Raw genomic sequence first — 72,089 nt, forward strand, 5'->3', positions numbered from 1 at the left:
CTTGGACTACTTTTCCTCCTTTTCGCCTTTTTAGAACTCTGAGTGTCCAGATGATCTAATCTGTTTCACTAATAATGCTACAAAATCACAGTAGCATTAAAGTATTAATTTTACTATACACAAAGCTAGACAAACTCTTTTCCCTCACAGCACCGCTGGGATACAACTTACCTTCTGTCTTTTTCAAAGGATCAGGAGCTGTGAGATGGGATGCTTTTGAAAAAAAACCCAACTGAAGTGCATGATTTTGAGAATTAATTGATTTATGCCTCGTCTCATTTCATTTAGTGGAAATTCTCTGGTAGAAGAAGAGTAACTCAGAATACCTCAGAGAAAAAGCCAAGCATGTATTATGTAGCAGGAGCCTTGATTGTGCCACAATTAGAAGACAATCTGAAGAAAATATAAACTTCTAATACTGTGGCCAGGCTGCAGCCGGAATGCATTGAACTATTACACTTCACCAGTGATAGACACAGTGGAAAACTCTAAAAGAGATTTCAAATTACTTTTCTGATTTAGGAAGCCATCAACTCGAATTTTTAGAAGTGTGCAAGCCATTACTGAATGATTCATTAAAGTACAAGGGATAGAAAGTAGCAGAGTCTTAGCTGTTCCCTAGCAATGACTATCAGAAAGAAATAACTGTTTTGTTCCTCCCCAATTCCTGGCAAAGCTTTCACTGGACTAGTCAGAAATAGAGGACGTCTAGGACCGGCCCTCAGCTCCCTGCTGTATTTGCTGGATTCCTTGCTTATCCATGGCTAAATTATAGGTCTGGACTTGTATCTATGAGCTGCAACATATAAACTCATCGATATTAGAGGAAAGAGCTAACAAAGGAGAAAGCAGGTCTGCCTCTGACAGTGCTGAACTGCTGAGACTATTGAAATTGCCACCCTGCACACGCATGCCCCAAGGAAAACATTGCATCTCAGCACAAGCATCTTGGAAGGACAATTACCTTTACCCTGAGGAGTCTTGAGAGCAATAGAACCTCATAATCATAGTGTTGGCTTCTCAGAAATGTGTCTGACTCCTGCCTGCACCATTTCCATCACATCAAGCCATTCTGCAAGGAGCAAATGCTGTGCCAAGTCCCATTCAGTTGCAGCAGTGACATCCCAAAGAATCTTCAGGTTCAACCTGGCTGCTACAAGAACTTCAGAGCTCTTCCGTCTGCAGCACCGTAAGGCTGGATAATGTGCTGGCACATATTATCTTGCAAGCTTGTACTTACATAGTATAACAGAGTATCTTTAGGGCTGAATTCTGTATTTAGAGATTATTTTTTCTGCTTTCACTTGATAGAACTTTATTTCAAGTTTGGCTTTACTGAAATCCAAACAGCTGTTTACACTAGAAAGTCTCAGACCTGCCAAAACACCAGTATGTACTCAGCTCTGTACTCTGTGGGTAGTCCTATTCAGTCCAGAGAAACTACTCACATTAAGTGCTTTTTAGGTATGGATGTTTATATCATCATAGAATCAAAAACCGACCTACTCAGGGTATGTAACAGTAGCAGAGTCTGGCCAGAATAAGCACTGTTTCAAGCCTGTTCTTCTAAACAGACTGATGTCTTTATTTCTTTTCATGAATCTGTGTTATCAGTTTGAATTGCCTTTCGTACCTTCACTTTTAATTCTGCCTTATTTCAGACGTCGCTAAACCTGTTTTTTTAGACTGGGAGTCATAGTACTTCTAGGACTTTTTTTTCTTTTTATTTTTCCTAAAGCATTTTCTGCAGTCTTCTCCAGAGAGTATTTAGTAGTTACGAGTTATAAAGCAGTTTTGGTACCTTCTTCAGTTCAGTAGCATTTTGGATCTATGCCGCACTAAGACAGTTGGCTGTCAACACCAGTGTGACAGGCTGTCAACACTGTCACAACAAATATAAGGGAAACAGATTAGAGGAAGTGGTGTCCTCCAGATAATCACAGCCACCAAGCTACTGGTCCCCCTGTTTTCAGCTGATTTATTACCTTGTGAAAAACTTCTCAGTTAATTTTTATTTATGTTTGTTTTTAAAATAGGTTTAGGGATTATAAGCTTCTTTCAATTTAATTTGCTTTAAGAATTAAAAAATATCTATGAATTGTCTGGGGTCACCTTGTTCTATCACAATATTTATACAAAGGACGTGAAAGAAAACAGGTGCAAATCAATACCTCATATATACTTCAGAGATTATTCTAGATTATTCTATTTTTTACTTTTTAGTTGCATAAATTTAAGAAAACATAAGTATAGTTCAAGTTATTTTTGTTTCAACTTGATTTCTCTAACGAAAGCAAGCTCAGAAAAAAACTGTTGCCTTCACACTACCTGGACTGTAGCAACAAAACCACATATTGGATACAATTAAGAAGTAAAGAATTCAAGAGAACTGGCTGACAACAAGGTCAGATGGTTGTGGACCTTTCAAGCATATGACCTTTTTGTAATGTCAAGGGTCTCTTAAACATTTACCTTTTCATGTAGAGATCTGTGACTTCCTCAGGCTAACTCCCTCCATTCTTATTAAAATCTCCAAGGTTTTTTTCCTGATATTGTTGTGACAGTAGAGGTTCTGTCCTTGAAAATAATAAGTTTATTTTTGTATGTTAGACTTCAAGCTTTCCACTCTTTTGGAAAAGATTGGAGTCCTTTCTGCAACTTGTGTACAAACAATCTCATGAACTCAAAACCAACAAAAAGATGAGGTTTATTTTAGATTCCGTATTTGTCTTCAGAGATCCTGTTGACATCATTGGTTTGTTGTTTTTTTTTTCAAATACTGGCTGGTTAAACTTGAAATGCTTCATTGAATAAGATTTAGGCAGGCCCAAAGCAGATGGCAAAGAATGATGCTTGGATTCTGGTGGGTCTACACTGAGGTTGGGAACTGGGACCCCCAGGGGAGTCCAGCTCCAGGACAGAGGTGCAGACTGAACTGTCCCACAGCACAGCTGGAAACCTGCCAGTCCCACTGGCTGCACTAGATGTGAAATTGTTTCACTAAGCTGCTGCAGAGACCAGGCAACTTTACCATGTCCGGATATTTCCAGCAAATCCAGGAAACGAATTTACAATACATTTTTTTCGGAAACCATGGGGTTTAGGCTAACTTTAGCACTGAAAAAGTTTCCTGAGCTGTGGCACCACCTGGTAAGAAGCCAATGTTTACTGGAGCTGGAGAAGCTGGAGATGAAATCACATTGACAGACAGTTTTTCTCCCTTTTAGAGTAATAAGAAATAGTGACATTTGCTCTAATATAAAGGCAGGAATGTTATCATGGATGTCCTGGGTCTGCTGTTAAAAATCACAGAATCTGTGGCTTGAGATAAGGATGAACACAACTCCTGGAAATTAAAAAATCAAGAAGACCATTCCCAGAAATATTAAACAAAAAATCAACTGCAACAATTCTCCCCTTTCCCCCCCTCCATTTTGGCTCTGACAGATTATCTCTATCAATGCTAGGATATTCTAACCATGTAATATAAATGTCATTTTCATCCATCTTTTTCCTTTTGGCTTTATCTCGTTGTGAAACAGCCTTGCTATGAGCTTTAAATGCACATTGTTCATGATGGAAAGTGTCCTTTTTCCTTTCTCTATGACACAGTTCTTCTTTTGGACATGAGAATAACGGACACAAGAATAATAATCTGAATTATGCTATGTACTGAAAAGCTGCATTTCTTTCAGCTAAGTAGCTTTATACTAAGATATTTCAGGATCTTTCAAATATGTTTTTCTGTGCAGTGATATGCTGATAGCATCACCACAAACATAATGCTAAAGGTTAGTAATTAAAATAGCCTGGAAGAAGGGTAGAAAGAAAAAGACTTGTAAAAATACTAACAGAATGAACGAGCTGTACTTCTTACTTTCTTAAGGAAGAAACCGATAATGCAGCAGAGCCCCACACAGCCTTCAACTGCTCTTTTTGGAGCTAAATCAATTAAAAAGACGTGAAAGGAATATTATAACCATTTAGAGGAGCATTTGAGGAGAGAAAATTAGATTTACTTGGCATAGAGTTCCCTTGTCAATGTACTATAGAGAGAACAAAGGACCTCAAGGGGATTGAAAGACTGCAGAAATGTTCCACCTCTGGCTCTTAAAAATGAGATTTTCAAACAGGAGTAGGAACACATTTTAAATAAATGATCCCTGGATTTTATGCTACTCATTAATGATGAAACAAAGAAACTAGTAATAAAGGGCATATATCAATTTTCAGAGAAAAGAACTTAGATCAGAAATTGAATTTAATTAAATTGAACAAAAATTTTGGAAATATTTTCAGAAGAATCAGAAGCATTAAATATTGTCAAAGATCATAAAGCAGAACATTGGACAACATCAGAACATGGATGCCCAGAGTCAGAACTTACAACATCTATTTAGCAGAGGACCAGTCAAATTCATCCTCATACAACAAGATGAGCATACGTACAAGTATATGTCAACGTACATCTTTAAGAACAGATCAGACAAGAATGTGATAATATAGTAATCCTTTCTTTGAGTAGATAAAAGGGTTATTTTCTGAATGCTAGATGATTTGCAGCTGCTGTTCACCTTGGTCCAGAAGAACAAAATAAAAAAGAAATGCTAGAACAAAGAATTTCTAAACTAAAAATATAATTTGGATGAGAATGTAATCACTAGTATTGCAAGAACTAATTGATACTAATTGTATAGGTATCCTTCATATATAATTCAAACTGATAATAAATAAATAATTCAACTTCACTGAAAAGGTTTAGGTCAATTCAATAATCTGTCTAATTCTCATTAAAGGATTTTTGTGATGCAGAGATATTTTGTCATATTGGGAGAAGATTAGCTTTAGGAAACTTCAAAGGAGTTACCCTTTTCTTTTGGGGTTGTCTCTGAGGGAGGATGACTTCTGTCCAACAAACAGACTGACCAAACAGCAAATATAATAAATAGAAAGCAGCCAAGAAGAAATCTGCAGAAAGCTTCCTGTATGGTAATGTTATAAGATACATGAGAATTCAGCTCACCTGATGCTAGGTATCTGCAGCAGTTTAACCTGATTTAGCCGCTCCCTCAGCAGACAAACAGAGGCATCTATAGCAAGTGCTTCTCTGCTTTCTTTCATTTCTGACTGCAGAAGCTCAGGAAATTAAATTATATTTAATAAATTCACATGAAATTTGTTGAATCCTGAAAGTTTTACCTCACTAGCCAATGAGTACAAAATTGTTCTCTGAAGTTCTATTTCTATCATAGCAAAATATATATGTCTAAATATGACATTTAAAAACAAATTCAACATTGCATTTCAATTTCTGGAATTCCAGCTCCCTGCTCAATGAATGAGTAATTGTAGTTTCATACCTTTAGTATTTGTTCTCAGGAATTTGATTTGCTGAAATTCTCTTGCGGCTGTTGCTCATTTTTTGTAGCTTGTAATTTATTGTTTAAGGGTTTATTTTGCAATGTACTTCTTTCACTTGTTGTATTACTGCTTCAGGATTACTTTCATTTTAAAGAGGTTTGAAAGTACTTCATGTTAGAAGAGCATATTTCAATGTTAATAAACACTGTTTCAAGTGCCTTTTTATCTTCTGCATTTCTTTTGCCTTCAGTGTAATCCTGAGCAATGTCACCCAGTGAATTTAAAGCGCTTGGAAGGATGTCAGAATATTTGGAAGTCCATCTTGAGTACCTTAGCGGTTAGCTGTGAGCAGCTTTCACTTCATAGTACTAATACGTACAGTATCTCTGTACAGGAGCAGTAAAACTGCAGACATAGAAGCACAGGAATTTGACAAGCAAATGCATCATCAAATTTCATAAGTAGCCAAATGTAGGCAAAGTCTATTTCTATGCAAATAGGTGAGTTATTATGATTCCTTTTCCTTCTCAACAAACACAGAAGGTGGAAAGGCAGATTCGTATCAGTATCAATTATGAAAAAAAAAAACCCAACAGGGAAGAGGAAATACTGGATGCAAGTAATGTACCAGGTCTGGACTGAACTTTCCGAGATAGGAAATTCACTATCAGAATTAAAATCTATTCTTAATTGTTCTCATACTGCATAAGTTTTACTCTAGAACACTTGAAAATCATGTAATAATATCTATTCCACCATAGTATATGAAATGAAGTACTTAAAAATGGAAAAAAACACCACCAAAACCACCAAAAATCCAACCTTGGAATGGCATAAATTTCAACTGTCACCTGAACTATTTACAGTTTAGTCTGAAATTGTGTGCACATTTCTACAAAAGTCAACAGGAAGGTTTTGATACTTCTCCATGCTGAATTGTCCTGTTAGGACAGTGGCATATCATGGTTATGGGCTTATATAGGCTGATTTTTCAATGAGCAGAAAAGTATGACTATATTATAAGGGTACAACTCAGAGTTGTTTAGAAAGCTAATTATGAGAGGTCTTATGAGCATCCTTGGCATTCTGAGGTGTTGCTCCATACCTAACAATACAATAGTTTCCCTCATGGAATTCGGCTCTTGCTCTCCTCATTTTTTTCCCAGGCTTCCATTGGGAAAGCAAAGTGACCTTTTATAAGATTGATTTGTTTTTAAAGAAAGTGTGCATGAGATTGGTTTGGAATATCCATCCTACCAGATACAATGAGAAATCATGCAAAAGAAACATTTTGTTAAATTTAGTTTTGTACTGTTACTCGTGTTGAAAGTGAAGTTCTTTAATATTGGGGAACAAATACATTTGTTATTTGGCAAGCCATACTCCTGAATTGGAAACCAATTTCCAATGCTATTCCTGGCCTGCAAAGAGCTGCACAGATTTAAAGCGAGGTATTAATACATTTCCTTTCACTATTATAGGTGGATATGTTTTCCTTTCACTAATTGAGTAGTACAGAGAAGCCTAGATAGAAACATAAGTAAGCTTAGCATCCCAGTTTTCATAGAAATACTATTACAATGATCGACAGAGGTCTTGAGGTCTCCTTTCACGAAAAGAGGGATGATTCTTTTCCATAACATCTTCTTTGAAACCTGATGAAGCACAGATTAGAGAAGTGGACGGTGATATGGACAGAAAACCAGCTGAACTGCCAGGGTCAAAAAGTTGGGATCAGTGGTATGAAGTCCAGCTGGAAGCCAGTTGTCAATGATGAACCCCAGTATCAACACTGGGGCAAATAATTCAAAACTAGCACTTTCATTAATGACCAAGACATTGCAGACTATACAAAACTGGGAGGAGTGACTGATGCACTAAACAGTTGTGCTGCCATGCAGCAACAGCCTGGAGGAATGGGTCAACAGGAACTTCATGAAGTTCATCAAAGGGAAATGTAAAGTCCTGCACCTGCAAAGGAATAAACCCAGGTACCAGCACAAGCTGGGGGCTGATCAGCTGGAAAGCAGCTGTGCACAAAAGGACCTCAGTGTCCTGGTGGACAAGAAGTCGACCATAAGCCAACAATTTGCCCTTGTGGCAAAGGCGGCCAACAGCCACCTGGGCTGCATTAGCATGAGAGTTCCCAGCAAGCTGAGGGAGGTGATCCTTCCCCTTTATTCAGCACTCATGAGGTCACACCTGGAGTTCTGTGTCCAGTTCTGGGCTCCTGGGTGCAAGAGAGACATGGAGAGAGTCCAACAAAAGGCCACTAAGAATTTTAAGGTGCTGAAGGATGTCTCTTCTGAGGAAAGGCTGAGAGAGCAGGGACTCTTCAGCCTGAAAAGGAGAAGGCTCAGGGTGATCTTGTTGATGAGTATAAATACCTGATGGGGGGAATAAACACGGCAGAGCCAGACTCTTCTCAGTCGTGCCCAGTAACAGGACAAGAGGCAATGGGCACAAATTGAAATAGGGGAAATGGCACTGAAACACAAGAAGATTTTATTTCATTCTGAGAACACATTACCCTAAGAGGTTGTGGCATCTCCACCCTTGGAGATACTCAAAACTTAACTGGACACAGCCCTGAGCAACCTGCTGGAGCTGACTTTCCTTTGATCAGGGGATTGCACTAAATGACCTCCTAAGGTCCTTTCAGTCAAGTGAAAGGCTGGTCCTTATATACTGCACAGTTCCAGGATGAACTATTGAAGATTTTCTTTGAGAGGATTCCACAAATGGTTTCACAACTTCAACTTCCATACCTACGGTGCATCTTCTGAGACATCCACAGATATGGCCAATTGGAATTTCCTACACTTCTCACAAACTGTTGCAAAAGATTTGGAGGTCATCTCAGTACAGAACACGAAATAAGTGAGGGGTGGGAGCTACACTGCCGAGTATTATGGAATAGGGAAACTTAGCTGTTTGGCACTGTTTGCAGGTTTCACCATCCCTATAATTTTACAGCTAAAATTTGTGAAAGATGCAGTCTTTGGCATTGCTTTCAGTAAATCACTGATTGCTTAAATTGTACACCTTTCCCCGTGTAATTCAGAGGGAACATGGTCTTCCAGGTTTTCAAGCTGTAAACTCCAATACCTTTAAAAAATAATTACAATAATTCTATGCCATATTGATCCTGTTAGTCTTAATCTCACTTCACAAAACCTTTGCTGATTGCAGAACTTAAAATGACTGTTACTAATTATCTGACTACTACTAACTCCTGTTCTCTGGAGCTATTTAAGAAAGCCAAAGGCTTTAACCAGGGAACCCTGAATATTAAACAAAGCAGCTCATAAGCACTCACTCTTAAAAGCTGTGCTGATAAAGTTTATATCCGCAGGTCATAACAGCTGTAAGACCTGCCATGGGACCTGTGGTGGTTAAGAGCTGCTGACAGCACTTATAAAAAGCCTTGAAGCATACATCATATGACTTCTAGAGAGAGGTCAGATGATTAATTGGCTAGGACTTCTGATGAGGTAAATCTGCATAACACCACTGAATTCAGCAGATCTTTGTCAATTTTCAGCACTCAAGGATCTGACCGAAGTCCTAGAGCTCCTGTTTTATAGGTATGGACTGCAGGAAGGGAAAAATAGCTTGGCAGCTAAATTTGTAGTTGACTGAATTTTCACATTAGCAGCAAAATTTAGATTCTAAAAAGGTATGTATTAAAAAGTCAGAGGTAATATTACTGTACCATCCATGTCTTTTTCTCATATAGTGCATAAACAGATTCATTTTCCAGACCAGACACTTTCAGACACAGTGGAAGTCTATGCTCTCCACATTTTCCTGTGACAAACTGTCAGTAGGAAAGCTTACACAACAGAAGCTCAGAAAAATGCCAGTCACAACAGAATATAAGCAATAGATTCAAAATTACACTGGCACTACCTCTTGCTCAAAGCTAAATGAATACATTTCACTTATATTGTCCAAATACAGGTTGCATAGCCACTTTTTCTCTTGCATAGGTTACTATGAAATGACTTCTCTCCACCTTCCTTGCTCCTGGAAAATACTTTGTGCTGTGTTTTGCTCACCATCCTGATGCAGCTGTGACCTACAATGAAAACTTCAATAAAAGAACCTCCTAAATCCCTCTATTTTGATTGATATTTACTTAGCATTTTGCCAAAACAAAATAGTATGAAAGCAGGTCTTTATCCCAGGGAGATTACTTGGGTTAAGAAAGGGATTGTACAGCTAGCAGAGCACTTCCCCATGAACGAATGCAGCATGCCAGTTCAAAACACACAAAAATCCTTATGGAAGTTACATGCTTTGGCAAATACCGTGCTATTCAGAGTATCCTAGTTAGACAAGGCAACTGAAACTGCTTCTTTTGGAATTTTGATAGGCATGGGAGAAACTCAGTGGTGATAAAAAGGGACAAATGCAGACCTATGAACAGTCACTGGACATTTGAAGTTAATCACTGGCAAGTTGAGACCTGAGGTGAATTTTTGAATACTTTTTGTCTATCAAGCATAAGATGTAACTGTTGCTCTTTTTATTCTTTCTATTTAGCATGTCCTTTCAATGCAAGTCTCCTGCAATGCGTTCTCCTACAATTCCGGGGACACTGGAACAAAATAAAATCTTGTCAATATAGTATTATTGATGATTTTGTGGACTGTCTCTCCACTGGCAAGTGTTGTGCTAGAATACCCTACGTTGAAATATGTAGTTTGCTAGACTGAAAACAGGTTAGTTTTAGGATTTCCAGATTCATCTTTTTTGCAAGTATTCTAAATTATTTGCAACCCACCTTTATTTGGATTTTTCCAACTAGGGCAAACAAAATACTAGATGCACTGAAATTCTTAAATACAATAAAAGCCCAACAGCATTCTTGTTAAAAAATGATGAGTAGTATTTTACTGAATTAAATGGTCACAGTCTTTGCAAATGTGGAAACAATTCTGAGAGAAAGCACACAGAATAAATATTGTAGCAGCCTTTCATCCTGCTGCGTCTTAGGATTTTTCTAGGCATCTCTTGATAGAAGAATGTGAGCAACAAACTCAACAGTATTCTCTACTGGCAGTTTTATATTTTACATTACAGGGTCTGTATTTGGGGTTGTATTCCCCATAACAGAACTGTATCAGTTTACCACCATCTGCAGTTGAATATGATGAGTAACACTTAGAGGACTTGTACCTTTCTTTTCTTTCTGACATGTAATCTATTGAAATTTACTTGGGCAAAGCTGGACTCTACAGCTGACAAAGAATCAGAGGAGGAAAATTTCATGGGGTGTGTCACTTGGAATGTTTGATTTGGGTAATTTGGGGGGGGATAATAATTAAAAGTGAAGATTTTTTTTGTTTTTATTTCCTCTTGACTATTGTTATTGAAGGACTGATCTCACTTTCCTATTACTGCCTTTCCCCTGTTCTTGTAATATTCAATGTCAAAGAAGTATATTGACTTATATTAAGGAACTGCTACGTATGATAATATGGTTGACTGGCTCAATTGACTCTGTATTGAAGATAGATACAGTAGAATCTTTAGTCAAATCTGCTGTTGCTCTTCCTCCATGCCCACCCTCTTTGTGTGGTAATGGTGTCGGTATTTAAAAATTTAAAACAGACTTTCTTACCAGTTCTTACAGGTCATTATTCTCCTCTCAGCTATTCAAACCCCTTTGGATCCTTCTGTTAACTTACGATAGCAAGTTATCTCAGTGAATCTAATCAGTTCCTCCTTTCTTTCCTGATATTTAGTTCTTCTGACTTTTCTTCTAAAAATCACTTCCATGTGCCAAATTCCGTCTGCTTACTATGGTGCTGCAATATAGCACTTCCTAGGGAAATTTAATTTCTGCTTTTAGGACATAAATCTTGCCTTCTTTGTACACTCAAAGCAGAGATATAATGTGGAATCTGAGGGTGCAGAGAATACAAAATCCAGTCCCTAGATGGTAGTTCCAATATCTCTTTCTCTTTTTGACATGAAAAATCCTTGGCCGAATCCTGGAGGCCTGAGTCTACTACAGGTACATCCTCGTGACTGGCAGTGGGAGTAAACGACGTAGAATGTGGTGCGATTTGCACTCCTTCACATTGCAAGAGGATTTCATATCTTCACACACCACCACATCCGCACACACACCTATTCTAAGGCTAGCCCAGGCTTGGTTAATTGGAGTATCTGATTTACAATGCATAAACTGTAGGCCAAAATTCTGTTAAAAACCGAAGCTTCTGAATCCGATTCAGATATCCCATTTATATATCTGGTTGAAATATTTATCATAAATTTTTGTATATAAGGTTGGACTCATTATTAATAGAACTTTAAAAATCTACACTTAAGGACAAATATTTTATATTTAATTTATATTATATTTTATATAGATTTTATATATAGCATAAGGCATATAGTAACCTTGATGTGTCTATCATATAAATGATAGAAGATATAATATAGATATATATATATAGATAGATATAAACATATAAAAGATGTGCCTATCTGTATGAAATAATAAAATAGATTTTCAGCATGGAATAAATGTTTACATGTGTGTTGTAAACCCCTGAAAAATAGAGACTATCACAGAAGTGCTGACACAACTTAAAATGTAGCAGGATTAGTAAGGTACATAAAACAGTTGAATATTCTGGAAATTTAATATTTTGGAGACAAGACAGCTTGTCCTACACCATACACCAGACATAATGGCACACTGTATAGAATGATGACTGTATGAAACAAGTATTTTTTCTTATATTTTATCTTATATACGTTCCATAAGCTAATACAAATATTGAGGAAGGATTTGATACTGGCATATTGAAAATATTTTTACCTAGTTGTTTGTTATTCTTTGCATTTAGTTCCATTTATTTACTTAACAGTATCAGAAAAACAACAATAAAATAATAAAAATAAATCTTCATTTATCATACATCCAATAAAGTTAATGGGATGTTTTCATAAATATCTCAGGATGGCTCTGCATATGTCTTAGTTTTATTGTTTCAGAGTAGGCAGCATTATTTACTCTCATCTGAGCAGAGTTCCTGTTACAGCTGCATAAACAAAATCATTCTTTGATCTCTAGGAGCAAAGAAAGCATTGAAGTTTACACCATCTCTTTTAATGTACAATGTGAAGTTTTCTGTTAGGATTAGATTTTTTTTACTTACTTTTCCACTAGGATTGGATGTCACCCATCTAGTGTAATCATAAGAAATTGTAAGACTTACCTAGCAAGCAGAACTACATTACAGGAGGATTTGGATGTCTGTTTTCTGGTGCTGCTTCTGTAATGCACCGCAAGCAGTGTGAGGACCATTTCGTCTTGCAAAGAACCTGTCTCTCGAACCAGAACCCAGATGAAATAGACTTTCCCATCTGTGTTATGGAGCAGAGCATCATTTCGCATACAGTCCTCCTTTGCCCTCTTTGTCTATCCTGTGTATTTAGACTTCAAACACCTTAGGCAGAGAATGACACTGTCTGCCCCTAGCAGCAAAGTGGGACCCCCAGCTGTGGTTAACAGAATGCAAATAAGACCATAGTCAAACATGGGTAATGACCAGCCCAGGAACAAACGAACACCGCTCACAAAGGTGTGAGTATTGCACAGCTACGGCACGTCAAAGCTGAGATCTGATTGATTGATTGATTGATTGATTATTATTTTTAGAGCACACACAGAGCTTGTGAACAGCTTTAACCTTCATGATTTTCTGGTTCATTCTGTTTGAAGTGTAACAACACCAAACAAAGTCAAAATCAAAAGCCAAGAATTCATAGGAGGACAATGTTAACACTGGTATTTCAATACACAATCATACTTTCTACAGGAAAATCAGATAACTAACAACTGTAAGTCTACATTGTACCAAAAGCACGTGTCTGTCTGAAAATAATTCACTTTGGGGCAAATTGAATCTCTTACTGGATCAACTACAAGGATGATTCAGTTGCCCACAAACAGGCACTTAGCACTGTGTTAGATTGCTTAGGACACTCCATCCAGACTCATCTGTCATTCTAAAAGGAAACCGGATTTGTGAAGTATATGTTTCCATTGTCAGGCCCTTTGGACATCTCAGATACTTCAGTTGGTTCGATATGGCACCAGAGTCTGACGCTGAGACAAACAATTCCTATACTGAAGACATAGCTCTTTATTAACTATAATGGAGCTTATACTCTGAGTTAGTGCATGCCACCTAAAATTACAGCAAATTGAATCCTACTCTATCTGTCAACTCCTAAAATCACTTATCAAAAGAATGAAACCACTGAATTTGGTGCAGATTTTTATAGGATAATTAGGCAGCTAACTCATGTATTTGTGAATTGCATTATTTGTATTAATCCTTTCAAAAGAGTCTGTGTGGACCTGTGGATGCAATCTGGTCAAATGTGCCCAATTTAGTCAAGCGTAGGTCTACATCAAGCTTTGCAGAACTGCTTTGCAGAGGCTTTTGATTGTATCAACAGGTATTGGCTCCACTCAGATTTCTACAAGTAAGCCCTAACACGTCTTAAGTTTCCCTAGGTTATACCACCTGGCCTTCAGCTGCAAGCCCACAAGGGCATTAGTGTACTATGGTTCCTAAGTGGTATCTGTCAGCCCCATACAGACATCTCACATATCTCAGGGTGCCACAAATGGCATTAGACACCTATATATTATCACCTCAAAAAAGACCCAAGTCTTCAATGACTATAAGGAAAGCCTGGATATTTAGTCTACATCTAGACATCTAAATTTAGATACCTCAGTCTGGAATTTCATGCCACTCCTAGTTTTAACACTGCTAACAAAACCATCTCAATGTCATTTCTAGGCTGAAACCAAAAAGCCAAAATGCCAGAGGGATACTAAGACTCCAGGTTCTATATGAGATTTTTTATCGTGGTTCTCAGAAAGACCGAAACCAGGAAGACAGCTGGAGAAACAGTATATATCAATAGAAGATTCTTAGGATAATAGCTTTTTTAAAGGAAACAGACACCTCCAGATTTTGCTAAAATGATCTTCCCCATAAAGCTCTTACAAAAATCCATCTCCAACAAGTTCTGCCTTAGTGCATTCTCCATCCTGAATAAAATGCCCAGCTAGAGAAATCGGAACAAACAATTGGCCTACAACATCATTACACTTGATTTCTGTTTGCCTAAAGTGCCAGATTACCTATAATTGTTCTCCTTTGTTATGGATAGTTCGCTTCACAATTAAATTGCAGTTACAGTTGGCGTAAGTATTTTAGCTGTGGGTAGGAATGTAAGGACTTCTGCTTCTAAGAGATTTGCTCCTAATGCCAGGTATACTGCAGTTGCTTTTCAAGCCACTGTGCTATTTTTGAAGTTCTCTGTGCAAAAGTTGATCTAGGAAACTAAGAAGAGGCATACAGTGAACTTTCTGGATTCGATGTCAATTGCTTGTTTGTCTTTGCACTGGAAGTCCCTTTCAATCTCCTGCTTTGAAGAATTAAACTATAATTAGAAATGATTTATTACACCTAGGTAGATCTGGCTTTATAGGCCCAATGTGGTGTCTTGTTGTCCTGGGTTTGGCCAGAACAGGGTTAATTTTCACCGGAATCCAGGAAGGGGCACAGCCGGCGGGTGGGGGCTGACCCCACCTGGCCATACAGAGCCCGGTATTCCATACCATGTGACGTCACGCTGGGTTCCGGTGGGGGGGGCGGTGCGGCGGGAAGGCTCTCGCGGCTTGGGCGGGCGCAGCGCCGGTCCAGTTTCGGGAGAGCGGCTGTTGTACGGTTCGTGGTTGTGTTTTCACCTTATTTGTATCGTTGTTGTTCCTGTTTCCCTCTGTTTGCTGTTCTGTTAAACTGCCCTTATCCCGACCCACCAGTTTCTGCCTCTTTCTTTCCATTCTCCTCCGCACGCCGGCGGGGGGAGGGGCAGCCGCGTGGCGCTTTTGTTGCCGGCGGCAGCCGAAACCGAAACATTAAATTGGCGCCCAGACGTGGAGCGGGGATAACGGCAGGGCTGAGCAGCGGGTGTTAAAACTGCTTTCATAGATTTTGTTAAAATTTATTATACGCATTTACTGTGCTAGTTAAAGTCGCCGGTAAAAATGTTTCTGACTTTGATCAAATATCTGTGCTACGTAAATCCTTACTTGCTGTATGTGTTTACTGCCATGCTGTTCATCATCGCTGGGAAAAAGATCAGGATGATGATTTTGCTCTACCTTACGATATCGACTTATGATATGATAACATCACTGTGCATGAAATTAGTCTTGTATTTGCATGCGGCACTGCGGTCATTTCCGTACCTCGGATCCTATGTCTTAGATTTTGTTAATAATCAAACCCAGTCTGTGGGGAAAGCCGAAGGGGATACCTTCCCCCACTCTTTCGCCCCCCCTCTCTTCCTCAGGCTGGTCCTAACTGCTTTTGAGAATTTCGAGTACCCGTGGGATGCTCAGGGCAGCACTCTCCTTTTGTTCTGCCTGCTGAACGGGTTCTGGGTTTTGTTTAGGGTTAAGCAAGTCGTTAAGAACATCCTGCAGAGACCTGCCCCGGGGCTGGATAGCTGTGAGTGGCTGGGTGTGTGGGACAGCATGGGCAGATGTCTAGAGCAGTGGGCACCACCGGTGTGTTTTAAACTCACCCCTGAACAAATACAGAATCCGGATAATCTGGTAAAATATCTGAAAAAAGTGTGCTGCCACCCTGGGAACTCCAGAGAGACACAGATCACCACAATGTGCTGGGGTCTGGCCCATGCCTACCGAGCCCTGTTCAACACTGTTCAGTGCCTTAAAGGGGAAAGGGGGGGAAGCGAAGCGGCAGGCGCTGCAACTGGCGCTGCCCCCCCAGCCGGCCCTGCAGCCCCTCCAGCCCAGCAGGCAGTCCCAGCCCCCCAGACTGGCACCGCCGCTGCCACAGCTGCAGGGTCTGCCTCGGTTTCCCTGGCAGGCACAGCAGCTGCTCCAGCCCCAGCTCCAGCTGCAGGCATCGCAGCTGAGCCCAATGACCAACCTGTGCCCGTAGCAGTCGCCCCTGTAAAACTAAAGAAAGACGCAAAGAGAGCAAATCGCTCCGGGAGGGATGACGATGAGCCAGGGTCATCACGGGAGATAGAGACAGAGACCATCACCCGGTCCCTGTCCCTGAGCGAGCTGTGAGACATGCGCAAAGATTTCAGCCGCCACCCAGGCGAGCACATTGCCACCTGGCTGCTGCGGTGCTGGGATAACGGGCCCAGCAGCTTGGAATTAGAGGGCAAGGAAGCCAAGCAGCTGGGATCCCTGGCCAGGGATGGGGGCATTGACAAGGCCATTGGGAAAAAGGAACAAGTCCTCAGCCTCTGGAGGAGACTTCTGTCGGGTGTGAGGGAGAGGTACCCCTTCAGTGACGATTTTGTATGCTATCCTGGCAAGTGGACCAATATGGAAAGGGGTATTCAGTACTTGAGGGAATTAGCTGTGCGGGAGCTGGTTTACTGTGACACAGACGATGAGCAGGTACCCACAGACCCAGATGAACTCCAGTGCTCACAATCCATGTGGAGGAAGTTTGTGCGGAGTGCACCCTCCTCGCATGCCAACTCACTGGCAGTTGTAAACTGGAAAGGTAAAGACGCACCAACAGTGGATGAGGTGGCTGTCAGACTCCGCCAATATGAGGAAAGTCTCTCTTCCTCCCTTGTCTCAGCTGTGAATAAATTGTCCCGGCAGTTCCAGCAATTCAAAGAGGATATGTCCTACTCCCCACCTGTGTGGGCCCGCATCTCAGCTATTAGGGGCAAGCGTTTCTCTGCTCAGGAGAGGGAATACAGAGGCTATACGCCCCGGGGCACCCTGTGGTTCTACTTGCGTGACCACGGAGAGGACATGAGGAAGTGGGATGGAAAACCCACCTCAAGTCTAGAGGCCCGAGTACGTGAGTTGCGAGGTAAAACAATCACAAAAGGGGACACTGTTAGGAAAAATGCCGCTCCAGTTTCCAAAAGCCAGCTCTCCAGACCAGGTAGACAGTTTGACCTTGATTCCGATCCTCTGGAGGGGACCTCCAAGTCATTTTTACAGCAGGTGAGCAGCAATTTCTCTGACGAGGATTAGAGGGGCCCTGCCTCCAGCCAGGTGGAGGAAAGGGACAACCGTGTCTATTGGACGGTGTGGATTCGGTGGCCTGGCACGTCAGATCCACAAGAGTATAAAGCTCTAGTGGACACTGGTGCACAGTGTACTTTAATGCCATCAGAGTTCAAAGGGTCAGAGCCCATTTGCATTTCGGGAGTGACAGGGGGGTCCCAAGAGCTGAGTGTACTGGAGGCTGAAGTGAGCCTCACTGGGCAGGACTGGCAGAAGCACCCCATTGTAACTGGCCCCGAGGCTCCGTGCATCCTTGGGATAGACTATCTTAGGAGAGGCTATTTCAAGGACCCAAAGGGGTATCGGTGGGCTTTTGGCATAGCTGCTGTGGAGACGGAAGAAATTAAACAGCTGTCCATTTTGCCTGGTCTCTCGGAGGATCCTTCCGTTGTGGGGTTGCTGAGGGTTGAAGAACAACAGGTACCCATCGCGACCACAACGGTGCACCGGCGACAGTATCGTACCAACCAAGACTCCCTTCTCCCCATTCATCAGCTGATCCGTCAAGTGGAGCGTCAAGGAGTGATCAGCAAAACTCACTCACCCTTTAATAGTCCCATATGGCCAGTGAGAAAATCTACTGGAGAGTGGAGACTGACAATAGACTACCGTGGCCTGAATGAAGTCACACCACCGCTGAGTGCTGCCGTGCCAGACATGCTAGAACTTCAATATCAGCTGGAATCAAAGGCAGCCAAGTGGTATGCTACAATTGACATCGCTAATGCATTCTTCTCCATCCCTTTGGCAGCAGAGTGCAGGCCACAGTTTGCTTTCACCTGGAGGGGCATCCAGTACACCTGGAATCGACTGCCCCAGGGGTGGAAACACAGTCCCACCATTTGCCATGGACTAATCCAGACTGCACTGGAAAAGGGTGAAGCCCCAGAACATCTGCAGTACATCGATGACATCATTATATGGGGCGACACAGCGGAGGAAGTTTTTGAGAAAGGGGAGAAAATAGTTCAAATCCTTCTGAAAGCCGGTTTCGCCATTAAGCGAAGTAAAGTGAAGGGACCTGCTCAAGAGATCCAGTTTTTGGGAATAAAATGGCAGGATGGGCGCCGTCATATCCCAATGGATGTCATCAACAAAATAGCAGCTATGTCTCCACCAACCAGCAAAAAGGAAGCACAGACCTTCCTGGGTGTTGTGGGTTTTTGGAGGATGCACATCCCAAATTACAGCCAAATTGTGAGTCCTCTGTACCACGTGACCCAGAAGAAGAATGATTTTGAATGGGGCCCTGAGCAACGACAGGCATTTGAACAGATTAAACGGGAGATAGTTCATGCCGTAGCCCTTGGTCCAGTCTGGTCAGGGCAAGATGTTAAAAACGTGCTCTACACCGCAGCCGGGGAGAATGGCCCAACCTGGAGTCTCTGGCAGAAAGCACCAGGGGAGACTCGAGGTCGACCCCTGGGGTTCTGGAGCCGGGGATACAAAGGATCCGAGGCCCGCTATACTCCCACTGAAAAAGAGATTCTGGCAGCATATGAAGGCGTTCGAGCTGCTTCAGAAGTGGTCGGCACTGAAGCACAGCTCCTCCTAGCACCACGATTGCCGGTCCTGGGCTGGATGTTCAAAGAGAGGGTCCCCTCTACGCATCATGCCACCAATGCTACGTGGAGTAAGTGGGTCGCTCTGATCACCCAGCGTGCCCGAATGGGAAACCCCAGTCGCCCAGGAATTCTGGAGGTAATCATGGACTGGCCAGAAGGCAAAGATTTTGGAGCATCGCCAGAGGAGGAGGTGACACGTGCTGAAGAGGCCCCACTGTATAACCAGCTGCCAGAAGATAAGAAACAGTATGCCCTGTTCACGGATGGGTCCTGTCGCATTGTGGGGAAGCAGCGGAGGTGGAAGGCTGCTGTATGGAGCCCTACACAACAAGTCGCGGAAACTGCCGAGGGAGAAGGTGAGTCCAGCCACTTTGCAGAGGTGAAAGCCATCCAGCTGGCTTTAGACATTGCCAGTCGAGAGAAGTGGCCAGTGCTCTATCTTTACACCGACTCTTGGATGGTGGCCAATGCCTTGTGGGGATGGCTGCAGCAATGGAAGAAGAACAACTGGCAGCGCAGAGGCAAACCTATCTGGGCTGCCCCATTGTGGCAAGATATTGCTGCCCGGCTAGAGCAGTTGGCTGTAAAAGTCCGTCACGTGGACGCCCACGTCCCTAAGAGTCGGGCCACTGAAGAACATCAAAACAACCACCAGGTAGATCAGGCTGCTAAGATTGAAGTGGCTCAGGTGGATCTGGACTGGCAACATAAGGGTGAACTGTTTATAGCTCGGTGGGCCCATGACACCTCGGGCCACCAAGGAAGAGACGCGACATACAGATGGGCTCGTGACCGAGGGGTGGACTTGACCATGGACACTATTGCACAGGTTATCCATGAATGTGAGACATGCGCTGCAATCAAGCAAGCCAAGCGGGTAAAGCCTCAGTGGTATGGAGGACGATGGCTAAAATATAAATATGGGGAGGCTTGGCAGATTGACTACATCACACTGCCACAAACCCGCCAAGGCAAGCGCTATGTACTCACAATGGTGGAGGCCACCACCGGATGGCTGGAAACCTACCCTGTGCCCCATGCCACCGCCCAGAATACCATCCTGGGCCTGGAAAAACAAGTCCTGTGGCGACATGGCACCCCCGAAAGAATCGAGTCAGACAACGGGACTCACTTTCGCAACAGCCTCATAGACACCTGGGCCAAAGAACACGGTATTGAGTGGGTGTATCACATCCCCTACCATGCACCAGCCTCGGGAAAGATCGAACGTTACAATGGGCTGCTAAAAACCACTTTGAGGGCAATGGGGGGTGGGACTTTCAAAAATTGGGATACCCATTTAGCAAAGGCCACCTGGTTGGTTAACACCAGAGGGTCCACCAACCGGGCTGGTCCTGCCCAGTCAAAACCTCAGTGCCCCGTAGAAGGGGATAAAGTCCCTGTAGTGCACATGCGGAACATGTTAGGGAAGACGGTTTGGGTTAGTCCTGCCTCGGGCAAAGGCAAGCCCGTCCGCGGGATTGCCTTTGCTCAAGGACCTGGGTGTACCTGGTGGGTAATGCGGAAGGATGGAGAAGTCCGATGTGTACCTCATGGGGATTTAATTTTGGGTGAGAATAGTCCATAAATAAATTGTATAAAGTTAGTTGTTAAATAACCCTGTCACTGTCTGTTATCACTGTTATAATTGTTATATTTTGTACCAGTAGTAGCATAGTAAGAATTCTCCAGATTAAAGAAGGATGGACTTTTTCGATGAAAACCTAGCAGAGCACAGCAATGATGGAACTGGACCTGGTTTTCAACAACTGGCATCCAGCAACTTCATCAAGATCAACATCTCCTGCAGACTGTGGGCATGGGCTGCACCAGATACATCAGCCGTGAGCTCCGGATGCAGCAAGTGACCGCCCATCACCACACATCACCTCCCCTGCCACGGAAGACCGTAACGACAGATGGAGCCCGAAGTCATGGATTAAATGAACTCAACGGACACTTTAGAGTGATGATCCATAGACTAAGGGAATGATATCTGGAGACAGGAGAAGTGGTGGTGATCGACCGGACAATGGGGGACCTGGGCATGACGTAGATGGTATGGAATAAGGGGTGGATAGTGTCCTGGGTTTGGCCAGAACAGGGTTAATTTTCACCGGAATCCAGGAAGGGGCACAGCCGGCGGGTGGGGGCTGACCCCACCTGGCCATACAGAGCCCGGTATTCCATACCATGTGACGTCACGCTGGGTTCCGGTGGAGGGGGCGGTGCGGCGGGAAGGCTCTCGCGGCTTGGGCGGGCGCAGCGCCGGTCCGGTTTCGGGAGAGCGGCTGTTGTACGGTTCGTGGTTGTGTTTTCTCCTTATTTGTATCGTTGTTGTTCCTGTTTCCCTCTGTTTGCTGTTCTGTTAAACTGCCCTTATCCCGACCCACCAGTTTCTGCCTCTTTCTTTCCATTCTCCTCCGCACGCCGGCGGGGGGAGGGGCGGCCGCGTGGCGCTTTTGTTGCCGGCGGCAGCCGAAACCAAAACACTTGTAGAAGAGCTATAAATATGTACTCCACACTGGCAGCCTCACTTTGTCTGTTAGGACAGCAGAAGACAACCACTGTTACACTTCATAAACCCTCTACAGGAAGGGGATTCTTTCTGATCCTGCATAACTACCAACCTACCTCTTCTTTTCCACTGTTGAATTTAAGGCCACGGGTGTTTCACAGGCAGAAATGTAAAAGTAATGACACATCACTGAAGTCAGACAGAAAAAAAAATTATTTCAGTTTCTTTGGACTTTCATACTTGCACATTTCTGAATTCTTTTATTTTGAGGGAGGTGCATTGTGCTGTCTGCCTTAACAGGAATTGTACTCAAAACAGCCTTTCAGTAGACTGTAAGTTCTTCAATAGGCAATTTTAAGTTCTTGAACTTCCTGTTAGGAGTTACAGGAATTTTGCACCTTAGGTTAAGCAAATTCCTTAAAATGGTGTTGCAGTGGTAGGTGTTTCACGTGCAAAACATGGAATCTTTCCATATTGTGCGTATTGTGCTTATTTTCTCATAAAAGTATTAATGATGACAGGCTTCCATCTATCAGACTAAGCAACAACAATTTGTAGCTTGTTACACTATGATATGAAGATATAAAGCTCCATCCTTTTCAAAATACCAGCTTTCCTTCTCAGTTTTTATTAAGCTAAAGAAAAGAAAAATAAATACTAAGAGATTAAATGAATAATTTTACACACTATTACAGCCTGAAAGGATGAAAGTCTAGTTTCATTGCTGATGTGTTTCTTAGCAGAATTTACTGAGTTCTATTAATTAAAGACATCATTTTCTGCAGTCAGGGGTAAGGGGTGAATTCGCACATATTTGCATAAGGAAATTTCGAGCTGCTTTGTCTCACTGAAAAAAATATATGCAGAAGAAATTCTCAGTACTTGCAAAGGAATGAGTTTATCTGTACTTTGCTATACTGAAGGATTTTGCAAAGTGTCTTCACATTATAATAAGTCTCAAAATCAAAAAGCTTATAAGATGATATAAGGAATTTTAGGGCATTTAAACTAAGCAGTAGAAGAAATTTCAAAACATCAAAGCAAGGAGCTTTTATAATGTGCTGCTGCTTTATTTCCTTTGTTGTCTTTATGTCAATATTTTAATTTAATAGTTAAGATATATGATCAAAGTTTTAGATAGTCCAAAAAGACATCATGTATGTTCATTTTATAACTTGATTTTATGAAAAATATTATTACAGCCAGATCTACTATCTGAACTGCTATTTCAGTGCACCTATGTCCGAACACAGCTCATTCCATTGCAAATGAGTTTTCACTATATTTGCTGGCAGCTGTGTGCTTCTCTTGGCTTTTAAAACTGTTAGGGATAGATAATCTGGACATAGCTATAACAAAAATATAGAACAGGAGACATGCTGAAACATAAAATGAGTCTTTGCTATCATGGAGAATATTGTACGCAAGAACCATGGATAAAATAGGTTATGAAAGCAGAGATACATGTTCACTTTAACAAGAATAGTAACATCATCAGTAATTAGTATTTCTGGTGGATAATTTTACAGGTCCAGAACATGGGGGTATTTTGTTGTGCTGTATACACCTGTACTGCTTGAAGCAAATATTGTCTTAGCAACAGTCCAACACAGAAGATAGTTTAAAAAATATCAAGACACAAATAGAATACAATCAGTATTCAGCTCCCAGCAATCTGTTTAGCAGCATAGCCCTATACTGCTAGGAGAATAGCTCTCCATTTCCAGTGTTAGGTAATTGTCCTGTGTCAACTTTTCTAATAATAGATTCTATTTAGCCGTTTCTTCTGTCATTGTTGTGGCAAGGGTTAATATTGCAAGATTCAACAATCTAGAAGTCACTCAAAAGTAATCTCTTTGTTTCCTGATACTGCTTCATCATCAATGATACCTATGTAAATGGTTCCTTCTAATTTTGGAGATAACTGTGTACATATATTTTGTACAAGCTTACGTGACGCAGCTAACGCCAAGTTCTCACACAGTTATGCAGTTATGCCTACTGCCTGTTCTGGAGGAAATATTTCCATTAAATATGCCAGGCTTCAGCTTATTTTTGGAAGTTTTCAATCAGTAAGGATCAGGACATCTAACACTTCTGGGGCTGTTCCAACAGCGCTGAAAGATGACAAAACAGGAACCAGCATGTCGCAGCATTAGGCACTTAAACAAGTCAAGAGAACGGACCTCCTCCTAATGGTTGTCATAGAGCAGCAACTATATCCTGATCTCTGTCTTTGTTTTTCTAGAAATATTATAGTGAATGTAGGAAGACCAGCCATTTGATTTAGCAAACTGAGAGACATGACTAAAATTCTGCTGAACTGAAATCATACTGTCCCTTTCAGACATTTTTCCGGGCTCTGCATCTTTTTCAAGGTTACCCAAGGAATCATACCTCTGATGAAATGAGCCTTCATCCAAGTGTAACATTTTGAACTTACATTATGTGGTGGCTTCCCATCCCCATAAAAGCTGTCGACACATTTTCAAATCTTAAATGTTTCCAGCCACAAGTTTGGATTCTGGCAACCCCGTAAGTAAAATAACTACATGGCTAGGAGTTTTTCTGCAGCTTGCAATAGTGAAAAGGGATAGCTACATTAGGAAATGCATGGTAATAAAACCCTTTAAGCCACCATTTCATTTGAATCACAAATTGTGAGAGTTCCTGCCTGTTTGTGAGGTCCACAGTGTACATATTTTGTAAGCAGGAAGTAGAACTTCGTTGAAAATTATTTTCTTGTTCCTTGAGCATTCTTTTTTTTTTCTGCTCTGCCTTTGAATGAATTGGAGATATTTCTTATTCTCACTAAAAACCAAATGAAGTTAGAGACTCAGACTGAAGTCATTCTTTCTGCTGTATTGCAGAGGCTTCCTAAATATTAAGCTATAAACATTATCTCATTGTATCTGTTCAATTTAAATATACTTATTTGTGAAAAAACAAGTATTTATTTTAGAAGAGAATTAAAGAAACAGTATAAAAGAATACAAATATTTTTCTGGGAGGTGAGAAACATGTTCTATAGTTGGCATCAAACTGAAGAAATCTAAGGGAAGTCTCCTATTCATCTGAGTCTTCTTGATCAGAAATCTCATTTTCATTTGAGAATCCATCTCCTAGAGCTTTGTCAAATCAGCTGCTTCCCAAAAATAATTTCATTATTTGATGGGTAGTTCTACTGATAAAACACGGTAAATATGCTTATAGCACAAAGTAAGAGTCCCTGAGTCACCTGGTTCTGTGGTGGGCTGACCCTGGCTGGATGCCAGGTGCCCACCAAAGCCACTCTATCACTCCCCTCCACAGCTGGACATGGGAGAGAAAATCTAGTGAAAGGCTCATGGTTCAAGGACAAGCAGACATCACTCACCCATTGCCATCACAGGCAAAACAGACTTGACTGGGGGAAATTATCTTAATTTATCACCAATCAAATTGGAGCAGGATAATGGAAAAATAAAACCAAACCTTAAAAACACTTTCCCCCCACCCGTCCCTTCTTTCCAGGCTCAACTTTACTCCTGAATTCTCTACTACTTCTCCTGCACGGCATGGGTGACAGAGAATGGCGGTTGCGGTCAGTTCATCACATGTTGTTTCTGCCACTCCTTCCTACTCAGGGGGACGACTCCTCACACTCTGCCCCTGCTCCAGTGTGAGGTCCCTTCCACAGGAGACAGGCCTCCATGAACTTCTCCAGTGTGAGTCCTTCCCACAGGGTGCAGTCCTTCAGGAATAGACTGCTGCAGCATGGATCCCCCACAGGGTCACAAGTCCTGCCAACAAAGCTGCGTGGGCTCCTCTCTCCACGGGTCCACAGGTCCTGGCAGGACCCTGCTCCAGCATGGGCTCTCCATGGGGTCACAGCCTCCTTTGGGCACCCACCTGCTCCAGCATGGGGTCCTCCATGGGCTGCTCCACCATGGGGCTCGAAGGGGTGCAGGGGCACAGCCTGCCTCACTGTGGTCTTCACCACAGGCTGCAGGGACATCTCTTCTCTGGTGCCTGGACTTCCTCTTGCCCCTGCTTCTTCACTGACCTTAGTGTCTGCAGAGTTATTTCTCCCACATATTCTCACTCATCACTTGGGCTGCAGTTGCTCTCTTGCAGGTTTTTTCCCCTTAACTATGTTATCCCAGAGGCACTACCACCATTGCTCACGGACTCACCCCTTGGCCAGCAGCGGGCGGGTCCATCTTGGATGTAGCTGGCACTGGCTCTATCAGACATGAGGGAAGCTTCCAGCAGCTTCTCACAGAAGTCACCCCTGTCACCTTCCCCAGCTCCCAAAACCTTGCCACGCAAACCCAATACAGTTCCTTTATGGGTTTATAGCTAAATAAATCTCTTGTCGGTTCCTTTTTGCAAGTGAAATATCGTCAGGATGTTGAACTCTTTTTGTGAATGACCTTAACCGTTTATTTGCATAGTGTAGTAAAGAACATGACAAACTTTACACCTGATTCTTAAGTGCTGTGTACTGAACAGAAAAGCTAATAGAAACTTCGATACAAGAACTTTCAATAAATAAAAAACAGAATAACTTCAGAAAAATATTCATGTGATGACTACCTTCTTTTTTTAAAAGGTAAATACATCAATTACCATATTTTTAGTCAGAATCAGTCTAGCTTCAGGTTTCAAACAATGCTTTTATTACTTTACAGAAAGTAACTGTCAGAGTATTTTTGTCCAGATAAATATCTGTGGACAGTAATCAAGTCACCTATTAGTCTTCTCTGGAACAAACGAAATAGCAAACTGAGATTATTGAATGTATTATTGTATAATGCATTTCTCAGACCTTCTTGGAAGGTTATCTTTATGTCATCATATGTTTTAAAAATCAGGCATTGTAAAAGATGCTGTCTCTGCTGGATATCCAGCTACTTTTACAGCTAAACATGTTTTCATTTGTTTTTTTTTATTTGTGGCTCTCAGTGTTCCAGAAAAGAAATAAAAAGCCCTTTTTCTCTGAAACACGGCATCACATTACAAATCAATCTTAAATTAGTTCTCTCTCACTATCTTTAGGTCCTTCTCAGTATTTTTTTAACTTTGCATTTCTTCTGAACTGGAAAGCTATTTCAATCTTGAAATTCAGGAATAAATTGAAAGTAAAAATATATGCAGAAATTTTTTGTTCAAAATTTTCTTTTTAATATTTCTCAGAATAACAACAGTGAGGTAAAAATGCCACTTTTGTTGTATTTCTTAATGCTAATGCTCTCTTACATATGAGATTCTGATACGTGGATCTTTAAATTTTCACTTGGTCCAAAGGAAATTCATGATTTTCTTTTAATGCTAGTTTTTAAAAATTCAGGCTGCATTGCAAGAAATCCCACAAAAGACAGAATCTTAAACAAATGTAGAGCGGCATCACATCTCTGCCAGTAGATATAAATTCAAGTCCATTCTCTGTGTAGGTCTAGCCTGCGTGTAAGGAGTCCTCTCCACTCTTCATACGTGCTGTGCTGGGCACCCCAGCTGCCCCCTTTCCCGAGACTCAGTGGTCACTGGGCAGCCATGCATTTCCTGCTAAAATTGTGTAGTAAGTACAGAATTGGCTATTGCTCCAATTCCAAAAGGAGATACTCCTTCCGTCCTTCCACTCCAGCATAGCATCCCAGTGGTAAATACTAAAGAAATGCTGTCTCATGGGATGTGAGCTAGGTGGGTGCAGACAATCTTCTGCCACTCCATCAATGATGATATTGAGCTAACAACAGGGTATGTATGGACAAAGTTTCAAGCGTAAATGCCTTATTTAAGAGAAAATCATAGCAATTTTTCCTAAAATTACCTAATGAAAATTAGCATAGAATACATAGAATGGTTATCTTTTTATTTGACTAATAATTTACAGAAAAAAAAATACTGTAGCTGAATTTTTTTTGAGGTAAAAAAGGTAGTATAACGTAGTAAGGTAATTGTACACAATACGAAGGGCCTTTGCAGTAAAATAATCTATGTGAATGGTTGTGTTTTGAGTGCTACACATGTTTTCCACTGCTTGCTAGTTAGTAACTAGCCCTTTCTGCTATTTTTGTTACATGATTAAAATTTGAAGGCTTGTAGGAATACTAGAAAAGGATACAAAAAGGAGCATTTTATCTGAAGAGATAACCAAGTTATAATAAAATACCTGATTATTCTACATCTGCCCTTCTTATTCACGCACTGCTGGTGGTTAAAGACAGGTTTTAAATAACAGCAAAGGAATTGATATATATAGCAGTTTATAAAGTAACAATATGGTTATACAGCAACTATATAAGCAAATTTGAAAGCAACTGTGCATTCACGTTCTATCTTGAACATGAAGAGTCAACACATTCAATATGGTCTCCAAAATGAATGCTTACGATTTTTGTTCATGGAAGTATTCCAATTTCTCTTCAGCTGAGATACCAACATCATCTTATGCCCAAACTGGTAAGTACGGATACCTTAAAGGTTCTGTGACTTCCTCTGACAAATGATTGCTTGGGCAGAAAATTATGAATGCAAATCCAGGAGACATCTTTCAGCCTTTGAAAGCAAAAAACACTGGTCAGGGAACTGGTGTTTCTTCTCATTTTTATATGAATTCCAAGAAATGATTCCTTCCTCTGGAAAGCCTTTCTGAGATCAAGAGTTCCCATCACTTCTTTAAAAACTATTCTTCTTGTATTTGCAGTTTAAAATCTGATCTCAGCTTCTTAATATATCCTGACATTTTCCCATGGGTAAGTAGTAGGAAACATTATATGCCTCAGAAGAATGTGAGGATAAGGCTGATCAAAAACAATAATATTCTAATAAAAATTATTACAAAAATTGGACAAATGCATCCCTTTTACAGGCTCATTCACATTGCAGAAATCAGAAAAACTTTGATATTTAAGACTTGATTGATGAACACTTTCAAATACGGTTGACTGTCTCTTGGTAGAAGCTCTGCTACACAATTCCTTTGGACAAGTTTTTCATTATCTGAATTGAAGTGTAACCGGGCACTGAAACATGCTTAATGCGTTGGAGACTTTCCTGCTGAAGGAAGGTTTTGGCCCCTAATATTCACTGATGTACAGTACACACAGCATTTCCTGTGATGCAAGTTTCCCTTAAAAAAAGATCTGTAGTGGGCACCCATAAAGATCATGTCAGAAATGACTGCTGGGTAGGGTTAACTGACTTGGAGATGTCTGCATTTGAGGTAGTCACTTCCTTTGTAATCAGGGGAGGTCAGCTAGTCAATATATTCAGTGGAGTCTAGAGCACAGTCCACCTATTTCTACGTGCACCCTCACTGTTCAGGACTCCAAACAACCTACAAGGAGGGATTGAGGGAACTGAGCTTGTTTAGTCGAATGGAGAATATGCTGAGGATGTAACACCTTCAGAGGAACTGCAAAGATAGCAGAAACAAACACACCTCAGCAGTGGCAGGCAATATAGTAAGGAGGAATCAGCGGCCACAGTTTGATGAAACAATGGTTTGTGCAGTGTTTAGCTGGAGATATAGGTAAGAAGATGATGGAACAGGCAACTAAACAGAAGACAAGACAAACATGTTTTCTGGGGATCAACAAGGCTGCTAAATGATGCAACAACATATATGTCAACTCTTCCTAGGAGAAGAGTTTACCTGCCCCTTTGTAGCAAAGAATCTTATGCTGAGAGCCCCAGCCTTGAAAAAGAATTTCCATTTTTCTCTTTCCAAGTGTAACAGACAGAAAACAATGTGACATCCTGACATTAATTTCTGACTTCTACATTTACAAGCATTTTAGAGCTATCAGCCCTTTCTACATACCGCAGACAGAAGGTTTGGTGCCTCCTGTTAGCTTAGTCTCAAGATGGGGTGCATTATATTATGAGCACCACAAAGGGATCTGGGAAAATGTCCGATATGTCTTCCTAACTGCTTTGTGATAGTGTGAAAGCTTTGATCAGAGAGATTTCCCAACTGCATTCACAAATGATTTGCAGAGATCTCATTATATCTGTGGGTGAATCGGATACTTAATGCCTTATGAGAAAACATGTCTAACACCACTAAGACAGAAAACATATTCACAATGAGCAGTTAATGAAAATTCATTCTATTATACTTGTTACTGTCCACAGGCAAGCTTAGGCTTAGTCTTAAAAATGGAATATTCACAAGAGAAAGTCACTATATATGCAGAGACAGTATTTAGTCCATTGATAACAGCTGAAAAGCTTGCTGAAATGATTAAGTGTCAAAAAATCAAACTGTATTTCTAAATTTCATTGAACAAAACTCAGATTGTGATGCCTAACAAGGATACGGATGGCCCCTGAATCTGGAGAAAACACCAACTGCTTGAAGTCACTTTTTACTTCTTCTGTGCTGATTGTAGCACAGCTGAGCTGGGTCTGCTTCCTAAATGAGCTGGGTCTGGTTCCTAATTTAGATTTTCACACATAGCAGTAATCTGATAAAGAGAGTACCAGTTGTTGTCTACCACTATCATTGATAGTTTATTTGGATGTATTAGGTCCTGCTGTACAGTAGGGATGAAGTCAAGTCACACTACATCAGCCACCGAAGATTGCCTGTGGTTTCACAGGGAGCAGAGAGAGAGCCTAATTACTTCTGTTCCTCCTTTGGAAGTGCAGCAAGCCTAAAAGGTCTCTCCAGCTGCAACTACTTTTTGCAGCAATGGGATAATAACACCATAGCATGGAACACAAAGTATGGCAAGAAGGAAAGTACTTCTCCACTTACTACCTCTGGAGAAAGTCATCCCTGTTTAAACAATTTCCACATTCCTATGTAAATATCAGCTGCCACAAACAGCATTGTGACACACACTAAAAATATCAGGAATGGATGCTACTGTGCATGTAGAAATGATATTTTAAATCATTCTAATGTGTGCATTTTATTGTCTTGTTTTCATATAAGACATACTATAAATCAGCAGATTTGTTATAAATTTCAGTAAGAAAAGAAGACTGCAGAAGAATTTGATATGAAATTGAAATCAGAGCTGTTACGCTCCCCATAGAGAGCCTGACAAACTGCAGATTATGAGGAACAGACAACTTAACAGTGAACTTTTATTGTGTGTTCACCCAAACACACACATTTGCTTTCTCCCAAGACAGCTTAATAGCTGTTGCCTAAACGTATTTGCATTCAAAAGTATAAGGCTAAGCATAGAAAATATAGCCAGAAAGAGACTTTGGGTGTTTTTAGAACACAATGAACATAGGAAACTAGGTGCTAGGAGGAAGGCCCTTCTCTAGCTTGTAGAACCATTTCAGTTTCAGTTAGTATTGGTTGCTGTGTATCAATAGTAATCATGTCATTAATGACTTCAATTCTAATGCTTATAGTAGCAGGTGTAAGAAGATTACAGTACTGGCTGCCTCCTTATTAGGTACTTTGATGAAAAGCTTAGACCTCAGGCAGCACCTGCTCAAATGTGAAGCATACCATTCATATACCAGGTAATTAAGTTGTTCTGTCTTTATGAGAGCACCAGGGCATATTTTATCTAATACTAATCTCAAAAATCCATCTTCACATACACGGTTTCTCAAGGGCTTCATCCTAAACCCATGAAAAGGAACCAGTAAAAAGAAACAGGAACACCAGAATCATCCTCTGGATCAGAATTCAGATCCCACTCACCCAGGCTCTGAAGGGGCCCTGCAAGAATATGTTGCAAAGAAAAGTTCAAAGACCTCTAAGTAGGCAAATTTAAGGTTAATTTGCTGTTGCACAAGTCTCCTTCTGATCAAAATTAATTAAAGGTGGACTTCCAGCTTCAAGCATGAGGTTTAGTAACACTTCAGCATGATTTTAGTTACCATTAACAAAGATAATGGGATGTTCTTCATATTGACAAACCTGTCAAATGGTGTTGAAATCCTATTAGTTCCTGGCCTCAGTTACTTCCCCGGCCATAATTTACACGGTTAAATACATGCTGCATATGCAAAAGACTGACTGATTTCAAAAGCATAGAGCCTTCCTTGAATTTTCTCATTTCCAAGATCCAGCATATACTCTCATAACCTAAATCTGTATTTTCATTGCTTATTAATCCCTCTAACTGCACTCTTCATCTCCTCTGCTTATTGGATTTGTAATAAATTAATCACTAATATTCTTCATTCCCCTGCTTATGGAGACATTTTGATGAATTGATAATTTGACATTGCTCAGACGTTATTTTTAGCTGTCAACAACTACTTCATAAACTATTTAGAATCTCAGTCACCTATTTTGACAGCATAGCAATGAAAGCTGTTTCTTGTCTCATTTTCTCTCACAGCATAACTGTAACTTTCAAAGGAGCAAGATATTGGATGTGGTATTCATTATCACCTGATAATTACAGGTTAATTACATTCTTTGAATGATTTGTTTTCCTATAACAACAGAGAGGAAAATATTGATTGCAGTTTTCCTCAGCACGCAGGGACAACATACGAAAAAGTTGTGTTTTTCATTACCTAGTCATGGCACACAACAAGAAGAAAAGCTCAGTATTGATACTAGTTCTCTATATACATCTGACAAATTTTTCTAATCCTTTTCCAATTTAATTTTCTTGCTAAGTTGCTCTGAGATATTAAGCTGGGACATAAAAATCGTGGGAATTTCGCTAAGAAAAAATTAATGCATTTTATGCTGATACTGCATTTTGTACAGTACCACGAAATAACAAATACAGAACATTTCCTCTGAAAAGTAAACCACTGAAAGGCATATGAAACTGCAGCGAGATTTTTGTACAAAGCTGCAGACTCCCAGAGTAACAGGTTTCTTCTGCTTCTCAGTGGAGAAAGTTGAGGACCATGGTTCTTACCGCAACCTCCCCTTCACGTTGACTAATCCTGAAATGTCTGCAACTTTTCCCATTTCAGTGCACACAGGGCACAATGTTTGAATGCCCTTTACCAGGGAGTGCCAATGGACAACCTACCATTATTTTAGCCCAAACCCCTTCTTCACACGAATTCTAGAAGAACTGGAAACATATGAAGTTATACTCCTGCTTAAAGTGTTGATCCCCACTGTGCATACTGTGTCTTACAGAGCTGTCACTAGATGTTCCACATCCAGTTTTTGGCTTGGATCAAGACAGCTCACTGGAGTGGATCAGCCAGCGCCACTTCCCACCCTTGGGCTCACGCCATGCATGGCTGCAGAGCACACAGAATAAACCCCTTTTGACCAAAACTAAGCCAGAAAGATGATCTTACATGGCACACAGGATACACTCCAGCTGCCAAGGGGCACCCAGGCCGTGGGCTTAGATTATAGCCAGCCTGAGGCAATGACTGAAACCTATACTCTGTGAATATCCAGTCTTCAGACAATAACCATTTCACCATGCAGATTCCATAGCACCACTGTGCCCTACCTGCTGATGTACACACCCTCTGACCATCTTCTTAGACAACAAGATTCTAGCTGTGTAGCTAGTACTTAAAAAAAAATTAAGTTTCATAGAGGTTTATGTAGTTTTGTTTATTTTCAGTCGCTCCCAATATGAGAAGTGACACAAGAAAAACAACAATGTTATTTGATCTGTATTGTTTACAGTGTTAAGGTCTATTCTGAACTGAAAATTTAACTCTTATATTGCAGTATTCCCAGCAGACATATTAGTATAAGGTTGCCACCTTAAAAGACAGACAGACCACAGGTTGCCTTCTGACCAGATCCAAATGGAAAAATATACTTCTAATTACTACCTTCAACCGAGATCTCAGAAGCATCTTTAAGTGCAAAAAGAATGTGATTGGAAATTTTCTTGACAATATATAAATGTGTTTCCTGATTAGGACGAAGAAACGATTGCATTTAGTCCTCCGTGTATTTCTGTTTATCTTTGTCTTTATTTGTCTCTGTATTTCCACCATTGCAAGCAGGTTATATCAAAGAGAGATTTAGTGAGTTCAAGGGGTGGAAAGATAAGGAAACTGATGAGATCACAGTCTAAAAAGTCCCTTAATATGCTCTAGACACCTAATATACACACAGAATATAAGTAGTGAAAACATGACCTTGCATTAGGAAATCTTTCAGGTCAGTGGAACTCACTCAGAGGAAAAGGAAGAAGAGTGGTTTTCATTTACTCGTAGGAGCAAAATTGGGCTAATAACATTACGAGATTAGTAGGATAGTTCGCAGCAGACATAAACCAGTATGCAGTGCCGGATGGCTGCTCAATGTTTGGAGGATTTCATTAACAAGTGAACACTGTTGTTATCCCACTGTTATAGTCATGCTTTGACCAACAGAGGGTTTGAAAGTGGTCTTTTTAGGACTCTATAAGGGTTATTGCAGATTGATTTCTGTAACTTTTGACCAAAAAAATAATCTGAGAATTACGAAAAATTGAGTTTTCTACGCTAAATGCCTTACTCATCCCTCCTTCTTTTGTATATGGTGTCTCTGATTCCTGTCAATGCAGAATCTGACCATCTGAAAATAAGAAGGAAAATAATATATTCAAGAGTATCCCTAAAGGGGTAAAGAGGTAACTTTTTCTTCCTTTTTAATTTCTTTTTTATTCTAAACTATCCTTTTGAAAGGATTCATTCACAACACGACAACCCAGACCAGATTGCTGGTTTAATATAGACTTAGAGTTGAGTGTTTTCTGACCTTAGCTATAATTTCTATACATTCAGAGAACCGTTAGTAACAATAGTGAGGGTGACCTGGTTGGTTAGTTCTTCTTTTTCTTCTGTAACAGAATCACATTTCAAAAGAGACCTCTGCTTTACTTTTAGCTAATAGTTGCTTTTCAGAGGAAATGTCACTTTTTACATTTTATAACCTGTTCTTCACTTGTAATTATCTGGGCCCTAACTGTTGTGCATTGAATTATGATAATGAAAATGCATTCTACCAGAAAACGTCTAACAAATCACAGACACAGCTTGCATTAATATCAATATTGATTAAATGATACAATCTGTTTCCAAGAATTGATAGTTCTACATGTCTTGTCATTTGGGTCTGGTATTACTTTGTCATATTTTAACTGTATTAAATAAAGGATAAATGAAGACCTCCAAAGGAAAATATTTGTTGTACATAACTAACTGGAGCAGCATGGGGACTCTTCCTGAAGTTGTTAACAGTCCTAAAGGTATGTGTCTCCAATATTTATGTCAAACTATGTCCATTGGATGAATAAACTGTTGGAAGCTACTTCTGGTACCAGCTGATGTTGTCCATAAACTAATTCCCTAAAAAAATTTTTGATTCCCTATAGATACAAAATTATTTGAAATGAGGCAAAGATAAGCTAATTTAATCTTGAAAAAAAAGGTTTTAGGAGGCTGCAGTTTTCTAAGCACAGACCTAGAAAGTAGCATTCACTGAGCAAAACCAGCTATCCAATGAAGCAGGAGGAGAAAAACCCCTTCCCTCACTGCCACTCCTTTAGATCTTTATTTTTTTTGGCATTGCACATACAAGCTTGTGGCAATGAGAGTCCTGTATTTTCACAAAATAAAAAGAACTGTCTCAAATTGAATATCAAAAGAGGAGGTGCTGGAACAAATCAGAAAATTAAATGCTGACTAGTCACTAGGACTGGAAAATTTTAAATTAAGAGTTCTGAAGAAATTTAAGAATGAACTAGATGAGCTGCTGGCAAGAATATATAATGTCTCACAGTCAACTGCTCCATATGATGTGTGGAATTCAGTGAATGTTTTGCCCAGCTTTAATATAGCTACAACAGTTGTTTGGCGTTTTCTATTGTCACAGCCTAGCTTCAGTTCCAGAGTGAAAACTGTGTGAAATGACAATAAAAGATACACTTAAGAAATGCCTTGAGGAGTAAAAATTGAACATACAACTACAGTGGCTTCCATAAAGAAGAAGAAAGGCTTGTGCTTCACTGTTATTTTAGCATCTCCGAGTGTGACAACAGCATAGAGGATGAAGGAAAAACAATTAATATATTTTAGTAGGATATTTTAAAGGCTTTTGACAAATTTTCTCAAAATATGTTATTAAGGAAATCAAGCTGTAAAGTACTGTCAGGGATCAAAACTGATTGAGACATAAATAAATATTTACAGAAAAATGATGGGTTTCAAGATGATAATTTATACTGGTGTGCTTCTGAGATAGCTGAACTGGCTTATACTTTATTTATAAAGATCTCTAAAATGCCTTTATAATAAAATGTATAAATTTTCAGATGTTCTGCATTATTTAAATTAGCTTTAAATGGAATTAATATATTTTTCAACAGTTACACAGAAATTACTTGAATTAGCAGAATATTTCTTCATCCTCCTTTTCCTCTCTATTTCTTCTTTTGATTCAACTCCTCACATACATTAGTCAAAGATGTGAGATGGAATATGCCAGACTCCTGCCATGTACCAACACATTTCCATTATTTCACTTTGTTGCTTGGTGCAATGTAATCCGGCATGAGAATAAACCAAACACAGCACCATACAAGAATCCTAGGGCCCAATGCAAAGCTCCTAGAAGCCAAGGGAAGGGAGAGACTTGCTATGTCAAACCCTCCAGATGGCTAGGTAAGTGCTCAGATACTGAAAGAAATCTCATGCATGCTGTTGCTCATTTCTAAGAGTATTGATCCATATTTACATTTATCAGCCCTAAAAAATTTAACTATAACTAGGTAGCTGTTGTCTGTAGGACTGTATATTCCCTTCTCTGATGCCCATCTTTTCTTCCATGCTTGTTAGTTATTCGCCTGTGTTGTGGGGTTGCATGGCAAGGTTTTGGTAGCATGGGGCTACAAGTGGGTGGCTTCTGTAAGAAGCTGCTAGAAGCTTCCCCCATGTCTGATAGAGCCAATGCCAGCCAGCTCTAAACCACTGGCCAAGACCAAGCCAGTCAGCAATGGTGGTAGCGCCTCTGTAATAACATATTGAAGAAGGTGTAAAGTTTGCTGTGGGACAACAGTCTAGAGAGAGGATTGAGACAATGTGAGAGAAAAAACTCTGCAGACATCAAGGTCAGTGAAGAAGGAGGGGAAGGATGTGCTCCAGGTGCCGGAGCAGACATGATTTTCCCCTGCAGCCCATGATAAAGACCCACACTGGAGCAGCCTGCTCCTGAAGGCCTGCACCCCATGGGAGAGACCCGTGCTGAGGCAGTTTGTGAAAAGGAAGGACTCACACTGGAGAAGTGTATGGAGCGCTGTCTCCCATGAGATGGATCTCACATTTGAGCAGGGGCAGAGTGTGAGGAGTCCTCCCCTCGAGGAGAAAGGAACAGCAGAGACGTGTGACGAACTGACCCCAACCCCCATTCCCCATCTCCCTGTGCTTCTCAGGGATAGGAAGGGTAGAAAACTGGGAGTGAAGTTTAAGCCCGGAAAGAACGGGAGGAGGTGGGGGGGTAGGGTGTCTTTTAAGATTTGGTTTTATTTCTCATTATGCTACTCTGATTTGATTGGTGACAAATTAAACTTTTTCATCCCCAAGTTCAATCTGTTTTGTCTGTGACAGTAGTTTCTGAGTGATCTCTCCCTGTCCTTAACTCGACCCACAAGCCTTTCATCATATTCTCTCTCCCTTGTCCAGTTGAGAAGGGGGAGTGATCAGGCAGCTTTGGTGGGCACCTGGTATTTACTCAGGCTAGACCATAAAAACTTGTTTATCGTAGATTCATAAAGTTGCTGGAACAGTAGAAGTTATTGAAGTATAACTATAATGTGAATCAAAGAAAACAGACGCTTGAATTGTAACCTAAAAAAAAGTGCTTTCTACCAACCACTTTCTATATTTATTCACATCTCAGTGTACGTTTCTCCCCCTTGACTATTTTATTGCAAAGTTGAAAGTACAGTACGTGGCACCTTTGGCAAAGGAGCTAAAATTCAAGGGCTAGCACTAGATTTTACATTTCTGCTTCTAGAGCTGAATAGTACTGCACCTGTTACACAAAGAATTCAGTCCCAAATAGTGAGAGCACTGTTGAGAATGCGTATAATATGAACCGTTTTACAATAATTGCTATAATATTCTTTCCAGACCTACAAAGCAATTTGTTTTGCTTAGTGGGCATCTGAACTCCAAGTTCAGAATTTATCAAAACTCATGTGCAATGAAAATAAGCTTATGCTTTGGAGTGACTATGTGAACAATTTATATTAAAATTTTTGATTCCCTTGTGCCAGTACAAATAGCATTCTTGCATTCCCTCAAGGCAAAGAATTGGGCCAAAGATATTAACTGTCTTTTAAGATGCACAATACAAGACCAGATGAAACTTGACTTAGAGTGAGAGTATCACTTCGCTTTGCCTCTTATGTTTTTCTCCTTTTAATGTACTTTTTCCTATTTTAACTTTACTTCTTTCCTACATTTCATAACTAAAAGGTGCAAGTGCTCATATTTGTAGATGTATTTTTAGAGAGCTACTTATGGCATAGGTTGAAGGCAGTATCCAAATACTAGATCCAAAAAATAGCCGGGGTATCTACTTTCTATTTAGACACCTAATCCCAATTTATAACTTCCAAACTGTTAATTGACTTTTCCACAGCCACAGACAGGCTGCCAGCATGTTGCCGATTGTACCAGATGCTTGCATATATATTGCAGCAGGGTTGCGCACAGAGAGAGTGTTCAGTACCCTAATCACCATGCCTGGTATCACCACCCACTTGCTGTGTCATTTAATACTGAAGTAGCTGAATCAAGGAGAAATTGATTCAGCCGCACTAGGTCCACCTCTCTGAAATGCCCTGTAAAGTAATACTTGGTGTAGTCTCTGGCAAGGCCAGACATCTGCGTTGAAACTCCTACTGGGAAATAGAATGTGAATCTTCTTCCACTTCTTTTCCCCAAGGTCCTTGCATTCCTCCATTTTGCGAGTTTCCTGCCTACCTACAGTAAATAGTTCACATTTGTGAATTTTAAGCAAAGTTTCGTGACTTATCATACTTAAGCCTCACAGAGTCTCCTGCAACCCTTCTGTGTTTATTTCTCAGGTCAATGTTTTTGTCACATTTTTGATGGTAATCTGAGGCACCCAACTCCTGGTATGTATCAGAAGGGATACAGAGATGTCTGACTCCAGACCACAGATTCTATTAAAATATACTGATAAGACACAGAGGTGTTTTGGTGAGGGGCTTATGCCACATCTGTTGGGTTGTCCTGGTACTGCCTTCCTAGCTGGCCGTATGCAACTGCCTGCTGAACCTCCCAGGAGCTGCTTTCCTTCCTGCCTCAGCATGCCTGTAAAGCAAAAGCACACCCTCAAGGTTTGCCCCGACATGCAAGCAGGAGGCTCTTAGGCTGAGAGTTTGTCCCTAGAAGCCATGAGACACTTATAGGGTCCATAGTACAGATATCATGAGACACTTACAGGGTCCATAGTATAGACATATTCTGCAATGCTCAGCCTCATCATATATGTACATCCAACCCCCATTACTCTCTTAAAGCTTCTCATTTCTGTACTATCATTTCCTCCCTTCCCCCCCCCCCCCCCCCCCCATAATTTAGCAACAACTTAAAAGACATTCTTTACTTTGCCTGGGTTCTGTTTAAATCTCACTGCTAGGAAACTGTAGTAGCTGAACTGTCAGGAAATAAACCTGCAAAAATGTTCTGAAGCCAAGAGGAACACAGTTTTCAGCTGCAGAGCAAGCAACTTTTGATCTCTAGCCCCTTGATTATCCATGAGTACACAGGGTAAGGTAATTATGCCTTTTCTGCCTGATGGCTCAGTGCTATCTATAACAAGGATTTCCAGGAAGAAAAAGGATGGATCTTTCACAACTCTGCGAAGCTCTGCTCAGTATTGAGCTGGGATAGCCCTCTTAATTTTCACTCTCTGGCCTAATTTTACATATTTTACTAATCCTTTTTAATTTAAATTTACTTCAGGCTAACGAAGAAAGTTAAATTATTTTAGCTACATGGTCTTCTGCCTTTCTTTTTTGTATTTCATTTTTCACACATCTTTAAAGAATGTTTCTCTAAAAGGATACTTCAGATGCTAGAATAAATTCACAGACAAACTTGTGGTCTTGGCTCACATGTGGGTTACACAGACCCTTTCTGCATGATCTAGTATAAACAGCAAATTAAATGTCACAAATGCAGTAGGATTTCAGATTACACAGACTCAGAGACTGTGGGAGGTTGTTGTGGTTTTGCCTAAACCTGCAAAAAAGAACCACACAGTTGCTCTTCCACTCCTTTCCCCTCCCCAGTGGGATGGGGAGGAGAATCAGAAGGAAAAAGGCAAAAACTCATGGGCTGGGATGAGAACACTTTAACAAAAGATCAAAGGGAGAAGAAAACAACAATCCATACTACTGATAAAAAGCATATACAACATGCAGTGTTCTCACCACCCAATGCTCAGCTTGCTCCTGGGTAGCAAAAGCCCCTCCTGTGGCCAGGTCCCCACTTAAATACTGAGCATGGCATCACATGGTATCAAAAGTCCCATTTGATTGCGTGTTTGGGTCAGCCCAACCAGCTGCTTGTGAAAATTAACTCTATCCGAGCTGAACTCAGGACAGCGGTGAAGACTGTGCACTGTGCTCTGCAGAAACTGTGGGTTAACCCTTTCCTTGGACAAACAGGGATGCTAGTATGAAGCCCTTAATAGATATAAAATACGTCTTTTTAGTTCTTTTAATGCTACTGCACATAGCAGGAACAGGTTGAGAACAAATAACACAGTAACAGGTAAGTAAGATGAGATCAGGTACTTGTTTGTAAAGCAGGGAAGAAGGTGTGGATGCCTGAATCATTTGAGGCAGGCTATATATATTGAAGAGAGTGTAGAAACAAAATACAGACAAATAAATAATGCATTGAAAAATGAGTGGACCTGGGGTGGGGTGAATGTCCCAACTCTCATATTTTGCTGCCACCCTGTAAATCCTCACTGAGGCAATAGATGAAAACTGTTGGTATTTTCCATTCCCAGACAACGAATTCTTCACCCCCTGCTCCTAAGGGATGGCACCCTACTGGCATAGGAGATGTAATTTTCACCAACAGAGGTAAATTGGTCCCTGCAGCTTGCCCTTTATGTGCTATATATGATTTACTTAGGTTTTATTAACTAGAATAGCAGTTATTACAGCTTGATAATGTTCACTGCCAAAAACAGAACATCTCACAGCAGTGGAGCTGTTGAAACACAGATCTACAATCATTTCATCTCTTAGTTTTATTTTACTGGTAATATTTTGACCAGAGACTATTTCTCTAAAATTTAGGAAAGGGTTGAGGGACTCAGCAATCTAATTACAATGGTGTGTGAAGCAACAACAAAATATATGGTTTTTTCCTATGACTTCTAGGCTGCAGGTGGCATTGTACCTTTCAAAAGACAACCAGGAATTGATATTTTTCACAAAGCTCGTTTCTATTGCAGTCTGTACCACCCGAATGCCACAGTTTTAATTGGCTTTCCATCTGCAGAATATAGACTTTTCTTCCCACCCTGCCAAGCCTGGAATATGAACAACCTCCTTCATTAATGTCAGTTGCCATTCAGGGCTACAGGTGACATTGATTAATTGTCCAGTTAGTTTAATTATGAGGAGGAAAAGATGTGCAAAAAATAAATGTATCAGGAAAGTTTAATGTACAATAGACATGTAGCCAAATAAGCATATAAAGAGTTTTGCAAATCAATAAAAGCAGGAAGTGTCATTTTTTCATTTTCTTTACTCAGAAAGTACAAAAGAAGTTACCACAGACATCTGCAATAATTTTAGAATAGTCTTGAGACAATGTTTTACGCGTTTGTTTGTGAAAAATCTCACTACAAGAATGCAAAGTGTATATTTAAAAATTATTTTTGAGTTGAAAGCTGTCATAGAGACACCTAATTTTGGTGCCTTATCTATTTTGTTCTTTGAATTTTGGTGATCTTTAAGTTCTTTAAAAGATTGTGATGTTCCTTTAGTAAGACAGCAGGAAGTTGAGAGTCTGTGATTTTCTCTATCTTGTTGGTAATTATAAACAGGAGGTAGTCACAGCTCAGAGACTTGTTTGTGTCTTGCACTAGATTTTTTTAAACTTTGATGGAAAAAGCAAAGCTATTATCCACAGTAAGAAAATGCCATCTAAGACAAATCTAAAATTCTTCCAATTAACTCAAATAATTAGAAATTGGAAAATCTCCAGTGAATTTCTCATACTCTATATAAACTGAAAAATAAGCACAGAAGCTAGCGGTGCTTAAAAAGGTGTAAAGAAACAGAACCGACAGTGCCCACTGACGACAAGACCATACAGATGTGCTCCTGGCACTGTGTGCTAAGCAGAGAAGAGCGCTCTACACATCCCCATATGGCACAGCAATAACGCCAGTACCATGTGTTTACACTGCTTAACACTCAACACACCATGTTTTTAAAGCAACACACTGTGCATATCACTGAGGTTCAGTGTTGTGTAACTTATGCGGATAGTACTGCTCAGTGGTGAATACAGGATAATAGCTACGTGAGCAGTGCCACGTACAAGAGCTTGTATGGTACAAACTTCTGATACCTTCAGTGAGCACAGATGTTAAAAAAGCTGTGGCAGGACCTTTCAGCCCTGCTTCAGCTCTGTACCATATTAGCAGGCAGTTTCACTGTGCTTACACTCAAATCACAAAAAGTGCAAAAAATGCAGTGCCACCTGAAATTCAGCTGAGGAGGACCAGAGGACCTGCAGATCTGGCTTACTTTCTGAGTCAAAAACAAATCCCTGAACAAGTAACCCACCTCACCCTACAGGCAGTTTCCACTGTAAGAATTTCCCACAAAAGCATCTGGCTTGTAGTCCCTTTGAGTCACCCATTGGTGGTTCCTTGATCGCTCTGAAGCCAACAGCAGAGCTGAGTCAGGGGCTCACTCATCGACTTCAACTGCATTGGCTCAAAACCTACAAGTCACATTTCCACTGTCATTTGGGCTGTGTAGAGCCCAGTCTTCTGTAATGAAAAGTGTCCCTTCTATCAAAACTTCTGGAACTCAAAATGCTCAGCGCTTCCAAGGATATGTTATTTAAAAAGTTACATTGTCCAGCTACCTAGCTAGTAACTATGTATAGATATACATGAAAACAGAAGAAGCTGTATTTAGAATTAGTGCAGACACTGTGACCAATTATTTGATAGGAAGAGCCTGAAACTGTTTGAATGTACTGTTTGCCTCTGAATCAGTAAACTGGCAGTGAATTAATCAGAGGGGGAAATGTCTGCCTTTCAAACTCATTGTCCATTTATATCAAAGCTATGAATATCATGAGTGGAATGATTTATAGTGTATAGAGAGGTGAAATATAAAATCAAGTCTAGAAAAAATCTGAAAATTCACTGTGTTTAACACTACCTTGTGTTCGGTTTGTGTAGTCTTTGTATTCTATCATCCAAAAATCAAAAGTACACTCTAACACGTAATTGAATTACCAGTATATTTGTTTATTTGATTCCTTCATGCTCACCAAAAACACTTATCTGTAAGTGGTTTAATTGTTTTACTGTAAAAGGTTGCTGAAAACATCATCTGATTCTCATCACAAGCACAGAGATAATTGTGTTAAGTTCAAATTAACCATGACATTATAATATTTGATCAAAATTATAACCATTCCATTTTAAAAATTATGCCAAGATGATATGTTTGTCTTGCTGAGATCTGTTTGTCTGCTGATATCTAGATTAGATTTTCTACAATCTAACCATTTGATAGGAACAGTTTTCTTGAAAATTGATGGTGAAATCTTGAATGCTGTCTAAGGCATTTGCTGAGCATCTAGTTTTTCAATAAAATTTTAAGTATCCAAGAATGGGTTCCAAGAAATTTCACCTGTGTAGTTGGTGACTCGATACAATACACACTTCAGAACAGAAAAAATTCTGCCTTTAATTCACTGTACGCTGGGCTGAAAGAAGAGTCCTTCTTGAATTCACGTGCTTCAACCTTCTTCACTAAGTAAGCTAATCTGCTCTTTCTCGTAAAGATCTGGGCAGAGCTTGCTCTTCTCAAATACGTACACACATATAAAAAAACCCACACAGACAGGCAGACACATATATGTGTAAAAGAGTGTATTTTGGAAATAATAGAAAACTGGTCACACATACTGATAAAAGATACATAGACAGTAGTTTTATGTGGGGCAATGTCCCGGTTTTAAAGGAACTTTTATTAAGTAATGTTTTAGGTAAACCTCAGCAGGATTTATCTATTTTAAGCAGGACATTTCAGAGATGTACTCTGCACAGTCAAACAAAATGTGAACAATTCACTTGTCAAGTGAAGTGACCTTGAGTACCCTTTCTGAACTTTTGTACTGTGCTTTGATCCTTAATATAAGGAAAAATTACTGACTATAGTGTTCTAGCACCCAAGGGAATCTTTCTAAGTATTATGAGAAGAATTTAATTCAGCATCCTGTGGTCATGGCCTTGCTGGACTGGTCAATGACATGCTCCAACTCAGGCACCAAGAGCCAAGGAGTGAACAAAGGGAGTAACTGACTTGTGCTTATCTTCTCAGACAGAAGAAAAGGGGGATAGCCCACCATTGTAAACCAAGTAATCTCTGGGTCTTGACCAGAGGCCGTGCAGCCAGAGGTTGCTTAAACATTTGGCCTCCCTGAGCACATACCAAGATGCCTGCTCAGTAAGGCCAAGTCCGACTTGTGACAACGTAACATTCCATGCCAAGAGCCAATCGACACATAATAATTGACTTAGTCTCACCTTGCCAAAAGATTTTCAAACGTATAAAAACTGGCATTTGAAAACAATCTTTGGGAGGAGGAGCCACACAAGAACCTTACCTGATGGACTGGTCAATGGGCCTAAACCTCTCTTCCCCCCCCCCCCCACCCCGCAAGAAGGGATGCCTCTTTGGTAAGAGTCACACTTCTGACTTTGTCAGACATATCCCCGGGAACACATCATTAACTAAAGCGCTAAACCATTACCTGGAGCTCAACTTTTGTAGACAGTGCCTTTATCAAGAGCAATGCCGAATCTGTGATACCTGTTGCTTGAATAGATTACATATTTTTTCGACTTTGTGAAACTGTTTCAGTGAAAGTCCTTGGAGGGGCTCTGATAGGCAAGTTGAATCTGATAAGTGGCTACACAATTAACCCTTTAGACATAAACCATTGACAAAGTCTGGGACTAGGAGCAGATCCAGTGCAACTAGACTCGTCTCTGAGATAGAGTTTAGAATGCAAGGGCATCTGCTCTGAACCTTATGACTCAGCGGGAGGGCTTTCCTTTTGCCGCTTGTCAGACACCCTTACCCCTTTTAACAGAACGCATCCCTACAAAATACACCCTGGAAAAAGATAATACATCACTGAAAGCAGAAACTGTCATGTACCGTGTGTAAATCCCTTCTGCCCATTCCCATATGCTCTCCAGAGACAAGAGAGAATTGCGTCAGGGAAGAGAACGCAGCATGAAGTAGCTGGAGCTAGTGAGGAAAGAAGTTGACAGAAGCCATAAAGAAAAATGAAATTATTGAAGTGTTGTATCCAAATCACCTAGTAACTGAGACAATGCCAACAATTTAAAAACAATACCAGAATAATGTAACTGCAGTTTCAAATTGTCCACCCAGCTTGTTCGTGCTATGCAGTTTCCCAGAAGTGAATAATCAGGTCTTCGAGAATGCAATGACGCCAGAATGATGTTGGTTCATCTTTACCTTTCTCTGCTGGGGATAAGATGGAGGCAAAGATCAGGAATGCAGGAGGTTATAGATTATACTGACAGAGGGAAAAAAAGAAAACCAACAATAATCATATTACCATTGTTTCTTTTCCCTTTCTGAATCTCTGCACATACAAAATTTAAAACTGCCCTCTCTCCCAAACTTGGTTTGAGAGCGAAGGACAAAAAATAAAAGAAGCTGCCCATATGACCTATCACACATCTTAAAAATCTCGATTCTCCATATTTTCTGAAACCTTTCTCTGTGTGGCTCAGTATTTCCACTAGTGATCCGCAAAACAAATTAACAAATATAGAATCCTCTTACTGAAGTTTCCAAATAGCAAGGTCTGAGACAATGTACAGTGAATACTGACCAGGTAAAAAAGAAAGAAGTCCAGTCACAAGTAAGTACCCATGACTGTGCTGCCATTTAGAGGGACCTCAATGGGCTGGAGAAATGGGCCAAGAGGAACATAATCAAGTTCATCAGTGGGAAATGCGAAGTCCTGCACCTGCAAAGGAATAAATCCAGGTGCCAGCACAAGCTGGGGACTGATCAGCTAGAAAGCAGCTGTGCACAAAAGAACCTCAGTGTCCTGGTGGACAAGTCAACCATGAGCCAGCAAAGTCCCTTTGTGGAAAAGCAGCCAACAGCCTCCTGGGCTGCATTAGGATGAGAGTTCCCAGCAAGCTGAGGGAGGTGATCCTTCCCCTTTATTCAGCACTCATGAGGTCACACCTGGAGTTCTGTGTCCAGTTCTGGGCTCCTAGGTGCAAGAGAGACATGGAGAGAGTCCAACAAAAGGCCACTAAGAATTTTAAGGTACTGAAGGATGTCTCTTCTGAGCAAAGGTTGAGAGAGCTGGGACTGTTCAGCCTGAAAAAGGAGAAGTCTCAGGGGGATCTTGTTGATGTGTGTAAATACTTGATGGGGCAAGAGTAAAAAGGGCAGAGTCAGACTTTTCTCAGTGGTACCTAGTGACAGAATCACAGAATCACAGAATCACAGAATAGTAGAGGTTGGAAGGGACCTCTGTGGGTCATCTAGTTCAACCCTCCTGCCGAAGCAGAGTCACCTACAGTAGGCTGCACAGGACCTTGTCCAGGCGGGTCTTGAATATCTCCAGAGAAGGAGACTCCACAACCTCCCTGGGCAGCCTGTTCCAGTGCTCCATCACCCTCAGAGGGAAGAAGTTCTTCCTCATGTTCAGACGGAACTTCCTGTGCCTCAGTTTATGCCCATTGCCCCTTGTCCTGTCACTGGGCACCACTGAAAAGAGCTTGGCCCCATCCTCCTGACACCCACCCTTCAGATATTTGTAAGCATTTATAAGGTCCCCTCGCAGCCTTCTCTTCTTCAGGCTGAACAAGCCCAGTTCCCTCAACCTCTCCTCGTAGGGGAGATGTTCCAGTCCCCTCATCATCCTTGTAGCCCTCCGCTGGACTCTCTCCAGTAGCTCTTCATCTTTCTTGAACTGGGGAGCCCAGAACTGCACAGAGTACTCCTGGTGAGGCCTCACCAGAGCAGTGTAGAGGGGAAGGAGAACCTCCCTCGTCCTGCTGGCCACACTCTTCTTGATGCACCCCAGGATCCCATTGGCTTTCTTGGCAGCCAGGGCACACTGCTGTCTCATGGTTAACCTGTCGTCCACCAGGACGCCCAGGTCTCCAGCAAGTCCACCCCAAGCCTGTACTGGTGCATGAGGTTGTTCCTCCCCAGGTGCAGGACCCTGCATTTGGCTTTGTTGAACCTCATCAGGTTCCTCTCTGCCCAGCTTTCCAGTCTATCCAGGTCATGCTGAATGGCAGCACAGCCTTCTGGTGTATCTACCACACCTCCCAGTTTGGTGTCCTCCTTCTTGCCCTTTTTGAAGATTGGAGTGACATTGGCCCTTCTCCAGTCCTCGGGCACCTCTCCTGTCCTCCAGGACCTCTCAAAGATGATGGAGAGTGGCTCAGCAATGACATCCGCCAGCTCCCTCAGCACTCGTGGGTGCATTCCATCGGGGCCCATGGATTTGTGGACATCCAGATCGCTTTAGCGATCCCTCACACAGTCCTCCTCGACCAAGGGAAAGTCGTCCTCTTTGTAGGCTTCTTCTCTTACCTCCGGGGCCTGGGATTCCTGAGGGCCAGTCTTAGCACTGAAGACTGAAGCAAAGAAGACATTCAGTAGCTCTGCCTTCTCCGCATCCTCCGTCACCAGGACACCCGCCTCATTCAGCAGCGACCCCACGTTGTCCCTAGCCTTCCTTTTGCTGCTGATGTAGTTGAAGAAGCCCTTCTTGTTGTTTTTGACATCCCTTGCCAGCTTCAATTCCAGGTGAGCCTTGGCCTTCCTCGTCGCATCCCTGCATGCTCTGACCACATTCCTGTACTCTTCCCAAGTGGCCTGCCCCTCTTTCCACATTCCATGGACCTTTCTCTTCTGCCTGATCTCCGCTAGAAGCTCCTTGTTTAACCATGCAGGTCTCCTGCCTCCTTTGCTCGATTTCTTTCTCAGGGGGATGCATTGCTCCTGTGCATGGAAGAAGTGTTGTTTAAAGAGCGACCAGCACTCATGGACACCCCTGCCTTCGAGAGCCCTGGCCCACGGGATTCCTCCCAGTAGCTCCTTGAAGAGGTCAAAGTCAGCCCTCCTGAGGTCCAGGGTTTTGATCCTGCTTATCGCCCTGCTTCCTCCACGCAGGATCCTGAATTCCACCATTTCATGGTCACTGCAGCCTAGTCTACCTCCGACCTTCACATCCTCCACCAGTCCCTCCTTGTTTGTTAACACAAGGTCCAGCAGAGTGCCTTTGCTTGTTGGTTCCTCCACCACTTGCATCAGAAAGTTATCATCGATGCTCTGTAGGAACCTCCTGGATTGCGCCTGCCTAGCTGTATGGTCTTCCCAGCTGATGTCAGGGTGGTTGAAGTCCCCCATGAGAACCAGGGCCTGGGACTGTGAGGCTGCTTGCAGCTGCCTGTAGAAGGCCTCATCAACCTCCTCCTCCTGGTCAGATGGCCTGTAGTACACACCCACCGTAATGTCACCCTTATGAACCTGTCCCTTAATTCTAACCCACAAGCTTTCAACTTGTTCCTCATTTGCCCCCAGGCCAAGCTCAATGCATTCTACTTGCTCCCTCACATATAGAGCAACTCCCCCACCTCTCCTTGTTGGTCTGTCTTTCCTAAGGAGTCTGTAGCCATCTATGACAGCATGCCAGTCGGGCGAGTTGTCCCACCACGTTTCTGTGATGGCGACCAAGTCGTAGCCGTCCTGCTGTATAATGGCTTCCAGCTCCTCCTGTTTATTGCCCATGCTACGTGCATTGGTATAAACACACTTGAGCTGGGCTGTCAATCTCACCCCTGGCCTTGGCACGCCAAGCCTAGGCTCATCCTTAGTGAGCTGGGCAATATCCCCTTCGCCTCCGAACCTAGTTTAAAGCCCTCTCAACAAGCCCCGCCAGCTCGTGGCCAAGAATTCTTTTCCCCCTTTGAGATAGCTGAGTTCCACCTGTCGCCAGCAGGCCCGGTGCTGTGTACACCTCCCCGTGATCAAAGAAGCCAAAATTTGACTGATGGCACCAGTCCCTGAGGCAATTGGCACAAACTGAAAGAGGAAATTCCATTTAAACACAATAAAAAAACAGTTCTTTTCACTGTAAGGTTTTTGAACACTGGAACAGCTTGTGTAATCTCCATTCTTAAAGGTACTCAAGACTCATCTGGACATGGTCCTGAGCAACCTGCTGTAGGTGACCTTCCTTTGAGCAGGGGATTTGGACTGGGTGGTTTTCACGGACACCTGCCAGCCTCAGCTATTTGATCGTACTGTGATTCTATGAGGTGAATGAAAATCTGATCATCAAGGTGTTTAGACCTTTAGCAGACAAAGGAATACCAAACTCTATCAGACAAAAGTTAAAGCTAGATGTAGTCAGACCAAAACTGAAGCATCTTCCTATTTCCATCGTAATTGGAAGAGAGTCTGTGTTATACTCACAGCCAGAGGAAGTAATCACTGTCATCTTTTCTGGCCAGGCTGTTACTGAAGGGCTTCTACTCAGCATGAGGAGAAAATACAGCACTTCAATCACCAAAACATAGCCCTCTGCCTTTCCTCCCCCCACCATGAATCCACAGAAGAACTTCACTGAGTGTAATTAAAAGAGGCAAATTAAAAATAGCATTTATGGTTCATTAAAAATCACTTATGTTAACATCTAAGCCTGAATGTGGCAAAATATCCTCTGACTTCCAAGCTGTTTAAAACTCACTTTGCTCTCAGCTTCCTTATCTGTAATGTTTTAGTGACATGGGATAAAATCAGAAGAAGAAACATGGGCATCAACTTTCTACTGCCTCATCTTCAAATCTTGGTGGATCTTGCTGTCCTTGCAGGAGTCTGAAAGAACAATGTCCACACCAGTTGTCTGGGTTTTTTGCTCCACGCATTCCATACAACCAAAATACACCATTGTAACGTTTTTTTTCCCAGCTCATTCATTCAGCAGCTAAGGTATTTCTACACTGTACTGTTACAGTAAATAACACTGAAACTTTCTCTGGTTTTAGAGTTCTTCAGAGAACTATATGAAATGGAGGTAGTTAGTTACCTTTATACTTATTGGCTGACATTTTTCTTTTACTTAGTCCTTGTGGTAATGTGGCTGATTAAATACAGGGTCAGAGCCTCAAATGCTTTAAATTAGTAGTGCTGAAGTGATCTAGCTCAGGATTTCTGGCCACAACACCAAGAGTCCTGAAGTCATAGTTTTCTTTGACATATTACACCAATGTAGTCACTGAATTCAGTGAAATTACTTGTTATTTATAGCATTGTAAGACCAGCCTGTTTTGTAACAATGGATCCATATGTGACGAAAAGTTAGTTTTCCTGCTAGTGGAAAAAAAAGAGAAGACAGAAAAGTAATATTTGTGCATAACACATGTAGCTGAATGCAATATAATGGCTACCAAAAAAGCTTTTCAATTGGTCATTTGCTTCTACTATTAACAAATAAAATATTAAAAAAAAAGAAGAGAGGAGTAAAAATATTGTAAGGATATATTTTCATAAATGTAATCTCTTTCTTGTAAAAAATTGGGAATGATAGTGTATTTCACACAACGTTGGCCTTTTTTTCCAGGGTGTTAATGACCTCCTTGAATTATCACCCTAGCTTTGCCACCAGTCTTTAAGTACTCTGAGTCATTAATGACTTGGAGCTACCATGTTAACAGAATATTCACACATTTTAAATAACCCAAACAGGCACTAAACAAAAGTAAATGTTGTCATGCTCGAAGAGGATATTCCTCTAATGAGAAACCAACAAGTACTTTCGGCTAGGGGTTTTGCATTTCCAGCTTGGCAGTGGTCAAGTTTCAATCTAAAGATAAGCCAGGAATCATTCCCCAGGGACCCCTATACCCTAGCTTATACTAGGCAGTAGGACCCAGGAGCATCTCACTTTCTTGCATGGCATCATCCCTGTAGGAGGGCAGTGAGACTCAGCCTGAGAGAGGGGCACTGAAACAGTCCACGGAAAAGGGCAACACAGCAGACATATGCAGAGAGCCTCCCGAGCCAGGTAGCTAAATGTTAGACTTGAAGATGCACCAAACATCATCGTACATTCGTAGATGTGGGTTTAAGAGATGAACTATGTTCTGGCATACAGCTGCTATTATGTATCTGCTATCCACCACTAACATAAACTGAAATGAGGTGCATTGTGACCTCTGAAAATACTGTGTGGATACTCAACCCTAAAACTGCAAACCTAAACCTGCCCCCATAACTCCATCCCCATCATTATCACCTGCCATACGTGCTAGTTTGCCTCTTCTCTTATGAAAACTACCCCTTCCTTGTAACAACAGGTTAAAAATTTCACCAATGACATAGTCCAAATTTTAAACACCTGTGTTATATGGGGATAAAATTTAAGATATTTGGAAAGCAACCTCTTGATGTATTGTTTCTACCTGATCGATAATCTGCCCAGTTTATTCCATATTAGATTATCTGATTGATCTTGAACAGAATATAAGCAAATGATGCTAAATTTATGGCCAGGAAAAAGAATTAAAAAACAGGATTTTGTGAGAATATGAATTCGACTAGAACACTAATGTATCCACTTGAGCTAAAGGAGTTTGCTGTTAGAATAATCAGCTTGTATATCAAAAAAAAAAAAAAAAAAAAAAAGAGAAAGAAAATTATAGAGCTGTGGGGAGGATTTTGGAAGAAACTTCACTGTAAGTGCTTGCATTTACTCTGATTTCCCTGAACTCAGTATTCAACTTGGAAGTGGTAGCATACTCAGAATCAATATTTCTATGAATCCAAAATTGTGTGGCATATTAGTTCTGAGTAAGACAGATGAGATGTTTGTTGAGAGATAGCGTTTAAAATTAAGGAACTGAAGTGATTATTTTTCTTAATTGAAAAAATGCTGTGAAGCTTATTACAACCAACCGGTACACCAGGATTAACTGATCCAAATAATCAAGAGGTAATCATATAGAAGATAAGTGGCATATAAAAGTATAATTTTAATCGTGGTCTACTCTTCTTGAATTAGTTGATAATAAAGGAAGTTTAAATTCATTTTGTGTACAATATTTCAGACTTTCTCTTATTGGGAAATGGTGCCTGGTGCCTATTATCTAAATCTTCTCATTACTTCCCAAAACATATAACTCATGAACAAAATTTTTTATGTTGCTCAGTCAGAATAGGAAGACAGTATTTAAAAGTATACCTTAAAAAGCCATTTAACATGAACTACTGTCATCTCCTCGGTACATTTTCCTATCTAGCCTCAAATGAAAGGTTTTTACATCGTTGTTTGGAGTTCCACATGTACCCTGGTGGGCTCCACAGGTTGGGTTTCACAATGACACTATCACCCTGGGACAAGGCAGAAGAGCAATGGCAGAAGAGGAACTGAATTCTCATTTATTCACCTCCAACATGTCTGATACTACGAAGGTAGCACAGGGCATGTCACTCTATCAAAGAATAGAACAAAAGACTTAAAAAATTTGAGGTGTCCTCAGGAGGTTTTCCCTGTGCTTTGTTCTGAGATGTGCTGACACTATTCTACCATAAGAGCAGCATGCCCATCTGCTAGAGCCCTGGGGAGGGGACACATCACCTTGTATTATGGGTTGCTTTTGTGCTGCTATAAACCATACACAAACTCTGAAACTGGTATAAATGTTATTCAAATATTAACAGTATATTATATATATTAATATATATACTAAAATATTATTTAGTATATTAATGTTCTTTATCGTAATATATTGGCTTCAATCTAAAATCTGTGATGCCGTTAGTGAGCATTAGCAGACAAGAATATAAAGGTACCGGCCCAGGAGTATTGAAAGAGGTGGGCAAAAAGCAGGAAGAAATAATAAGAGAAAAAGAAATTCCTTACTCAGTTCTGTTGAATGGACTTTCGAGCTGCCAGACTCAAATGACTATTGAAAATAGCCATGTAAACATCAAGGAGATATAAGATTTTTAGTCCTACTCAATCAATATCTTGCAATTATGAGGTTTAATCTAACTAGTTAGGCTGACTAGATGTTGGTTATGATTTATGTTGCTTACATTTAGTTACTTTGATTTTCTCTCCATTTTCCACCACCTGTGTCAAATAAACTCAGTTTTATTTAATCTAATTGTAATTGGTGCCTGTTTAATAAAGAACGACCGTTGGCAGAATATTCCTGAAGGAGAAGAGCTGCTCTGGGACTGTAGTAGAGGCTGGCTGTGGACAGCAGGTGCCAGGGGAAGGCATCTGGCTGTGCCAACAGGGAGCTGCTGGAGATGGGCAGGGAGAAGAAGGGACAACCCCAGAGATTAAGGAGGAAACCAGACCCAGAGACATGGAGTTCTTTTTCCATAAACAGATGTGTTGAAAAATTTAGACCTCAGATGAGTTCAGTTCTTCACCAGGACTGAATCCGGCCCTGACTATAAGCAGATCCTGGCACAAAACACAAACAGAGGGAAACATACCTTTTGATATCACATAAAAGAAGAGAAAACAACTTTACTTGCTGTCTTTGAGGAGTATTTATCATAACTTACATGTTGCAATGTTTCGCATACTGCTGCTAATACTTAGGGCAGCTGCAAAATATTACTAAGATCATAGAATCATAGAATCATAGGTTGTTAAAGACCTCTAAGACCATGAAGTCAAATCATCAACCCAAAACCACCGTGCCTACTAAACCATATGCTGAAGTGCCACATCTATGTGTTTTTTTAACAACTCCAGGGCTGGTGACTCAACCACCACCCTGGACAGCTTATTCCAATGTCTGACCACTCCTTCAGTAAAGAAATTTTTCCTAATATCCAATCTAAACCTCCCCTGATGCAACTTGAGTCCACTGCCTCTCGTCCTATCGCTAGTTACTCGGGAGAAGAGACAAACACCCACCTCACTACAACCTTGAGCTGTAGAGAGCAAGAAGGTCTCCCCTCAGCCTCCTCTTCTCAAGACTAAACTCCAGTTCCCTCAGCTGCTCCTCATCAGATTTGTTCTCCAGACCCTTCACCAGCTTCATTGCCCTTCTCTGGACACGCTACAGCAACTCAATACCCGCTTGTAGTGAGGGGCCCAAAACTGAACACAGTACTCAAGGTGCGGCCTCACCAGTGCCGAACACAGGGGGATGATCACCTCCCTACTACTGCTGGCCATACTGTTCCTGATACCAGCCAGGATGCCGTTGGCCTTCTTGGCCACCTGGGCACACTGCTGGCTCATGTTCAGCCGGCTGTCGACCAACACCCCAAGGTCCTTTTCCGCTGGGCAGCTTTCCAGCCACTCCTCCCCAGTCCTGTAGCGTTGCATGGGGTTGTTGTGACCAAAGTGCAGGACCCGGCACTTGGCCTTGTTGAACCTCATACAGTTGGCCTCGGCCCATCGATCTGTTCTGTCCAGATCCCTCTGCAGACCCTTCCTACCCTCGAGCACATGGACACTCCCACCCAGTTAGGTGTCATCTGCAAGCTTACTGAGGGAGCACTCAATCCCCTCATCCAGATCACTGATGAAGATGTTAAACAACACTGGACCCAAAACTGAGCACTGGGGAACACTACTTGTGACGGGCTGCCAGTTGGATTTAACTCCCTTCACCACCACTCTCTGGGCTTGGCCATCCAGCCAGTTCTTTATCCAGCAGAGAGTACACCCATCCAAACCATGGCCAGCTAGTTTCTCCAGGAGTATGCTGCGGGGAACAGTGTCAAAGGCCTTACTAAAGTCAAGGTAGATGATGCCCACAGCCTTTCCCTCATCCACTAGGCAGGTCACCTGGTCATAGAATGTGATCAGGTTGGTCAAGCAGGAAAGATAAATCAGCATGGTTGTTTGGTAAAAAAGGAAGCATAAGCCTTTATTACAAGCATTAAGCCCTGCACTTTCATGGAACAATGTTTTTAAAGTGTTTTGCCTAAACGGTAATTTTGCAGTGTAATTCTTATTCTTTCATTTTGCTCCTCTGTTCTGGAGTGGCTGTGCAATCACCAAAGATTTTGCAGTAGAACCTTGCAGTAACAGGAGCCCTTGTTCCAGACTTAGGCTTTGGTGTGCTTCACTGAGTAAATGAGGCCCTGACCGTATTAATTACTTTCACTGAGAAGCTCAACATGCTACCAATGTCTCTGTAATTATTCAGTATGCTGAGTGTTATCATAGCAGCCATGTGGATCCATTATCATTTTGCTCCTCTAAATGCTGCTGATCTCACCATTAGCATGGCTGCAACTCAAGCTCCCAAGGAATAAGAGAAATAATAGAGTTTAATTCCTCGTCTCTTTTTCAATTTTTCAGTTTTTCATGCTCCCCATTCATAGGCTGTTTCTTTCATAACCATTTACTAGCTTGTGCATGAATCTCCATGCCTAAGTTATTTCTTATGGTTGATGCATGACTTGTATAAAAAGTTAAAAACCCGTATATAAGAAAAAGACAGTCAAATTACCTTGCAAATAATATTTGTTTGCAAAAAGATCGCTTCCATTTGGGCACATTTGCAAGGTAATATTAGTGTTTTGTGGTTTGTAAAGATGCTGCAGACAGGAAAAGAGACAAGCCCAAACAAAGGAGAAAAACTGGGAAAAAAAAGGGCTGGACAGAGGTATTTAAGCTATGGATAGACAGCTTATCAGTTCTTCATTTTGTTTGCTGCTCTTTCACAATGCCTGATTAGTCTCTGATTCATATTATATGGTCTCAGTTACTGACAGCTGCAATGACTGACATTTCTCAGCCAGGAGCCTAATCAAAAATGAATAGCAAAAAATGAATAATCTTTTGCATGTATGGTCATTCTTGTTATCATTGTTAGTAGGAGTACAATAAAGAAAAGTCTGTCATCCTAGAAATATTCAAGTAAACACAAAACCTACCCATCTAAATGTTCAGAAAAGGTGAATAAGAATAGAATGCGAAAACTGAAGTGACTGATGTGCTCGCAAACACTGTTTTGCAGTATTCAAGCAATTCTACTCAGACACAGTCACTTTACCTAATGTCACTGTGTAGCTATATTTTTAATGAGGTGAGTTTTATGCTTGAACCTTTTGTGTCAAAAAATGTCTCAATTAACCTTTTTAGTTACTCTAAGAACCAATTTGAAATTATTCTCACCCAGCCGTATTATTTTCGAAGCAACAAATACAAAAATCCAAAAACAGTCTATGCAGGTTTGCCAGAAATTGCCTGTTGTCACTCACTGTTCAGATACAGCTACAAAAGTAATCAGAACTAAGAATTGCTGAGGGTCAGCCTTTCCTTTTGATTAAAGATTTTGCAGTGTGAGGGCCAAATTTTCTGCAGGTGTAAACAGCCTTAAATCACTGATTTGGCTTTGGTGGTTACTGTCAAACTTACCTGAATTATTCATCTCCGACAGGAAAAATATAAACATACATAAAAATAAAAAAAATCACTTCATAAAACTGCAGGCAGAATTGAAACTGAAATTCTAGTTTTGAACTAGGAGATTCAGAGACTCTATATATAGTGCATATAGATACAGAAGGAGAGAGAGTATATATGTATGATAAAGCATCTTCTACCTGTACATACGTTTATCCTCTTACTTTTTTGAAATTATCTTATTTTCTCAAGGTACTGAGCCATAAAATCTTTACCCATTATCCTTCCTAAAAATAGCAGTTATTGCAAAAAGGAAAATTATAGAGAATTAGGATAGCTCATAGTTGCTTTTAAAGGAATTATTAACAGAAGTAAATTAATGAAAAAAGAATTATCATTCTTGGCTAAGACCTATTTCCTGTTTAATACTCTTTACACTTAAAAGAGGGAATTGTTCTGGAACTAACACTCCTGTTAATGTAGCAACACAACCCTTAAATATTCTCACTGCAGAAAGCATTTTTCTTTTTTTTTTTTTTTTTTTTTTTGAGAAATGCTGAAAAAGAAACCTCAACAGGACATTTATTCCTTTAATCTCTTCTACCATTTTGTCTCCTGGTCTCTCTTATTTTACACATCCTTCTTTGATGAACCTCAACTTGGGCAACACATGATATAGATCTATTTCTGATAGCACTATGAGGACAAAAGTCCCAATTTTAACTAGAGCTCAACCAAGCCTCCTGCCTAGAATGCATGATAGTTAAAACCATTGATGGTTTTATTTTCTCTTTGGGAAGTTTACTGAGTTTTAAGGACATTGGTCTTTTCACATTTACCCAGAATTGTCACAGCCTGTTATCCCACCACACTTAAACATTAAGCTTTGTTAACCCAACATTTGGTTAAAATGGAGCTGAAAAATATGGAGCTGAATCTGACAACAGACATGAAAAGCTACATGAAGGCCTTCTAACAGGGCTATCAGCAGCAAAAGGAAGACGAAGGGAAACATGGGCTTGCTGTTAAATGGAGCTGGGGACCTGTGACAAGGGACATATGCCTGATGGGGACAGGGACTAAACAAGAGGGAGACAGGCTATTTTCAGTGGTGGCCAGTGACAAGACAAGAGGCGTTGGGCACAAAGTGAAACACTGGAAATTTCGTTTAAATATTAGCAGAAATTTTTTCACTCTGAGAGTGCTTAAGCACTTGAACAAGTTTCTGAGAGAGGAACCATTCCTAGATGTTTATATGTCAAAGGGAACATAACCTAATTGAACCGCAGCTATTTGAAGCCGCTAGGCAGTCAATGGTGTTCCTCTAGTGAGAAATACTACAGAGGAGTTGAGATCCTGGCTGGTAGGATGAACTGCAAGAGCCAAGAAAGGTGACTATCTTTGAGCAACTTCTCAAAAACAGGTTATAATCTATGCTGTAAGAAATAATCCTGCTTTTAGAGAGAGAGAAATTATATGATCAGATAGGAATTTTCCATCTCCAGCTCCTTGATTCTTGGGTGGGTAATGTACAATCTATCTTGCATAGACAGAGAGTATTCAAGGGTAGTCAGACAAAAAATGTAGAAAACAAGGCATTTTCCTAAAAGCTGTCTTTAAGCTGTATTAAAAGAAAATAAATAAATATCTTAAAATATCTTTCTGAGTGAAGCTTATATGACACATGCCTCAGGCTGTATGTGATAGTGTCTAAACTGCCTTCTTTCTCATTTAAGTGGTACAAAAGTAGGAGCAGGAACGATTATTTAGTACAAAGCAGAAGAAGAAGTGATTTTAATATGCTTCAGCACACCTCATGCCCGATTTCTATAGATGTGCAAGTGGTCTTGAACTGATGAGAAAGAACATGACTGCTACATTAATCATTTGGAGACATAAACTAATTTATAAATGCTTCTCTCCCCTTCAAGCTTTCTGCCAAGTCTGAGATTTGCAAATAGAATGAAAAGTGGAACTAAGTGTAACAAGCAAGCTATAGGGAATGTTTTTACTAAATGAATCTTAAAAGAAATATTTCCACACCCACAGCCTTTCTCTTACATTCCCTCTGTCTATTTTTCTTACTTTTTAAAAGTGTATTTTAAGAGTTATTTATCATCCTGGTAGTTAAGCTTCTTTCCTTTCAACAGTCTGTTGTCTGTCACTAAAATTTACAGTCTGCAGTTGGATTACAGAGATCATTCAGTTTCTTTCTTTTCCCAATGTCAACTCAGAAAAGAGGAAAGAGGATTAAACGCTGCTCTTCCTTTTCACCATTCTATTCTCTTTTTCAACCAGGTAAGTTTGAAATTAAAAAGCTATCGGTTCATTATATCAATTCTATGGGTTGAGACAGTGAGGCAGATGCTCTTTGTGCGTTTATACATTGCTTTAACTGGTATGAACACAAGGGGAGTGTTGAACAGTTTTAGACCAGAATCTTCTGAGACTGTTGTTGACACACCTGGGCTGATCCATCTGGAGAGAGGACTTCTGATCTACTGGCCTGGTTCCCCTCCTGCTGGAGATGAATCCACCTTATGGTGTCTCCATTGTGCCAGATTGCCTTCCTACCCATATTGTATTCACATTATGGAGCTTTGCTGCTTCTGATCGAATCTTTCTTGAGTCACAAGAGTGTCTGTGAGATCATAATTCTAAATTTCATCTTAATCCTAATTTGTAAAAAAAAATCTATGTCATTTGTGTGATGAGCTCATACCCTAATTCCCACAGAAAGAGACTTGAGGTTTAGCTAAGAAAGTCTTACAGAATTGAGAAAAAAAGGTTCCTTTTACCAGGCACAGCCCCAGGACCATTGCAGTAAGGGGCAGCCACCTCCAGGTTGTGCTGTGCTCCCTCCTGCACCTGCGCTGGATCTTCTCTTGGTTGCAGCAAAGTTGGCCAAGTCACACTGCCTCTCTCTTGATTTCAGGCTGCTCAGCAGCAGCCAACACCTGAAAGTTAAGAAACAGCCTGAAAAAAATGAGAGGATGGTTTTCGTACTTTCTTCTGTGCAAAACTCTGGTGATGTGGAAGTAACGAAAATGCAAACATGAAATAAAGCTATGGATAAGGTAGGAAGAAGGGGAGCCATAGATTAAGAAACACAGAAATTCGGAAGCTTTGAGGGAGACAGAGACAGGGAGAAAAGGAGCTACAGAAAGACGGAGAAGAGAAATTGTCGTGGTTTAACCCGGCAGCTAGCACCTAGGACCCAACAGCTTCTTGCTCACCCCTCCCCTCCCCCCCAGTGGGACCGGGAGGAGAAAAGGCGAGAAAAAACTCCTGGGTTGAGATAAAGACAGTTTAATTAGACAACAAAGTAAATACTAATACTAGTACTCATAACAACACTTCTACTAATAATGATAATAAGAACAATAATGAATAAGCAGAACAAACTATATACAGTACAATTTTCTCACCACCCAACAACTGACTTGCAGTCAGTCCCCAAGCAGTGATCGCAGAACCCGTGGGTTTCCCAGAGCTCAGGAATTTCACAGATTTTGCCAAACTCATGAATTTCACATAACTCCTGAAAGAGACTGAACTCCCGGAAAAGGTTTGAATTCCCAGACAAGAGAGGATTTGAACTCATGGAAAAGAGAAGAACAGATCCCTGCCCCCTAGACAACCCCCATTCCTAAACCAAGCATGACCTCTATGGTATGGAATATTTCTGTTGACCAGTTTGGGCTTCCTGTCTCCCTGTCAACCCTCCCAGCTTCTGCACATCTGCTCGTTAGCTGAGTATGAGAAACTTAAAAAAAGTCCTTGCTTTCATAGCAACAGCTGAAAACGTCAGTGTTAGCAACATTCTTCTGGTACTAAATCCAAACCACTGCAGCTACTCAGAGGAAAATTAACTCTATTGCAGCTGAAACCAGGAGAGAGATAAAAAGGTTTCTGTTCTCTTAACCTGATGACAAACTTTTCTGTCAAAATGTTTCATATCTTGCTAGAGAAATCTAAAGCTTCACTGAAAATCTTAAAGAGGTGCCCAAACATGGGCGAGTTTGATCTCCTGGCATTGTCATCAGTAAGGAACCCTCAGCAACAGCCAAGGAGTTGGAACAGTGAAACTAAAGTACACACAAAATACTCGAAAGACTACAGGAGCTTTTAGAGTTAAATGAAGTTCTTTATCCAGAGCCTTGACCCTAAATAAATTTTACTGACCTTACAAGAATAGGTTTTGGTTTATACTTCTATCCCTGGTATCTGTATCTGGAATTAATCAGGAACAGATTATTAGTCTTTCCCTCCTTTTTCTAGCCTTCTTTCAAGACTGTGATGTTTGGATAAAAATAGAAACGCTCTTTTGGGAGCACATCCAAACTCTGCTCTGGAGGGTTTGTCCCAGAGACAAATGTGCATTCAATAGTCTTCTTCCAGCTTGTGAATGAGGCTGCTTAGATTTCTTTCTGAACTCAAGTATTTGCTAAAAAAGAAAAACCAACAAATGTATTCAATTTTATCCTTCATCCCCCTGCCAAGTAATTTTGTCCAGTTTTTGGTTTTGCTAGATCCTCCCTCAAAAAAAAAAAAGGAATTTAATTAAATATAATTTAATGGTTCAACCTGAACTGAAACCAAACAAAAGAACAGAAAAAACAGAAGGCAACACAAACAAAGAAAACCCTACAAAAACTCCTGATTTTCCCAGCTCTACCTTTAAGCCTCATCTCAGCAATGCTCCCATATTGTGTCCATGCTCTGAACAAAATTGTGCTGTGCTTTAGTTCTGAACATAACCATATGTTTTCAGCAACTGCTTTGGTTCCTGAGCACAGTGTACCGTGAATTCCCCACTGGATTGGTGGCATGATTTCCCACCTAGGAATGTCATTCAGTGATTTCAAAGCCTTGCTATGTATAATGCCATTAGCAGGAGGAATGGCATGAATCAACACCATTACAATGAACCTTGTGATCTGGGCTCCAGAGGGGCTTGTTTCACAAAAGCTGAATTTCCAGTAAACCTTGCACTGCATCCCTAATATACATCAAGCAATACAAAGAAAAAATTAATAAAGAAATTCTTATATGTTTTAAGTTTAGTAGAATCACATTAAAAATACATTGAATAGAGCTATTCATTCTAAAAAGACAGTGATAGGCAGCATCAGGTTTTCCCATTTCCGTTCATTTTTATGGAAAATGTTAGCAATTTTCCTATTGCATGGCGTTTTCGATATTAAGTCAAAGAGCCATGATTGGCTTATTACTGCAGGAAACACCAGCATTTGTCTCTATGATTGCAGTAACACTGAGAGATGTCAAAGATGTATGAACATAATACTACCACTTACTAATGTCCAGCTCAGACATTCATTGTATGACTGTAATTTCTTTCGCTTTGCAGTTCTTGAAATTACAAGTGTGAAAACCACCAAGTAAATGAAATAAGCAGGAACAATAGCTGTGAAAATCAGTTTGTTGATTTAGCTGTCCCTTTTGCTGCAGAAACTGTAAATGGAAAAATCCATAGTGTAACTGTTATATGATTCTCATCTACAGGAAGAAGAAAGTTACCTTTCTTGGTAAGAGGAGGGCTTTCTTGGGTGATTTTTGTAGTTCATAAGGCCTGGGAAGGGGAGTGTTAGCAATCACTCTTGCCAATACTATTTGTGATATTGGTTATGGAGCACACTGGCAGTGCTCAAGCATTTGTAATGTTTGGTACATTTCACATTCAGCATTTCACATTTCTTTCGTAATCTATGTGATGAGCATGCTACTACATAATCTCTTGTCTTTTTTATTTTCTTGTTATTTTTTCGTTAATTGAGTGTGCTCAGCACCTCAGACTCAGCTGTAATGAAATTCAGCAATGCCTCCACGCAGAACCATGACACAGTAGGACTAGTTTCGGCTAGGAAAGGGTACTGATAGTAACACCCTGAAAAGAAACCTTGGTTTTATTTTCTTTCCTCTCCTTTCAATCCACACTCACCTACATACTGGAATGATGAGGTGAGGATTACCATGACAAGTACAGCTTCACAGGCGATCACGGCAACACATTTCTGACTGCAGTCCCAGGGCCAGACGTAAGCATGTTCGAAATCATGCACCACAAACACACATTGTTTGTCTTCCCTCTTATCAGGAAATTCTAGCACATTTCTATAATTTTACTCTGTAAATTCTTTTTGAAATGTTCTACCTTCCTGCAGTGCTTGAATTCCCTCTGTAGACAGGTTGATACTTTATGCGGCTTGTTTGTTTATTTGTTTTTTGCTCTGGTGCCCATTTTAAAATAGCCCCTATTACTTTTGCATTTGTTGTGAAGTTATGATTCCTTTTTAACTCACTTTATAGTGCTGTCATTTTGTGGGTATATTTTCTCCAGTTCCTGTAGTTGCTGTTTCTTTTGTTTCCTCATACTTAATATTCTAAGTGTGGGTATTATCAGTGGAGCAATCTGTGACAGTCAAGCACTACAGTGAGGACACAGATAGATGTCAGTCATTTAAATTTAATATCTTTCTATATAAAATGACAACTGATGAAGAACTCAAATGAAGCAGATGATACCCAAAGAAGCGAAGACAAACTTCATTCAAGACTAACAGTGTTGTGAAATAGAAGAAAAAAAAAGTGTGCATGTACGTGTATTTCAATTTATGCTCATTTTATACATATATATACATATGGTATTTGAAAGAGAGACGGCAATATTCGTGGATTATAATTAAATGTTTGTATTTTTGCATAGAATAAATATAATAAAAATACTTCCTAAATCTAGATAGATTAGACTTTGCTGCTGAAATGCTGGTAGGCTTACAAAGAGCAATATTAACACAGGTAATGGATTTCATGCTGTGCTCTGGTACATCAGGGAGAGCTACTTATAGCTGTTACTGGTTGAAAGAAAGATAAAGATTCCTCTTTTCTAAATAGGAATCCCTGCCTCCAGTGAAGTAGGATTCTCAGCTTCACTTGAAAAGAAAGTGCCAAATTCTGCCAGATATGGGGAGAGGTGATTTCAGTGGGAGTTTGCTCAGATTTAGGGGAGGAAGGATTAGAATTTGACCCCATCTTACTTAAAAGATTCAATTTTAAAGTAACTGCTGGAGACAAATTGATGATTCAGCAATTGCTTTATCAACACCACAAGCCTGCTTTTAAACTTATGCTTTCTCCTTTATCGGTCTTACTCTGAGTCTGTGATTTGCTTTGCATTACCTATCTGTCCTTAAGATTTGGTTTGCTTCTTAGGCCAGTGCAATCTGACTTTTCGAATGTCAAAGGTTTAAAACTTCCAAAGGTTAATGAAAATTTTCTGAATCCCTTTCTAAATATCAAATAAAGTTCCCTGAAGTCAGCTGTGCCAAATATTATTCCCTGCTTTTATAGGAGAATCACTTGGGAGGAGGAAAGTTCTTGGCAGGAAGCTTTTGGGGTAAGGAAAAGTTCATCAGAGAACAAGAACAAAGCTGTCAACATATGGGGAGATAATTTAATCACACATGCAGTTGCACAATAAGAAAGTCCATAAAGTGGCAGGCAGCACTAGACAAGGTTTGGGATGTCTCTGTAACATTAAATATTTGGATTATATTTAATGCAAAGGCAGAATTCCTTCAAGGAGGTGCAAAAATTGTTCTCAGGTGGTAAAACCCATATCAGGAAAAACTAGAAAGGCAAAGCCTACACCATTTACTTCTTGGTATGTCTTTTGTAGTCAATTCCCCATTCCCGCAGAAAACCAGGAGTTGTGATTTTCCAGAGCAACAGGTTGTCTTAAATATGTGTTGGTTTGGGAGGATCCAGAAAATAAGTTATTTCATTAACTACAGTGTGACTCTGTTTTCTCGGCTTCTTTACAGACTCCCTCCTTTCTGGTGAAAGCACCATAAGCAGAATTCGAAGGGCCTCAGGGACTGAGTAGTTCTCAGCTCATCTGCAAGAGCCCCAGGCTGGAAGAAAAGCAAAGAGCCACAGGCAGATCTGTGGGCAGATGAATCAGGCAAATGCTTACCTAAACCACTTCCAGGAAATCAATGTTTTGGGGCCTATTACCATTTCATGTTATTTAAAGCAGAGCTGGCTTATCCAAAAGATTTAATTGTAATGACAAATGAAAATAGCACTAGATGAATCAATACAAACCCTACTCTGTATTCCCTGCAAAAGTGTTTTTTATTAGTTTGGGGAGTATGGAAGGAAGCAGTCTTCAGCCTGTAAGTAATTATTGTGACAGTTCTTGTTTATTATTTTCATTTCTCAACTTTTTATTCAAGCCCACTTTATAGCCCTATAAAGTTTGATAAAACTGTGTTCGGTGCTTTATCTAAATATTGATCAGCATGTTTATAGGGAAATTATTGTGCCTTCTGCTTGAACAGCAAGAAGTAACAAATTAAGCATTAAAAAAGAAACTTTACATGCTGAGTCCCATTTCTTTTCATAATCTATAATCCATTACTTTTCTACAATTAATTTGCCTAAATGTGCCCAGTACTTTTATCACTTATCTACAGTTCTACTAGAGCCTGATTCAAGTTATACATTTTTTAGTGGATAAGCAAAATAACAGTAGCAATTACTATACATTAGTCTGATTGGAAACAGAGGTGAGGAGACCTCTGCCTAGTGAAGTGAAATTCAAGCCTGATATAACTCAAGAGAAAATGGACTTGACATTTTCAGTCTAGTAACTAATGCCAGGACTGACTTCATTTTGTCAGTCTTATTCATGTTAGTCTTCCTCCTGCAGCTTTGTTCTTAAATTCTTATTCATGTCTGTGGTTCATTGATAAAGCATCACTCATACACAAAAAAAAATTTAGTACCGTTGACTTGGACAAGTTTTCTTTCTTCCTTCACTGTAAAGAATGGGTCAGAAAAGGCATTGAGAACCACTGATATACAGTATTACGTCAGTGCTTTTCACCGAGTACACGTGGCTTAAATATACGTTGTTTTATTTTGCTACAATTTGCCTCCATCTGAACCAATTTCTTTCAAGAATGTAAGGGATATGTTTGACTCTTCAATAAAACCAAATAAATTTCACAAATGCTTTCTTCACTTGAAGCACTGTTTTTCAACCTTGGCTTTATTAGAATCTCCGTAGAAGAAATGTGGGAATTACCCATCTGCAATATCACTGCTGCACATAGAAGTCCCTGGAGAATTCAGTGCATAAGATGGAGTAACTGTTTTCTCATTACCTTTGTAGATCCTTTAATTCTGAACTTTTAGTATAAATGTACGACACTGGTAAGGTCACTGCTTTATTAAATAGTTCAGTGATGCGATCTAAGCTTTCTCATAACCCAGGGCTAACCATGAAGAACATGGCAAGATGTCCTCTGCACATAAATTGGGCTTTTAAAATATCTGTGGTATTGACTATTTAAAGCAACAAACTGGCACTACCTATATGCAACATGAGCAATGGACAAAAAGATGCCTTTTGAAACATTTTTGTCCAAGTTTTTTTAAAAATAAAAATTAAAAAATTAGTTTAGGAAGGCTGGTGCAAACTATTCTACTTACCTGACTATAAAATGTTTAAATTTAGAATTTGACTATTCTTTTAGGTATTTTCTTTCACATATAAAAGTTGTATCAATTGGCTCATTTGCACTTTACAAAGCTTCCTCTGCTCTACTAATAGATGCTATAAATAATTTAGAGCAACACTGTTTATACAGTCTTGTTGTTCCTTTTCCCCTTGGAAACTAATAAACTATTTTTCTTACCTCACTCTCTCCTCATTGCAGATGTGTTAGTTACATTATGCAGCCAATATTTCACCTGAAATCAGAAAGAAAGCTAAACCAGAAATTTTAAATAGGTAAGCGAAACTGCAGATAGATGTATCATCTTTCTACTCGGATTGGACAAGCCGTTTATCATAGACTTATAGAATGGTTTGCATTGGAAGTGTCCTTAAAGATCATCTAGTCCACCCCCCCTGCCATAGGCAGGGACATCTTCCACTAAACCAGGTTGCTCAGAGCCTTGTCCAACCTGACCTTGAAAGTTGCCAGGGATGGGGCATCTACCACCTCACTGAGCAACATGTGCCAGTGTTTCACCACCCTCATTGTAAAAAATTCCTACCTTATATCTAGTCTAAATCTACCCTCTTTCGGTTTTAAACCATTAGTCCTTGTCCTATTGCAACAGGCCCTGCTAAAACCCTGTCCCCGTCTTTCTTATAAGCCTTCTTTAAGTACTGAAAGGCCAGAATAATATCTCCCTGGAGCCTTCTCTTCTCCAGGCTGAACAATCTTAACTCTCTCAGCCTTTCTTCATAGGAGAGGTGTTTCAGCCCCTCTGATCGTTTAGGTGAATCTAGCATCTTTGAAGCGGTCACAGCATTGCTACCCACTTTTGCAGACTCATGCAGCTACAAGGGACCAGAGAAGTTCTTCTGGACTGACCTTTTACATACCAGCAGCTCTTGTATCCCAGTGGAGTCCAGCAACGACCTATGCTGGGTAATGCAGACAATTCTGAGCAGCATTCCTTACCTGACACCAAGAGACAGCAGCTCTTCGTCTCTTCATCACTTTGTTCCACTGGTTAATCACCCTGACTGTTAAAAATGTGTAGCTTATTCCCTAATACAAATTTGTTTTTTAACTGCTAGCCATCATTTCTTGTTTCTGTCATTCCTTACTAAAGAGCTCTTCGTATAGTCTTCTGTCCTGGGTTTGCCCAGGACGGGGTTAATTTTCACCAGAATCCAGGAAGGGGCACAGCCGGGTGGGCTGACCCAACCCCAACCTGGCCAAACAGAGCCGGGTATTCCATACCCTGTGCCCTCATGTTGGGTTCCGGGGGGGCGGGGGGCCGCGGCGGGAACGCACTCGCGGCTCGGGAGGGCACAGTGGCGGTGCGGTCCGAGAGCGCGGATCTGTTCTGCGGGCTCTGTTCTGCGGGTTTGTTCTGTGTAATCCCCTTTTCTGTATCGTTGTTGTTCCTGTTCCCTCTGTTTGCTGTTCTGTTAAACTGCCCTTATACCGACCCACCAGTTTCTGCCTGTTTCTTTTCATTCTCCTCCGCACCCCGGCGGGGGGAGGGTCGGCCGCGTGGCGCTTTTGTTGCCGGCTGCAACCGAAACCAAAACATCTTCCCCTGAAAGAACCCTGTTTACTCCAGTTATGTTGTCTCTCAGTCATGTTCTCAGTTAACTAAGCAGACCGAGTTTCTACGGAACCCTCTCTAATTTGAGAACTGGTCTTATGGCACTCTCCTCTGTATGCCCAATTTTTCAGCAAACTCAGAAAAGTGTTTTCCTGTGGGTGTTTAGTCCAGAGACCCAAGCAGTGGACAACAAACCAAAAGTTGGTCCTCATGAAGGAAGGGGTTAAAAGGGATTTTAATAGAAGTGGCATTACCTAATAGTTGCTGTGCATTTAAAAAACTGATAGTGCTTATCTATTGTCTAAATTAACTGAAGCAGAGAGACTTGCATCTCCATACAACGGGGTTAGGTCCTGATAGGGGCTGGGAGTCGCCTAGAACCGGTCAAGACCGACCCTGCTCTATAGATGGGAGCCAGAAGAGAACTGAGTTTGCGCAGAAACAAAGGTCAATCAGCGGACACCGTGATGAAGAAGATGGGCCTTCATCTTGGGACCCGCAATGACCACCACTAGAAGGCACTATGCAAGCGCAGCTGGGAGGAGTCTATGGAAATTACTTCTTGGAACGAATTATAATATGGAAATTATTTCTTGGAACTGATTTTGATATGCAATGAGGATAGATGCATATATATAGGTGTATTGGGAAATCTAATGTATATGTAATATTTGATTGTATAAATTGAAGGGACACGTTGCTGCTCGGCGCGCACGACTTTGGAGGGACTAACGCCTGTGCTGCCCAGCGCCGAATAAACATACCTACTTTACAGTCCTACAGATTGTGGAGTCTGCTTTCCGCACATCACTCAGTCTCACAGGCTTTGTGTCCTAAAACAAGCCAAGACAGGGATGTAGCAGCAGAGGGCAAGTGCAAGGAGCCAGCGGGGTGCCTGAGCCAGCATGACAAGCAGTTGTTTCAGCACACCCAGATATTAACTTGACAAGTTTTTTTGTAGGCATCATGGCAAAGGAGAGCTTTAATGAGGGATTTCAAGGAGAATAATGATGTAGCTTCACAGATGTTTACAGGCAGCTTCACCCAAGCATCAGTAATTAGCACTGACAATACTTACTCTCTTCGATGGGCGTGGAGGTTTTGAGGGGTGTCTGAATGAGCTAGCTTGAGTACCCTAGGCAGCAGACAAACAGTGTGACAGTATATGCTGCAAACATACCCAGCTTCGCCACATAGTTAATTAACCAAGCTGCAGTATCACATCACGCTGTTTCCAATAGTTGGCAGTCTTGTTCAGAGGTATCAGAGCCATCTCTCTGCGTGGCAGTGTACTGATGCTGTGTGGAGATTCCCTGGAATGACTGTAGGATAGTGAAGTATGGTAGGATTGTTTTATTTACTTTCCTCTGCATCTGGAAGTTTCTTTATAATACATTGCCTTTTCTGGGTCATATTTAAGAATGGGAAATAGCATATTGATTTTGTCTTGCCAGTGAAGAAATGTGAACCTGTCAACATCTATGGTCGTTCCATCCAGAAGGCTGATCCTCCATCTCTCTGCCAACTGTAATGTGCTGAAAAAATAGTTTTATTGGAGCGACAGAAAAAAAATATTTTGGACAATTAATCAACATTCAGTCTGGCTGTAACAGTTCAACAGTATGTAATAAAATTGCTTTTTCTTTTTACCCAGAAGTATTCCCTTCTAGTCTGAAACTTAAATCATTTTGGCAGCAAGCTCTGGGCAGCTGTGTAGCCACAATCAGTTCAAGCTAGTATCAAAATCTTAAGCAAATATGATTTTAAACAATCTTGTGGGAATTTCTTTTCTAACTAATTGTTCTGCATTTTGGATTGGTCTGTATCCAGTCTAAGTCTTTATGTCCAAATGTCATGGCTCGACACTCTCTCTGTCTGCTGATAGTGAACTATATCAAAATTCAGCCACCAAACAACATAGAAGTTCAGAAAATTTCACATAAAGGCCTGAGTCCCTTGTTGCAGTTTGGAATCTTCTCCGATTTCTACATAAAAATATGAAATTTCAGAAATGACTGTTGTCCTCGCTGTCTCTGAATAGTTTTTTTAAGCTGCTGACTATCACTGTAGACAAGAAGAAATCTTAGGTTTTATCCCTAGAGGGTTACTCTTCATATTCAAATCAGTTTCAAACCTTAGCTCAGAGACTCCTGAGAGCTCCTCAGTCTTGTTTCTTCCAGGATAAAGGACTGGGCCTGAGGCCACATTAAGAAGAGGAAAGGCAGAGGGAAGATCCCTACAAGGGCTGCCATACTGCTCTTGTACCATAGAGGCACAAAGGGAGAAGCAAGAGCAAAACATATTTCTTCTGGGCTATCCTTCCCTTGCAGCCACACAGCTATTCCAAAACTCTTCAAATGGCAGCATCTGCTATATGCATGATTTCCAGAGGTCCATCAGAAATGGCCAAGAAATGGGCTGCGGCTGCCATACCCAGAAGGCTGCCTGCCCCGGGCAACTCAGTTTTGCCTATGCCTTCAGCCAGCTCTGCCTACATTTGTGCGGCATGAAAATGCTATCTTTTATCTACGTCATTGAAATATTTATCAGAGCCAAATCTGAATTTGGGGACATAAGAAGAAATACCAGCATCCCCTAATGTGAAAGACTCACTTTAAAGCCTTAAAGCAGAGTTCTGATTTCTTAGAAACTGAGAACTGAACTGTCTGTAGGCATTTTCCAAAGCAGCACTGCAGATCTTCCTCCCACACACATTTCTCCCTAGCTTGAAATCCTATGCCTTTTTGCTCAGAGAGAGCATCTGTATCTTTTGGTCTGATACTGAATATTTTTGGCTCCTGGACCTCACCAGTCTACACAGCTCTTGTGAGATGGTGGATTAGAAGCAAGGCAGCAAAAGGCAGCAACGTACAACTTTTTGAGGACAAGAGAGTACCACAGACTAGTGAACTATTTCAGTCTTAATACAAACAGATTTAAAGCCAAACTGAACCCTTGAGCATGGAAAAAAAGAAGAGAAGTGATTTTATCCATCTTAACTTTTCAAACTATGAAGATCAGATGCTTACTTTTGGACTACATCCTCCCTCTGACTCAGAAATAACCACTGTAACTACATTATACTGTCCTGAGATGTAGAGGCTGATGAAAGAGAAGGTAAGTAATCTGATTGGCTGATGCCTGGTCTTAATTTTCTTAAAATAATTAGGGCAAGATATTAAGAATGCTACTAATTAATAAGAATGACAGAATGATAATCTGTTTCTCTGCATGACTGTGACACTAATCCAATCATAGATCGATTTCTAGAAGAAAATAAACAGCTATCTCTTTACAATGTCTTAGGTCATCAGCTGCTTCTGACATATCTTGCCCTGGGGAGAATATTCTTGGCTGGTATTGCCTAATCATACTTCAAAATTTTGCCTTTTAGCAGACTGTCATCTCTTTAAATCAAGACCTACTATCTATTTAAATCAAGTGTCATTGTACCTTATTTGCTGATAGAAGGAAACAGTAGAGAAAAAGCTCTGAGCTTCCTCCAGGTAACAGAGTTTTAAAGGATGCGTTTAGAGTATAGCTTTGACCAGAGCACCTGACCTCAGCCCCTCTGTCACAAAACTCCCTTTGTTTTCAGTGTAAACACTGCTGATTAAGGAGAGAACTTGTCTACTGATCCATTTAATCTCTGCCAGATCTCTACCCTCTGTCTCTTAATCCATCATTTTTTGAAGTGACACCACTGCTCACCATCTCATCCATTACACAGAATACCTGCTAATGGAAACCTCCCACAGGTCAGACTGAACTTGAAAAACATGGGCATTAGTGAAAATAAAATATATAGAAAAATCTGAAATTGAGAGCTGAGCTAGAGAATGGTAGCTCCCTACTTTTAACCAGCCCAGAGGTCTTCTTTTCACTTACTTCTTGAGACAATTTTACTTTGGTTGTACTTCATTTTCCAGGTGTCAGGGTTAGACACAAATCTAGTTTATCACTAGCGTATTTGTACTTTTATTTGAAACTACTTCATATTAGATGTTTTTAAGTCTAGAGCACGTGTTATTTGTTTAACATTCAAACTGAATTTAGAAAGATGAAGGAAAACATTGCAATGCATTTCGTCCATGCAAACTTAACTAACTGCAAACATATAAACTGTAATAAGTTTAAAAAAATCTTTTGTAAATCAAATTCACTTTCCTCAAAAGAGTATTTGAAAATTAAAGCAAAAGGCCTTTACTCTGGCATGTTATACTGTGCTGTTGTTTTCAATCAACTGTGACTTTCCCTAAAGGAAAAGCCCCAGTTTACACTAAATGCAATATTGCAAGCTTCAGAACCTCTGATATTAGCATGAGTTGAAGAGTGAAGTAGGCAGGAATTGTTTCCTTTCTGGAGATTAACTTGCAAAAATTTTCTCTCTTTTTGCCACATTGAGAAGAGGGAATCTTTTTCCTCTCTATTTTCTTCAAGAAAAAAAATGTCTTTGAAAACCACAATATGGAGGATACCAGCAGCAAGAAGGAAGCAGGCAGACCAGAGTGTGAAAACCATGTACAAAAGCAAAAGAATGTTGAAGCCTCATTTTTTATTACCCTTAGCAGGAAATTAAGTCTGGGCAGTGAGATTGCTTCTCCTTGGTACGTCTCCTAGGTTTCATAGACTGCTTGGTTGGGATGCAAACCAGACAGGCTAGAGGAAATACAAGAAACTACGGAGAAAACACAGTGGAATAGAATTTCCACTTCCCTGCAGAGGGTAACTAGTTAGTTAAGCTGATGATGGAAGGACTGCAGAGCTTCTGTACTGACTGCCTCGTATTTCTTCT

At 40.7% G+C, this 72,089-nt stretch overlaps 1 long non-coding RNA gene across 1 annotated transcript in view; it reads left to right on the forward strand.

The window, feature by feature from the left end:
* The first annotated feature begins 70,028 nt into the window (after positions 1-70,028).
* LOC142362300 (uncharacterized) overlaps positions 70,029-72,089 on the forward strand; it is a 68,714-nt gene continuing 66,653 nt past the window's right edge. The window contains exon 1 of the long non-coding RNA XR_012764930.1: positions 70,029-70,411. This is a non-coding gene — a long non-coding RNA (uncharacterized LOC142362300). The remainder of the gene's footprint in view (positions 70,412-72,089) is intronic.

The sequence above is a fragment of the Opisthocomus hoazin genome, chromosome 8 (assembly GCF_030867145.1).
Source record: "Opisthocomus hoazin isolate bOpiHoa1 chromosome 8, bOpiHoa1.hap1, whole genome shotgun sequence".
NCBI classification, from domain to species: domain Eukaryota; kingdom Metazoa; phylum Chordata; class Aves; order Opisthocomiformes; family Opisthocomidae; genus Opisthocomus; species Opisthocomus hoazin.